At 39.0% G+C, this 72,089-nt stretch overlaps 1 protein-coding gene across 1 annotated transcript; it reads right to left on the bottom strand.

The window, feature by feature from the left end:
• Positions 1-23,752: 23,752 nt before the first annotated feature.
• ITM2B (integral membrane protein 2B) lies at positions 23,753-52,201 on the bottom strand. The gene is made up of 6 exons (XM_049778838.1): positions 51,939-52,201; positions 31,679-31,807; positions 27,249-27,455; positions 26,217-26,327; positions 25,628-25,778; positions 23,753-24,477 (listed from the first exon to the last, which is right to left on the bottom strand). Exons 1-6 carry the CDS (start codon positions 52,053-52,055, stop codon positions 24,392-24,394), a joined length of 801 nt encoding a protein of 266 aa, XP_049634795.1. The 5' UTR covers positions 52,056-52,201; the 3' UTR covers positions 23,753-24,391.
• Positions 52,202-72,089: the final 19,888 nt, after the last annotated feature.

Below are 72,089 nucleotides of genomic sequence, written 5' to 3'. Positions count from 1 at the left end.
AAGAAGAAAGAGAAAAAAGACAGAAAGAAAGAAAGAAGAAGAGGGGCCGGGTAGGTGGCGCTGGAGATAAGGTGTCTGCCTTGCAAGCGCTAGCCAAGGAAGGACCGTGGTTCGATCCCCCGGCATCCCATGTGGTCCCCCCAAGCCAGGGGCGATTTCTGAGCACATAGCCAGGAGTAACCCCTGAGCGTCAAACGGGTGTGGCCCAAAAACCAAGAAAGAAAGAAAGAAAGAAAGAAAGAAAGAAAGAAAGAAAAAGAAAGAAAGAAAGAAAGAAAGAAGAAGAAAGAAAGAAAGAAAGAAGAAAGAAAGAAAGAAAGAAAGAAAGAAAAGAAAGAAAGAAAGAAAGAAAGAAAGAAAGAAAGAAAGAAAGAAAGAAAGAAAGAAAGAAAGAAAGAAAGAAAAGAAGAAAGAAAGAGAAAGAAAGAGAAAAAAGAAAGAAGAAAGAAATAAAGAAAGAAAGAAGAAAGAGAGAGAGAGAAAGAAAGAAAGAAAGAAAGAAAGAATAAGAAAGAAGAAAGAAAGAAAGAAGAAGGAAGGAAGGAAGGGAGGAAGGGAGGAAGGAAGGAAGGAAAGGAAGGAAGGAAGGAAGGAAGGAAGGAAGGAAGGAAGGAAGGAAGGAAGGAAGGAAGAAAGCAAGCCTGTGCTTCTCTGTCTTTTCTGAATCCTTGAAGCTCTCCTCAGAGCCCTGGGAAGCTAACCCCCAAAAAACTGCATTCTGAAGCTACCCAGCGAGCGAGTGAGTGAGTAAGAAATGGCTGACTTTACAAACCCAGAAAGGGGAAGCCGCTGAACTCTGCTGGAACTCAGATGCCAGCACCCATATCTACCTGTCTTCTCTGCTGTGCTCCATTTTCAGCCTGATTTCATCCTGTGTGTGGCTCATCTGCAGATGGCTCACCTTCTCTGGAGCCTTCCCTGCAGATGAGTTTACAAGCCCAGAAAGGGTGGAGCCAGAGGAGCACGGCTGATCCGCTTCGCTTCCCGGCCATGCACATCATTTAGCTAATGAATACAACTACAACACATAGAAAAACCCACAATACAAGTGTGACAATGGGGAAACAACACAGGCCAGCGCCAGACATAAAGAATGACGATGGCATTTCTGATGACTTGAACATGACCAACCAACTAGTCCAGGGGTCCTCAAACTTTTTAAACAGGGGGCCAGTTCACTGTTCCTCAGACCATTGGAGGGTCTGACTATAGTAAAAACAAAACTTATTCTTATGCACACTGCATATATCTTATTTTGCAATGAAGAAACAGAACAGATACAAATACAATATGTGGCCCGCAGGCCATAGTTTGAAGACCACTGATAGTCAGTCTCTCAGATAAAGAGTTTAGAGTCGCAATATGGAAGATGTTCAAAGAACTCAAAGAAAGTATAGAAGAGAACACTAATAAGAATCAAGAGAATATGAAGATAGAAATCAGAAAACTCCAAACTGAAATTTCAGGTCAAATAACAGGTCTGAAAAACTCAGTAGATGAATTGAAGAAAAACATGGTTGAGCTTCCCCACGGGTTAACAGCAGCTGAGGATAGAATTAGTACACTGGAAGATGAGATGAATAACAATTCCATGCAGCAGAAGAAATTGGAAAAAGGCCTTAAAGCAAATGATCAAACAATGGAAAAATTACTCAAAGAATGGGAACAGATGAAAATAGAAGTCTATGATAAGCTCAACAGAAACAACTTAAAAATCATTGGAGTCCCAGAGACCCAGGAAGAAAATCTCCAGAAAGAATCAATAGTCAAGAACATCATTAAAGAGAAACTACCAGAGCTAATGAATACATGTGATCAAATCCTGCATGCCCGAAGAGTACCCCAGAAAAGAGACCCAGAGAAAACACCCCAAGACACATCCTAGTCACAATGATGAATCCCACAAATAGAGACAGAATTCTGAAAGCAGCAAGATCGAAAAGAGAAATTACATTCAAGGGAACATCCTTGAGATTTACTGCAGACCTGTCACCGGAAACACTCAAGGCCAGAAGGCAGTGGTGGGACATAGTGACAAAACTCAATGAAATAAATGCTTCGCCTAGAATACTGCACCCAGCAAAATTCACTTTCAGGTTTTAAGGAACAATACATGGTTTCACAGACAAAAAACAGCTCAGAAACTTTACAGACTCAAAACCATTTTTAAAAGAAAAACTGAACGGCCTACTTTAAGACAAGACTGACCAACAAACACACTAAACTCTGATATAAAGATGGCACTAACTCCCAGGACAATTCTTTCTCTCAATGTCAATGGACTAAATGCACCAGTTGAGTCACAGAGTGGCTAAATGAATCAAAAACTCAATCCAACCTTCTGCTGCCTATAAGAAACGCACCTGAATAGTCAGAACAAACATAGACTCAAAATAAAAGGCTGGAGGAAAATCATCCAAGCAAACAACACTCATAAAAAAGCTGGGGTGGCCATACTAATATCAGATGATGCAAACTTTATACTTAGGAAAGTTGTAAGGGACAAAGATGGACATTTTGTATTAATCAAGGGATATATACAGCAGGAAGAAATCATTCTCCTAAACATATATGCACCGAATGTCGCCTAGTTCAACCTTTATGGAAAGTAATATGGAGATTCCTCCAAAAACTGGAAATCGAGCTCCCATAGGACTCAGCTATACTACTCCTAGGAATATACCCTAGGAACATAAAAATACAATACAAAAATCCCTTCCTTACACCTATATTCATTGCAGCACTATTTACCATATCAAGACTCTGGAAACAGCCAAGATACCCTTCAACAGATGAATGGCTAAAGAAACTGTGGTACATATACACAATGAAATATTATGCAGCTGTCAGGAGAGATGAAGTCATGAAATTTTCCTATACATGGATGTACATGGAATCTATTATGCTGAGTGAAATAAGTCAGAGAGAGAGAGAGAAAGACGCAGAATGGTCTCACTCATCTATAGGTTTTAAGAAAAATGAAAGACATTCTTGCAATAATAACTTTCAGACACAAAAGAGAAAAGAGCTGGAAGTTACAGCTCACCTCCTGAAGCTCACCACAAACAGAGATGAGTTTAGTTAGAGAAATAACAACGTTTTGAACTATCCTAATAATGAGAATGTATGAGGGAAATAGAAAGCCTGTCTAGAGTACAGGCAGGGGTTGGGTGGGGAGGAGGGAGATTTGGGACATTGGTGATGGGAACGTTGCACTGGTGTGATGGGTGGTGTTCTTTACATGACTGAAACCCAAACACAATCATGTATGTAATAAATTTGTTTAAATAAAAAAAAGAAAGAAGGAAGGAAGGAAAAGAAAGAAAGAAATGAAAGAAGAAAGAAAGAAAGAAAAGAAAGAAAGAAAGAAAGAAAGAAGAAGGAAAGAAGAAAGAAGAGAAAGAAAGAGAAAGAGATGAAAGAAGAAAGAAAAGAAAGAAAGAAGATGAAAGAGAGAAAGAAAGAGAGAAAGAAAGAAAGAAGAGAAAGAAAGAGAGAGAAAGAAAGAAAGAAAAGAAAGAAGAAAAGAAAAGAAAGAAAGAAGGAAGAAAGAAAGAAAGAAAGAAAAAGAAAGAAAGAAAGAAAGAAAGAAAGAAAGAAAGAAAGAAAGAAAGAAAGAAAGAAAGAAAGAAAAGAAAGAAAGAAAAAGAAAGAAAAAAGATAAAGAAAGAAAGAAAGAAGAAAGAAAGAAAGGAAGGAAGGAAGGTGGAAGGAAGGAAAGAAGGTCAGAAAATATGTAGAAAGAAATGTAAATGAACACAATAGAACCAAATTTATCGAATGTAGCAAAAGCTATGATTAGAAAGTGACTTATGACTATAACACTTATTTAGAAAGGAAGCTTTATTAGGGTCAGAGAACTATCTCAGTGGGCTGTAGTTCTTGCTTTGATGCAAGAGGGACAGGTTCTATCCCTAGTACCACATCTGCCACCCACACACCCTTAGCAACGAAAAGAGCAATTTCTGAACTTAGAACCTGAAGTAGCCCCCTAAGCATCATAGAATTAACCACAAAGATAAATAAATAAATTCAATTTAATTTTACATTTCTTTTTTTTTTTTTTTTTTTTTTTGGTTTTTGGGCCACACCCGGTAACGCTCAGGGGTTACTCCTGGTTATGTGCTCAGAAGTTGCTTCTGGCTTGGGGGACCATATGGGACACCGGGCGATCGAACCGCAGTCCGTCCAAGGCTAGCGCAGGCAAGGCAGGCACCTTACCTTTAGCGCCACCGCCCGGCCCCTAATTTTACATTTCATCTTTTAAGAAAGATATAGGAGAATTAAATTAAATGTGAAAGTGTTAACTATGAGGGAAATAGATATTAAAACCACATAAAGATTACTATAATTATAATCAAAAAGTCAGATAATAATGTTGGGAAGAATTTAGAAAAATTATAGTCCCCATAAATCCTGGTGGGAATATAAAATGGTCCAACCACACTGAAAACCATTTTGGCAGTTTCTCAAAAGTTAAATATAGAGTTACCCTGAATCCTAGCAATCTATTCCAATTCTATTCCATTCCAATTCAGTCTATTCCAACTCAGGAGAAAGGAAAAAGAGAAACTTTGCAAATGTTTGTACACAAATTTTCATAGAAGTATTACTCACAACAGGAAAAAATGGAACTAGCTCCACTATTTACCAATTTACAAAAAGATAAATAAGATGGAACCAGACAATGAAATATTTGGTAATAAAATTAATAAAGTACCAATACACACTACAATGTGGATAAGCTTTGAATACATTATGCTAAATGAAATAAGCCAAACGCAAAACAAATATTATATGATTGCACTGTCTGATTAGGCAAATCCAAGAGAAATTTAGAAAGTAGATTAGTGTTTGCCTAAGACTTGGAGGGCAGTTGGGAGAAGGCAGAAAATGGAGACAGTATACAGGTTTATTGTGTGTGTGTGTGTGTGTGTGTGTGTGTGTGTGTAGGAAGAGTAATAAAAATATTATAAAAATAAAAATATAATAAAATTATAACATTAATTGTGATTATGATACATAACTCTGAAATGTTACAAAATTAAATCTTAATTTTAGTTTAAAATATATAATTTAATGTTGTAGAATCCTATCTTAACTAAACTGTTATTTAAAAGTTATATAGGCATAATAATTTTACCCTACATCTCTTGTGAGGCATACTTTAAAGACAAAGAAATTATGAAAATATTTTGTGGATTTGGAGATATAAAACAAGGGTTTAGGTTCTTGTCTTACAGACAGTCAACTCCAGTTCAAACCCCAACATTATGTATGGTCTCCAAGCACTGCCAGTAATGACCCTTTAGTACAATGAGGGGTAAGCCCTGAGCACAGTAAGGTGTGGTGTAAATATAAAAACAAAATAAAAATTTTAATCTTTGTACTTATGTTCTTTTATTATCTGACATGAAACTAAAATAAACATTGGAGCTGCAATATAAATAAAAGGCCATTATTGGTGCTTGTTCTTATTCACTATAATACCAGTTCTTGTATATACCCCTGAATGACTAATAAAAATTATTTAAGACACAAATTTTTTAAATCTCTGTGCATCATAAGGTAGTCTATGAAATAGGAGAAAATAAGTGAAGACTACAGTCAGATAATGGGGTTAACATTTAGAATATATAGAATGTAAAGAGCTCTTACATATGCTCAACAAAAATCAAATAGCTTGACTAAAAATGGGCAAAAGATTGAAACAGATATTTCCCCTAAGATGATACACAAATGGTCAATAAGCACATAAAAAGTTATTCATATTGAGTCTTAGGAAAATGTCAATAAAATCCAGATCAAAGGGCTGGACCTCACTCATATTTGGAACAAATCCTGGGGTTCATTTCCAGGTATTAGCATGGTAATACAGAATTGCATGGTAATCCAAGTACCACTAGAGTAGCCCCTGAGCAAAGCCAGATGTGGTTCCCTACTCCAAAAAAGAATAAAACCAAGTCCCAAAATCGAAAACAAAACAAAAACTTCATACCCATTACAAAGGCTACTGCTAGAAAAGAAAAACAGAGCTGAGAGAGATTCAAGGGCTGGACCATATGCCTTATTGAGCACATACTTAGCAAGCCCTAGAACCAGAGTTCAACTCTGGTTCCTTAGCATCACCCAGTATTGCACTAAACTCTCAGGCCCACATAGTCACACTGAGCATCACTGGTAGTGGCCATCTGCACACTATTTGGGAATTTACACCCCTTACCTCTTGCCTAAAATAGTTATACACACTAAAATAGTTACACTGACAAGTATTAACAAATATAGAAAAAATGTGCCCACTGGTAGGAATATAAAAAGATATAGAACCTAACAAAATTGGTGGTTTCTCAAAAAAAAAAAAAAGAATAGAATTATCATATGATCTAGTAATCCTACTTCTGCGAATATGCACTCAAAAGAATTGAAACAATTTCTTGAAGTAGAGACTTGAATAGTTTGTACACCCATGTTCATAGAGGCATATTTTGTTTCCTTTTACAAAAGCCAAAAGGTGGAAACAACCCAAATGTTTATAAGAAAAATGGGTAGCTAAACAAAGTGTGGAACTTAAATAACTCAACATTCAAAGAAATGGATTTAATTTCATTTGAATTTGGGAGCAATACTCAGCTATGTTTAGGGCTTATTCCTAGATCTCTGTACTCAGGGATCATTCCTAGCTGTGCTGGAGGAACCATATGGGATTCCAAAGAGAAAATCAGGTTAGCCACATGCAAGGCAAATATCTTACTATTACTTACAAATAACCATACTATTGCTCCTACACAAAATGAAAATTTTGAAAAGGCTTTTCTTTATTAACATTAATTTTTTTATTAAATTCCATGAAATACAGAGATAAAAGTTGTTGATAGTTGAGTTTCAGGACCACTCCTGGTAGTGTTCAGAGGATTATATGTGATGCCACCAGGGATCAAATCACCACAGAGGCTCCTTATTCCTTGTACTATCTCTTTGGCCCCCAAAAGAAAGAAATTTTGACATACTGTTACGTTACATGGACATACCTGAAGAATAATACATGACTACTTGAAAAAAAATACTATCTCGGGCTAGAGCAATAGCACAGAAGTGGAAAGGTGTTTGCCTTCCATGAGGCCAACAGGATGGAAGGGGGTTCAAATCCTGGCATCCTATACGGTCCCCCGAGCCTGCCAGGTGTAACTTCTGTGCACAGAGCCAGGGGTAAACCCTGTTTTTTTTTGGGGGGGTGACCCCAAAAAAACAAAATAATAATAATAATAAATCTGATTTCAGTTCTATAAGAACCTAGAATAGTCAGGCATAGGTAGAAAATAGGGTGATAGTCACAAGGGGCTAAAGGGGGAATGAAGAGTTGTTTTAGGAATAAAGTTTCTATATTGTAAGATGGATAATGATGAGTGGTAGTTCTACAAGACTAAATGCAGGTAATACCTCTAAATTGTGCACTCAAAAGTGATGGTCTTATAATATAAGTTATGTACATTATAACATAATTAAAAATGAACATTTTAATTTAAAAAGATGCAAGAAACAAATGTATGGTTTGATCCAGTTTCTGGGTTTGACAAAAAAACAATAAAGAGACAGTTAAGCGAATTTCAAGAGCAACTGTTTCAATTTTATTTAATTAAATGAATATATTATTTAGGCATGTGATATTCCATTTGATTATAAAAGAAGACTCTTATCTCTTTTACAAATAAATATTAACAGAATTATGAATAAAATAACATGATTTGTGAAACTATAGTACAATGTTTGCCTTGCACGCTGCCAACCCAGATTTAATCCCTGGCAACCCATCTGATCGCCTGAGACTGCCAGGAGTAATTTCTTATATATATACATATATGTGTATATAAGCAACATGATTACTAACATGTTTGTAATTGGGTTTTGATTATAAAAAGAATACCCCCCCTTTACCAGTGCATCTTTCCTACCACCAATGCCCCCATCTCTCCTCCCCCACCTCCTGCCTGTATTCGAGACAGGCATTCTATTTTCTTTCACTCACTATCATTATTCTTGGAATTGTTGTATATAAAAGTATTTCCTTAGGATTGTTCTGTGACTATTGCCCCACCTAGCCCTTCCAGGTGGGGCGCTGTGGAGTTGGCAATAAATAGCTGGATGGACAGGGGAGAGGGGTCCTTTTGCGAAAGCTGCAGGCTGCAGGAGGATTCTCTCGCTCTCTTTGCCCAATCTTTTACACCCTATCCTTCTTGTCTGTGTGGATTATTATTTGCTGCGGATACATATTACCAAGGTCTCCCTCCCGAAAGGGGACAAGGGGATGGGAAGTAATTTCTCATTCTGGGGACTGTTCTTGGATTCACAAATACCCAACAAAGGATTTAACAGCGAAGATAACTTACATGAGACAATTCTGTCTATCTCTCTTTTTCTCTAACTTACTTCATTCAGCATAATGGTTTCCATGTCCATCCATGCATAGGAAAATTTCATGACTTCATCTCTCTTGTGGGCTACATAATATTCTATTGTGTATATGAACCACAACTTCTTTAGCTGCTCATTTGTTGAAGGGCATCTGAATTGTTTCCAGATTCTGGCTATTGTAAATAGCTCTGTAATGAATATAGGTGTGCAGAAGGCATTTTTGTATTTGTGTGTGTGTGTGTGTGTGTGTTCCTTATGGTATATCCCTAGGAGTGGATCATATGGGTTCTCAATGTCCAATTTATTGAGGAATCTCCATATTGTTTTCCATAAGGCTTTACTAGACAGCATTCCTACCAGCAATGAATGAGCATTCCTTTCTTCCCATATTCCTACCAGCACTGATTGCTCTTATTCTTTGTGATGTGTGACAGTCTCTGGTGTGAGATGGTACCTCATTTTTGTTTTGATTTGCATCTCCCTGACGATTAGTGATGTGGAGCATTTTCTCATGTGTTTTTTGCTTTTTTATTTTTTGGTCATTTGTATTTCTTCTTTGAGGAATTGTCTGTGAATTTCTTCTTCTCCCCATTTTTTGATGGGGTTAGATGTGATTTTCTTGTTAAATTTTGTCAGTACCTTGCATATCTTAGATATTAGCCCTTTATCTGATGGGTATTGGGTAAATAGTTTTTCCCAATCTGTGGGTGGCCTTTGTATTCTAGTCACTATTTCCTTTGAGGTGCAGAAGCTTCTCAGCTTAATATAGTCCCATCTGTTTATCTCTATTTTCACTTGTTTGGACAGTGCAGTTTCCTCCTTGAAGATGCCTTTAGTCTCAATGTCATGGTGTGTTTTACCTGTGTATTCGTATGGTTTAGGATTTTATATCAAGGTCTTTAATCCATTTAGATTTGACCTTTGGGCATGGTGTTAGATGGAGGTCCAAGTTTGCTTTTTTGTATATGGCTGGTCAGTTGTCTCAGCCCCACTTGTTGAATTGGCTTTCCTTGCTCCATTTTGAATCACTGTCCCTTTATCAATGATTAATTAATTGTATGTCTGGGAAACATTCTCTGAATATTCAAGTCTATTCAACTGATCTGAGGGTCTGTCTTTATGCCAATACAATGCTCAGGAGTAATTTTTGAGTGCAGAGTCTGGGGCAACCTCTGAACACCCTTGGGTGTGGCCCAAAAGCCAACACACACACACACACACACACACACACACACACACACACACACACACAATGACTGGAATTTGCTTTAACATACACTCAGGGTGTATAAGTAAATAGGAACAACCTATACTGGTTGTAATTGTTGGATTTGATGAGTACATCAGAGTTCCTTTTCCCTTATTATGAAATTTAAAAATACATCTATGGCTTAAATGTGGATGGTATTTGATATTTTTATTTACCAACAGATATGTATGTAGGAGGGATACTACATTTATGTCCACTTTTCATTCTCCTATGATATGTTTGTTTTCACTCTTGCCTAGCTAGCCTGTTCCCTTTTGTCAAGTATTACATAGTACAAAATAATTCCTTGCATTCCAGTTGCTTAGAACTCAGAATAAATAATTCAATGGCACCTCAGTCCCAGTACACAGTCCAGAAATATCATTAGAAAATAGGTAATTAATGCACAAGTCTGTCTGCTGAAGGCTATCCTTAAAGCCATAAATGTCAAAAAAAAATCTGTGAACTGATTACTGCCCTACAAACAGGACAGCAAAGGAGACACTGAGACTGATTTTTAGGTTAAATATATCCAAGGAGGAAATAGAAAAGCAATGTTTGTACAAAATGGTAGGAAATTGGATCCTAAACATATCATCTAACCCTTCAAACCATTGCTCTAATAACTTGGACAATTAGTAATTTCCTGCTATTTATTTCATATTAACTTACAGCATGATGACAGACTCATTTTAATATTACTAGCATTTTAAAAAATATTTGTAGTTTTCTGTATTTGAGTGTGTTTTTCAAGAAGTGTAGTGAGGAGTCCTCCAAATAATCTTCTATCTTTATTTTGGAGTAACATTATGAAATAGTGCTAAAACACATTTAACTTTTCTTACAAATGAACAAGAAAATATTGGGGCCGGAGAGATAGCATGGAGGTAGGGCAATTGCTTTGCATGCAGAAAGATGGTGGTTCGAATCCCAGCATCCCATATGGTCCCTGGGTCTGCCAGGAGCGATTTCTGAGCATAGAGCCAGGAGTAACCCCTGAGTGCTGCCGGATGTGACCTCAAAACCAAAAAAAAAAAGTATTGAAAAATATATAATTAAAGCATTATTTAATGTTTTATTACTTAATTTTATTATTATATAAAATGTTATGTTTTCTCCTATCTGAAGTTTCTCTTTGTATCTTGACCCTTAGTTTTTACAATAGCAGGAAATTATTCTTGCCACATGTTTTATAACTGTCGGATGTGCTTCTGAATCCTGTAAAATCAGTACACACCCTAAGTGTGATGAAAAGATTGTTTAAGCACTTCCTGCTGTCCATAGAGAGAGAATTAATTCAAAATGGGCTTAACTCATACAGTGGAATTGTCAAAGATAATGAGTTCAAATGTCATATGGTTGACTAACCTCAAAAAAATCACTGGACCCACTTGGACTTTGGATTCTTCATTACATAGTTAAAATATTTCAAAAGATGATCTTTAATATGCTTTCTGGTTCTTCAAGTCAGTGCTTTACTCAAATTAACTCATGTTATTAAGAACTGGGATGGCCCAGAAGAGATAGTATAGTGGGTAAAGTGCTTGCCTTGCATGGGATCTAACTCAGGTTCAATTCCCACTGTTTATATAGTCCCCTGAACTGTAGAATCAGAAATATGCCCTGAGTATGGGGGTAGCCCAAGTTTTATTTCCTCCAAAAATAATTGATATGATTCAGGATTGATAACCCAACTTCATCTGTCACACCTATTTGTCCACTTTTCCCCTCTGTTATCTGCTGTGAGGACTCTTACCTGCCAATACAAAAATAAACAGTAAAGATGAAGTCAAACATGGAAAACATGCAAAACTTTGTTGTAATCTCTGAAAAATGGAAAACTTTCTATACTTCTTGGAAGGTGTTTGGGTCACACTTTGCTATGCTCATGGCTAACTCCTGGTGTGCTCAGGTGTCACTTTGGGGACCGCATTCTGTGCCAGGAATAGTTCTATAGCCCTGTACTTCATTTTTATTTTCCTAAATGAGTTTGCTAATTAATATAAAATAAAATCCCTGAAGGATTTTAAGCAACTTTATAAAAATCATTCTCATTAAGTACATGATTGACTAGACATAATAGTCCTGTTTGATATAGGGATCATAAAATACAGGAAGAAAATGAATATTAGAATTTTGGATTTGTAATCAGAAGATGTGAAGATTCTTTAAACTCAGAGTTCCTCTCACCAAGAGAGTCTTCATCTTCTTTTTATGGTGGGAATGTAATACCTCTCTCACAGGTCTGTGAAGATAATTTTTTAAATAATTATCCAAAAATATGAAAGCATCAACACAAAAGTTATATCCCCCAATGTTTATTGCCATGTTATTTACAGTAAAGAGCTCAAAGGAATTATGAAAAACAAATTAAACAAACAAAATGAAACAAACAAAAAACCTAACAAGTATTCAGTGATTTCACCTATAAGCATATAAAATTGTATACAATATGAAGATTTAAAAGTAGTGAAAAAACAAGACTAAAATGTGGGCAGAAGGGCCAGAGTGATAGCACAGTGGGTAGGGTGTTTGCCATGCATGTGGCCGACCTGGGTTCGATCTCTGGCATCCCAGAAATAATTTCTGGGTGCAGAACCAGGAGTAAGGCATGAGTGCCACTGGGTGTGGCCCAAAATAAAAAAAAAAAATAATGTGGGCAGGATGAGAGATAGGTATAGAAGTAGTCAAATAAATAAAAAGAGAAAAATAAACAGATTAAAAATGAAGAACTACTTAGTATTACTATTTGTTTGAGGACCATGCCCAGCACTGCCAAGGGGATACTCCCAGAAATGCGCCAGCTTCCTGACAGTGCTAGGCCTCCAGTTTGTAAGCATGTACATTGACCCTTTTAACTATCTGCCTGGCCCTGGGAAATTTTTGTTTCGTTTTTATTTTGGACCAAAAGCACCACACTCAGTGGTGCTCAGGACTTAGTCCTGGTTCTGCACTCAGGGATCTCTCCTGGCAGGTTTGGGGGAACCATATGAGGTCACGGGAGATCAAACTTGGGTTTGCTGCTTGCAAGGCAAGCACCCTAGCCATTGCACATCACTCTGGCCCCTGGAAAACTGTTCCAACTCAACTAGAAAATGCTAGAGTCAAGATCAAAAGAAAAGAAACTCATATGAGAGTAGCTCATTGTTATTTCTACTTTGTATTTATATTTGAATTTTTTATGTAAAAAGTCAGATACATGTGTTACCTAAAAACAAAAAGACAATTTTCAATGGTTAAGTTATCTCTTGTTCTTACTCTGCCTGGTCCTCTGGTCACATACTATGTGACAATACAATCTGTATACCAAGAAATAGCTGGGTGGGTCAATAATACTGAAAATATGTTTCAAAGTCATTGTCAGATTTGAGACCCTTAACAGTCACTCTAGAAAGCCCATGACTTCAATTATATGACTCATAGGCAAGATCTTTCGTTTTCTGACTGAAAAATTGATTCTCTGTATGCTAAATAGATCAATAGCTTCCTGATCGTAAGTTCCTTGCTCTTTAAAAGTGAATTGTATTGACTGAGTCATCAAGGTTAAAACAGTGAAACTTCTAATTATCTTTTTTAGTTTTTGTTTTTTGAGCCACACCTGGTGACACTTAGTGGTTACTCCTGGCTATGTGCTCAGAAATCGCTCCTGGCTTAGGGGACCATATGAGACACCAGGGATCGAATCCAGGTCCGTCCTGGGTAAGGCAAATGCCCTACTGCTGCACTATCGCTCTGGCTCCTGAGTTTTCTCTTTTAAATTTTCTTTTTATGTCTTTAGCTCTGTGACCAATCAGAATGTGTTCTCATTCTTGGCCTAATCCCATTTTTTTTTCTTTTTTGTTTTTTGGGCCACACCTGGCGGTGGCTCAGGGGTGACTCCTAGCTGTCTGCTCAGAAATCGCTCCTGGCAGGCACGGGGGACCATATGGGACACCGGGATTCGAACCAACCACCTTTGGTCCTGGATCGGCTGCTTGCAAGGCAAACACCGCTGTGCTATCTCTCCGGGCCCTAATCCCATCATTTTTAATTTAGCAGAATTCTTCATAAGTGTCACATGAGTTTGACTTTACAAATCAGTTTTAAGAATATGTGACTTCTTAAAAAGCAGGTTGCTCTTTTTATATTTAAAGTTTCTGGCCAGAATTTGTGCAGGGAGGTGTAGACTACCCTGATTTTTGCAAGAATCATACTTATCATCTTCTAGACCATGGTGTTTGGAGTGGGTGAGTAAAAGTGTAAGATTCATAACCGTCCCATACCTGAATCCAAACTGAACTTTTGACATTGAACTTGTATTTAGTCAATATCAAAAATACCATTTAAGTCTGCAAAGCCATAATCTATTAGCAGATATATTTTCTTTCACAGAAAGCAATGAGACTTCAACCATAAGCAGATAGAAACTGCAATGTCACTTACTGACCCACCAGAAAGTTGATTTTTGTGGTTGATTTGGTATAAAATTTTGTATTATAAAAACAATGCTAACCTTTGTTGTTGGTGTTTTTATGGTGAGAGAAGCACATCTTGTGGTGCTCAGGGGGCTACGGCTACTTCACTCTATAATCAGAATTCACTACTGGTTGTGCTTCAGGACCATGGTGCTAGGGTTGGTAGGCAGGAGTCAACCTTTATACTTTTCCTCTGGCTCCAATGTTACCTTTGAATAATAATTAGGGTTAGTATTGTAGGGTTCTTTGCTCCCACCAGTGCAGGTCTCATCCAACAATGCCAGGGATCAAACCCAGGGCTTCCACATACAAAACACACTTCAACCTTTTGATAATTCCTGATCTTTGTTATTCCATTCATTGCAGGGGGGGGGGCACATGGCAGTGCTGGGTGTGGATTATTGAGTGCTAGGGATCAAACTCAGAGCCTTCATACACAGACATGCTCTTCAATTTGAGTTTCAAGCCCCTACCTCCCATATATAATGTCTTTAAATAAAAAGCTTACAATTAAAATTACATATTAGAGGGGCTGGAGTGACAGCACAGTGGTAGGGCATTTGCCTTGCACGTGGCCAACCCAGGATAGACCTGGGTTCGATCCCCAGTGTCCCATATGGTCCCCCAAGCCAGGAGCGATTTCTGAGCACACAGACAGAAATAACCCCTGACTGTCACTGGCTGTGGCCCAAAAACAAATAAAAATTACATATTAGAATTGAGAATATTACATAAATTTTGCTATTAATTGGATCAATAAAAGAAGTCACAATTGCTCCTTTGGGACTTCACATCATCCTGCTCATCCAGATCTAGAAATAGTGCAAATTTCTGAATGAACAGGATGTTACTCAGAATGGTGTTTCCAAGAGGCCATTCATTGTGATTCCATTTAATTTTCAACACTTTGTAATCCTTTAATCTACAATGTGATTATATTAACACACATGTATAGATTTGATTATATGTATATATGTGCCACATTTGATGATACTCAAGGTTTACTTGCTCTGTGCTTAAGAATCACTTCTGGTTGTACTTAGGGGACCATATGTGGCACCAGGATTCACTATGTATATAAAGCAAGCACCTTAAACCCTGTACTATATCACCTGCCCCAATGTGATTCAATTTTATCATACTCAAAGACTTCCTATATTTGATATATTTTTATATATGCTATATTTGATATATTTTATATGATGTATAATTTTATATGATAATAAATGGAATAAAACAGATGTCTCTGCTAGTAATTTGACATAGATTCATCTTGCATTCGAAAATATGCCTCAACTCATAGCAAAACTTCAAGAATATATAGCTTTTTCCTGATTATGCAGGGGGCTCTTGGCAGGGGACAAGGCAATTCCCCCATCTTGCTGAAGCTCTGGCAGTTACACACACAGAGATCCAACTCATAATTGCAGCCATGCCAATCATCCAGCTTCACTGCTTTTCCTCTAATCTCTGTAAAGGCTCCTAATAGCCAAAATTTCCAGGCAAGCTGGTTTTGTGGCTGACATCTCCAGGGACTCTGAAGCCAAAGTGGGCTGCCTTTCTACTAGCCTTTGAACTTCCAGAAGTCCCAGCAGCTACACCTACCAACCAAACGGGTAGCCATATGAGCTCATCAGCCCACACATATCCTTAAAGTTCTGGACCACAGGCTGAGTGACAACCCCATAATTTTAATACTGACTTCCTACTAGGAATACATCAAATTAGACAAAATATTATCATAGAACCATGTAAGTTCAGCAAACAAAACCAATAACAGAATGTTCAATTAGCAATAAGCAGCTTAGTAAATCTTCAGAAAAGGAATAAACAACCTCATGGTTGTTTTCACAAATTTTCTTTTAGTGAAATCTTTTTGATAATTCTATTACCATTTAGTCTTACCAAGAAATATTAGGTAAATTATTTGTACCTACTAAGAGGTAGGTTTCTGGGAGTTTGGAAAACTGGTGACAAGGTTAGAGGGAATGTTACACTGGTGGTGGGATTGATATTGGAATATTGACTGCCAGAAATAACTGTATTATGAGCAATTCTGTAAACAATAGTGTGTAAAAGAAATTTAAAGTAATGAGGGAAGTAGAAAGCCTGTCTCGAGTACAGGTGTGGGGGGGGGTGGGGAGGAGGGAGATCTGGGAAATTGGTGGTGGGAATGTTGCACTGGTGAAGGGGAGTGTTCTTTACATGACTGTTATCATACAACTATAATCATATTTGTAATCACGGTGTTTAAATAAAGATTATAAAAATGAGATAAAATAAAAAAATTTAAAGTAAAAAAAAGTTAAACAATGTAATAGATTTCTTCTATACAGATTCCAACAGGGCAACAAAACTAGCAACAAATTTTAAGTGTGAACCGCTCCTCTTTCTATAGGTTGTTCCAACTCCCAAATTACCCTACACTAATAAGGAAAGAAAACAGGAAGGTTTTGCTGGGCTTGACACATCAGCTACTGAAGGCTGTATTCGTTCCCATTAAAATCTTTTTTCAATTTAAAACATTGTGGATTTAGTAAGTTTTAGATATACATTGCAGACTCAATCCCACCACCAGTGTCAATCTTCCTCCATTGATGTCCAGAGTCCATCCCATACCTCACCCCATCCCACCCTCCCACCCACCCAATCTGCAATTATAACGGCCACCTTTTTAAGTTTAGTTGCTTAAGTTTGGGTAACATAATTTCATTGTTGTTAATTCTGTGGTTTGAGTACTTAGTTCTGTCCTTGTTTATACTACCAATGTATCTGAATTGCCTTAATCCCCATCTCCCATTAATTCACGTCTTTCTCCCCCCCCCCCTTCACCATATTTCTTTCCTTCTCATTATATTCGGGGGCCAAAAGTATTCTAGCCAACTCCCATTTGAACTATTGTATTCCCTAATGCAGTTATTCTACATACCACATAAGTGATATCCTGTATTTCTTTCTTCTGACTTAACGTATCTTAAATCTCTATCCATGTTGCAGCAAATTACATGATTACATCATTCCTTACAGTTCTGTAGTATCCCATTGTATATGTGTACCACATCTTCATGTTCATTTGTTATTGGGCATCTAGGTTGATTCCAACTCAGCTATTGTATTGAGTGTTATGATGAATAGAGGTATGGATACATCCTTTTGAATGCATGTTTTTTGGCCCTGGAGATAGTACTTAAGTGAAATTGTTGGGTCATGTGGTAGCTTAATTCTAAGTTTACTGAGAACCGTCCATATTGTTTTCCATAAAGGTTGAACCAGACAACATTCCCAAACAGTGGATGTGAATTCTTTTTTCATCACTTCCCCATTTTCCTTACTGGTAAGAAACATCCTTGTTGTCTTGACCTTTGCTGGGGGAGGGGAGGACAGACAGACAAGTAGTACAAAAATAAACACATTTCAGGTAATCATAACCATAGAAAAAATGATGGTAGTATGGTTGATCAAGAGACTTCGAATGCCCCTAAGAAGGCAAAATGGAAACTTAAAAACTCTGGAGCATTCCCATTGACATAGGAAGACTGTCAAGGCCATGAGGATATGCAGGCCAGAGCTGCTCTGATCCATCTTGCAGCGCAACAAGGGTTGATTGTGGTTGCTGAACAACTTAGGGGTAGGAGAATGTGGAAATACAGAGCCCTCAGTTCAGCCTGTCCTGATAAACAATTTACATTTAGTGGATTATCAGAGACCTGCCAAATCCTAGAGGATCCTCCATAAGAAAACAAGGGAGGCTGTGGGCAAGCTTGTCACTGCATACTTATTGGCCTCTGCATTTTTTATTTGCAGTGGTGAAATTCTGGAGTCTATTTTTAGTCATTTTTGCCTGTCCTGAAACATAAACCAATCTTCATGTAATGGACTAGGTAAGATTAAATTAGAATACAGTACAGATATTGTATTGCCAATTTAGGAGGAGGTCAGGTAAAGAAATGTGGCTTTAGAAAAGGACTTGGCATGGCCTTGCTACAGAAACAACACTGAGTAAGTGTGAACAAAGTAAGGAGGCCATGGGGCATGAGAGGGGAAGGGACTGGTGCAGAAAGGAGTGGAAATCCTGGCTCAGGAGGAGCAAGCTACAAATGCTGAAATAAGGGTATCCAAGAGCCCCTGAAAGCCAACCTGTTTTCCATTTGAGTATGACTATGAATTTCTTCTAACAAAAGCAATAGTCAAATGTAAGTTTATTAGCTAAAATCCAGAATCTAGTTTAAAATCAACTCCAGAGACCATTTTCCTTTTCTTACCTTTAATAATCTGAATAGCTTCTGTCACAAAACTAGCTAGGATTCCAGCAAAATTGAGTACGAACACTGAAAATCCTTTTCCTCTGGAATGTGAGGTTCTGTACCTTGCTAGAAAACTATTCCGCCTTTAATGTTTTCCTTTAGTTCCCTGAAAATGCATTCCAAGAACAGTATTATTCTCTGGACATCTGTTGAGAATTCAAATATGAACAGATTATTTTTCTTTTATAAGCTCTAGTGAAAACGTGAAATAATGCCTAATGTTTCTTATCTAGATTTTGCTTCTAAGCCACACCCAGCAGTGCTCAAGACTTACTGTTGGCTTTACATTCAGGAATCACTTCTGGCTGTGTAGATGGACCATATGAGAAACTATCACTCTGACCCTTTTATCTAGATATTTATTCTTAAATTTAGTATAGAAAATTTTTTCTCTGCTGGTATTAGATAATAGAGCTAACAGTTTATCTCCCTTTTGCCTTGACTTTCAGGAAACATGTAGCTGAATATTTTGCACAATTAAATTTGAATAACAGCCTAGGTTTTATACATATATAAAACAGGCTAAATGGGTATATTGTAGTGTATATATATACATATATATACATACATATACACACACACTACAATGTGTGTGTGCATAAATATACTACTTTCATACCTCATGTTTTATGTTAGGTATAATTTGCATGAAATGAAGTGCACATCAGGTGCACAAAAAAAGAGCATATACAGTGAGTTTTGGTAATTTCATGCATCAGTATATCAAGAGAACATTTCAACACTCCAGAAAGTTCTCATCCAGTTTATAATTCACATCACCTTCTTTTGCTGCAATTACTTTTGTTTCTATGATCATATATCAGTTTGGGGCTTTTTCTGAATTTTTCTTAAAGATGTACAGTAGGTGACTATTTAGTCTGGCTTTTATCACTTAATTTTTTTTACATTTTTATAATGTCTTATTTAAACACCGTGATTACAAACATTGTAGTTGGATTTCAGTCATACAAAGAACAACCCCCTTCACCAGTGTAACATTCCTAACACCAAGCCCCTGATCTCCCTCCTCCCTCACCCCTAAGCCTGTATTGGAGACATTCTACTTCTCAGTCATTAACAATGTCATGGTAGTTGTTAGTGTATTTTTCTAACTGCACTTACCATTCTTTGTGGTGAGCTTCATATCATTAGCCGGTCCTTCTGGCCCTCATCTCTGGACATTATAAAAAATTTTTTTTCTTAAAACCCATAGATAAGACTCGTATGTCTATGACTTACTTCACTCAGCATAATAATTTCCATGTCCATCCATGTATAGAAAAATTTCATGATTTCATCTCAGACTGCTGCATAATATTCTACTGTGTATATGTACCAGTCTCTTTTTAGCCATTTATCTATTGTTTCCAGAGTCTAGCTACTGTATATATTTTTATATTCATTTCATTGTATGATTGTTCTTTTTAATTGCTGAGTAGTAGTACTTTGACTTCCTAAATGTCTTCATGTATTGCTGCCTAGGGTCAAACTCAAATCTTCACATTTGTGTGGCATGTACTACAACATGAGCTACACCCCCAGTCCTGTCATCTCCCTGCCCCAAACACACACACCTAGCAGTGCTCAGTGCTTCTGGCTCTACACTAAGTGATCACTCCTAATTGGGCTTGGAAACCATACACAGTATGGGAGATGGAACCAGCACCTTAACCCTTATGTCTCTCCAGTGTCAAGATCAAACCATCTGGCCAGAGAAAAGCATTTTCATTAAAATAGTCACTCAGACAAGAGTGTGTCATCAAAATTTATTGTACATTAACAATCTCCCTTAGAAAATGGACCTGGAAAATAGGATAGCAGATACAAATGTGGAGAAAGCAATTAGTCTTATCATCAGTACTTCTCTAGGTTTTATCTGCAATGAAATTGTGAATATATATTAAAAAGACTCTTGAGAGATTGAGGAAGTAGCCGAGGGCATGTGCAAAGCTGTTTGACACCACCATCACCACTACCCCACCCCACATATCCCTGCACCATTCAGGTATGGCTCTAGTGGATCCTGAGCAGCCATCGGACCTAACATTAAACCATTTAGTCCAACTGGATAAGCAACAACACAGAGAGAGGATCCTGGGTTCCCTGAGCACTGCCTGGGAGGTTCCCTCACCACAATATATAGGACTCACATTTCTTATAAATGTGTGCAGGAGAAAATAGGTCTTTCTTATGCTATGTGGGGCTGGATTTTTGGCTTTTATTGTTTGCTTTTGTGTTTTCTGGGTCACACCCAACTGCGCTCAGGGGTTACTCCTGGCTCTACGCTCAGAAATCGCTCCTGGCAGGCTCAGGGGACCATATGGGATGCCACCGTCCTTCTGCATGCAGGCAAATACCCTACCTCCATGCTATCTCTCCGTGCCCCTGTGGGGCTAGATTTTTTTAGATCAGCCACCTCTTCTCTTTAGAACTAACCTGCTATAGATATCTGGGAAACGAAGTGTCAAATCGACATTAAATACCTAAACAAACAAATAAGCAAAAAAAAAAAAAAAAAGCCCCATAAGATACAGTCTAAAAACAATCGATAGTATGAGGTCTGGGAACAAACCACTGTCTTTCTCTTGTAATGGATTAATAAGAGCTAGAAAGAGAGGAAAGCTTTGTGCTAATTTTGGATGAGACATCCAGCAAATCCATAGTAGTTTTGTGGTGAAAGCTTATCTTTTTTTATATACATGAAGTCCTTACTTAGGGAACTAAATCTCAAAGCCAAACAGGCAATGATGTTCAGCATTCAGAGTAGGATTTCTATAAATCTAGTCAACAAAGTGGGTGGAAGAAGGAATGTCTAGCAAATTATATATTCACATAGCAGAACTGTAGATTCACCAAGCATTAAATAATAATGGCATTCAGATACATCTGAACCCTTTCTTCTAGTAATTCCTTTGCTTCTTTTTTTTTTCCTTTATTAAACTGCCTGTGGGCTTGTGTTCTACTCCTACTTCTGCTATTTGAGAGAAATACAATTAGAACACTGTATGCTTTGCATCCCACTTACTGATGTGGTTGTACAGAATTTAAAGGATTTCAAGAAAAAGTAGCGCCAAGAAAAACACTTTAAACCTAAGACTAGCTTTTATTAGTTAACGAAGAGCAGTCACAACAGATAAAAGATCTTTTATACTCAGGGACAGTATGGAAAGCTGCATCTTCCTGCAATGCTAGCCAGGAAAATTTTGAGTTCTCTCTGCAAGCCTGGTTCTCTTTTCACACACTACATTGTTTTTTCCAAAAAATTGGTCATACCCAAGATTGCAGTCAAGTTATGGCACAAGTTCAAAGGGTTTAAGTCCAGAATCCAAAGGTAAGTTTTATGAGAAAACTTACTAGAAAATGACAAAGGCCCTGGAGATAACACCGTGCTAAAAGTTAATGTCCCACTCCTTAACATCCCTGTGTGTTATTCTGAAAGCCCCTTAAGCACCTCTGGATGTGGCCCCTGTGGTCACTGGCACCCTGAGCCTGAGCAACTCTGCATCCCCAAGCACTGACCCTCCAGTTCGGGTGCTTGAGTATAGCTGGTATGGATGCGAGCACTGCTTGGGAGGCAACCCGTCTCCGAATTATAGTACACACATAATATAGTGGCCTTTAACAGTAAAGAATTTCCCAATAGGAATATAATTTTGATATATTCAAAGATGACAAAGTAACAGAGTTTTGCTGAGATATAAAGATGCATACACGGGCCTGGAGAGATAGCACAGCGGCGTTTGCCTTGCAAGCAGCCGATCCAGGACCAAAGGTGGTTGGTTCGAATCCCGGTGTCCCATATGGTCCCCCGTGCCTGCCAGGAGTGATCCAAAAAAAAAAAAAAAAAAAAAAGATGCATACACAAAAACAAAGCTGAACCCCAAGTAAGGATTTGTGTTTTCGTGTGCTTTTATATATTTTCCAAATCTAATACGCTTTTTTTTTTTTGGGGGGGGGGGTTGTTTGGATCACACCTGGCAGTGCTCTGGGGTTATTCCTGTCTCTTCACTCATAAGTCTCTCCAGAAAGGCTCGGGGGACCATATGGGATGCCGGGATTTGAACTACTGTCTGTCCTGTATTGGCTGCATGTAAGGCAAATCTCCTACCACTTTGAGTTTCCACCATAGCAGCAGTTGTCTTCACAAATGTACTTTCTATGATTCATTCTTTATGCTGGTCATATATAAAATGCTCAGAATTTACTAACCACACAGATAAATGCATTCCTAAGTGATAATAGCTCCCCTTCACAACATACCATGAAAATTGTATAGGCTAGAGCAATTCACATTTTAATTAAACATACTCTGTTCTAAAGTAACTCTTCATTCCCTGAATATCTAAATAGCTGCCCTATCAAATTTTATAACATTGCAAGAATGTACCCAAGAACCAAGAATCATATGATAATCTCTTGAATGAATTTCTAGACCAAAACTATATAGATTTGTAAAACTTTGACAATTGACTATAAATTCATAGCGAAATATATTGTCTTAGAAGTCTATAGTGAAATTATTGTTATTAATGGTGGTAAATTGAGAATTTTTCAAATGTGAAAGAGCCTTATAAATAAAAAATATATATATTATCACTACCAAAACTCAAAATACTCCATTGGTAGAAGAGACATTCTCAGAAAAACTTATTTTGTGTTCCATGAAAACTTTAGGTTTAATAGTAGCTCCTCCATTAAATATGAATTACTGTTTCTTAAACACTTTCAAGATTAAGTTTTATTTTGTTTGTTTGTTTATTTGTTTATTTATTTATTTATTTATTGGTTTTTGGATCACACCCAGCAGTGCTTAGGGGTTCCTCCTGGCTCTATACTCAGAAATCGCCCCTGGCAGGCACAGGGGACCATATGGGATGCGGGATTCGAACCACCGTCCTTCTGCATGAAAGGCAAACAAATGCCTTACACCTCCATGCTATCTCTACGGCCCCAAGAGTAAGTTTTATATGTTACTTTCCACAAAGAAGATAGTGTATTTAGGGGGCAGGAGAGAGCATGGAGGTAAGGCGTTTCATTTGCCTTGTGTGCAGAAGGACAGTGGTTTGAATCCTGTATCCCATATGGCTCCCCGAGCCTGCCAGGGGTGATTTCTGAGCGTAGAGCTGGGAGTGGCCTGAGTGCTGCCAGGTGTGACCCAAAAACCAAAAACCAGTAGTGTATTTAAAAAACATTTGTTAGCTTAAAAAAATTGTTCAATTTTACCTATAGGATCTAAAAGTTTTGTTTTTTAAAGTTTCTTCCTTAACAGGGATAATCTTAGATACAAAGAACCAAACTCTTTGGTTTTATTATACTAGAAAAACAACACACAAGTCTTTAGTCAAACAACTTTGTGATATTTATATTCCATTGCACAGATATGGTTATACAAATGAGTAACACAAGATATTTTTTAAATTCCAAACATTTTCTAAAATATTACAGCAGATGCCTAAAATATTAAAACATCAAGGTAGAAACCATAGTCTGAATAGTTTAATATGATGAAAGTGCTGCACAATTTAATTAGAAGAGAATTAAATGGGTGTTCAAATGAGCTATAATTAAACTAAAGCAGTTCAGCATATGAGAACTACAAATAAGTCACTGTGGTCCATCTGTTCATATGCATATATATGACTATTTTCCTCTTGAAAATGTATAATTAAAACAAAAATTTGGATAGATGACTTAAAGAAATATAAATTCCTCTTAGTACCTAAGAACTAGGTCGAAGTATACTATTATCTATGACTTCATATAATTACTAATTTAAAGATAAAAGACACCACACTTGGAAAGAAGAAAAGACTTTTAAAAGGTAATGGTTTTAATTGAATTAATGAGATGAAAAGATAGTAAAGCCTGGTTTGCTACTTACATGAAAGATCTTAAAAAATAATCACTGCACAAAATACAAAGGGTAGGGTAATGCTGTGGTTGACATTTTTCTCAATAATGCTTGTCTTGACTCTTCAAGAACAAATTGAAGTTTGCACAGCAAATTCGCTTTCAAAATGCCGAATGGCAAAGCAATTGCCAGCTTCACGTTTCTGAATACCTGTTTAGGAAGGAGGAGTTTTAGAATTTTTGGTTCATTGATAATAGGTATTTACATTCCCTCAATCATTACTTAAACCGTTTAATTTTAATAATAGTGAAAATAATTTTTCCTTTTCTTAAACTATCTTAAAAGGATCAAGACATAGTAAGGTTAGGGTATTTGCCTTGCTTGTGGCTGACCTGGGTTTAATCCCTGACAGCTCATGATCCCTTAGGCCCTGCCAAGAGTGACCCCCTCAGGAGAGCTGACCAACTCCTCCCATCACATTCTCCGAAACAACTATCTTAACAGATTTCAATAAAAATAAAAGCCATACATCTACATCTAAGACCTTGAAGGGTTAACTGTGATGATTTGTTGGAACGCAGAACTTTAGAAATATATTTGCAGACTTAAACAAGTACAGACTTTGAAGGGAAATGGTCAGATTTCAATAAAAAGCTAGCATTCTTATTTTTCAGATAAAACAGAAAAGGTTAAAAAAATTTGTGAAGTGATACTAGTGCTTATACTTTGATTTATTTTTTTTTTTTTATTTGTGGCTCAGGGTTTATCTCGTAGAAGTGAACTTAGGGATCTCTCCTGGCAGGGCAAGACCATACAGGGTGTCAGGGATGAACATGTCTCACGTAAGGCATGTAAGGCACTCTACCCCCTGTACTATTTTTTTCTACCTGTGTTAATGCTTTTACTTCTCAGACAAACTCTTTTCTAAAAAGTAAGGTGACTTATTATCTTTAACATGACCCAGAAGAAAAAGAGTGCACTAGGAATCCTGATCTCTGAGCATATATACAACCACACACCTGTTCTCTCGAGACCTTTTAGCTAGGAATCCTTGTATGGCTGAGCCACTTTCATATAACCATAAAAAGTGGCAGGATGGAAAGTACTGAGTGAGTGATTATACGGAAAGCAAAGTAACACCACCTCCAGGCAATGACATTTCACATCTAGCTATTCTATCCCCAAAGAAAATAGAGAATTAAGATGATTCTTCAGAAATCTAAGAATACCATAGAGTAATACAAAGTAATTTTCTTTTCCCAAATCATGGCAAGCATATTGTTAACTATTGCTAGCTTTCATCTAAATCTATTTTAACACAATGAAGAGAGAGAAAAATCCCCCCAACACTTATTATTACCTCTGATGGTTTCTCTGCGTTGCAGCTTGTAAGTTTCCTTGTCATGGCACAATCGATAAATGAAGAAACCCAGATGATCAATATTTTCAATACGATCTGTGATAACCATGTGCTCATGAATCAGATATGACTGAGGCAAATAGGTTCCAGCCTATAGAAGGGAGAATAAGTTACATACATATCTCCAATCATATACTGACTAGACAGTTAGCAAAGAAGATACAATTCTTAAATATTACAGAATGAACAGAGACTGATAAACTATTGCTCACTTTCTTTTTTATAAACAAAGTACAGTCATAGTATTTGATTACACAATGCTAATTTCTCAAAATTGAATAGTTGCAAAACAGATCTTATTTCCTGAAAGCCTATTATTTTCTGACTCCTTTGAAATAGCTGTAATTTAAGAAAGCATATTTTAACTTCAAAATATAGAATATTATAAGATAAAAGGAAAAGAAAAACAAGATTAGGTCTTAAATAATTTTTAGCTGTATTTCCACAAGATGAATTTTTATAAGACTATTTTACCAAAAAATTCTATGATGTATGATGCTATCAATACAACTGTTCATTTTTCTTATACCTTAATGTTAATAAGCAGCTCCAGAAGGTTTTTCGGTGGCATAACAATGGAAGTGTTCAGAGGAATCACATAGCACTTATCCAGGTTGAGATCTAAGTAGGCTGTGAGTTTCTGGGGAAAAAAATTCAGTCATATTAATATTTATAATAATCAGCAACTGAGCTTTAAAATACAATTTGTACCATTAAAGTAAATTACCTTTAAATGACTTGTATTTCAAAAAAACAAGAATTTGGTAGATAAGGATAGGAGTAATATGGAAACAATTGTTGCTACTAGTAATTAAATACTAATCAGGGGTTTGTTTCTTACTAGATATATTGATCAGACAAAGAATGTTTTACAAAGCTAATGTGTGTGATATGTCTGAACATTCAAATTGACAAAATTATATACAGGTGCCAATTCCACGGGTAAGATGTAAACTTGAATCTCAGGATCCTAGTTTGAAAATATAAAATGATCTTGGTAATATAATTATTGAGGGAAAGTAATTATTGAGAGAATTTAAATATCAACTATATATTATTACTGTATTTCCCCAACATCTTCTCTCTTTTTCCTTTTCCCTCTCCTGGGAATGCAGCCAGGACCTCATTCTTCTACAATATAATCTCTACCATGAATGACAGTCTTGGCCTGTGTTAATTTTCTTATTTCTTATGATAATGAAATGGTTAAATGGGGGCAAAGTTCTTATTCAGAATTAACAGCCAAATACCTAGGACTGAACAATTGTGAGAATAAGAAACAAAAGTAGCACTTTACTAGCAAAGGAAGAAACAGTTATAAAGTGGGCTTTGAAACAGAGAGAGCAAGGATAAGTTAAGATGCAAGGCTCACTTTAAATCTGCTTGGGTTAAAGAATCCATCAAATGCTGATGTAGAGCAAATCTTACAGAGCAGAAGAAACCCAAATCACTTTTTAAAAAGTGACCCCAAAGTACTTCTACAAATAATAGATACTAAAATTAACTAGACCGGGGGGGGGGGGGGGATTTGCAGTCTTTTCCCACCTAGGGCACAGCTCACCTTGTTGAAGTCATGAACAATGTTGGCAGGGTCACTATCTGCAAACTCAGGGACCGGCACACTGATGAGCTCAACCGCCTCTTTCTCAAAAATCTTAATGTTTTCCTCAATTGTCTGATAGCGAGCAGCGGGGGCATCTGCGGAAGGTTCACTCTGGATGAGGTCATCTTTGATGTATTTTATTCCACAGTAGTACACGTCATCTGGCTAGAGAGTTGAAACAACTATTTCAGCATTCAGTGGGAGACAGGTTTTTAAATGTAGTCATTACTTAAGCTGCCACCTCTACCTAAGTAGCATTTTGCTTGCAAACTCCTACTTTTAGATGACAAGTCAGACAGTTTAATTGCATGGTTAAACACATTCTTTAGCATAGGATTTTGAAGTATTTAAAATAAAGGCATCAGAGGATGGCTCCCGAAGAAGAAAAGCAGCTGAATTTCACTTTACCTTTTGTAGTGAACAAAAATAGAATTAAAAGCAATTCTGGTGACAAGTAAATGTGAAGAAACACAGATCTAGATACTTATAGGCATTATTTTAATAAAAAAATATATTCAGAAGAGACAAACTTTTGGTACAATTCACTCATTAAATGTTTTTAATCTTAACTAAAAACAACAAAAAATCTGTTTCTTCTGAAATTTACCAAGACATTGTTTTCAAAATACACTAGATGTGGGCCGGAGAGTTAGCACAGCGGTGTTTGCCTTGCAAGCAGCCAATCCAGGACCCAAGGTGGTTGGTTCGAATCCCGGTGTCCCATATGATCCCCTGTGCCTACCAGGAGCTATTTCAGAGCAGATAGCCAGGAGTAACCCCTGAGCACCACCGGGTATGGCCCAACACCCCCCCAAATACACTAGTTGGGGGCCTGGTCAGACACGGGTTAAACTCCTGGCATCCCATGTGGTCCCCCCCCTGAGCCTATCAGGAGTGATTTCTGAGTGCAGAGCCAGGTGTAACCTGAGTGCCGCTGCCTGGTATGACCCCAAAACAAAACAAAAAAAGGCAAATAAAAAAGTTAAAATACATCACTTGGGGCTGGAAAGAGTACAGCAAGCAGGGTATTTGCCTTGACTTCAGCCAAACTTGGGTTTAATTTCTTATACACTATCTGGTTTCCTGAGCAGCAACAGGAGTGACCTCTGAGCACAGCTGGGTATACCCCCCAAAAAAGAAACAATCACTACAATTTAGTGAAAAATAGCAGATTATAGTTAAGCACATTAAAAATTATTTTGAAAGTGTATCCATATACATTTTAAGGTCTGGGAACATGATTTGGTGGTAGAGGGCTTGCCATGTATGTGTGAGGCTCTAGAATGAATTCCTGGCACTGCTTAATAAAAAAAAAAGTACACATATCCTTTTAAAATTGGCTGGAGAGTGGCTTGGAGAGATAGCACAGCGGCGCTTGCCTTGCAAGCAGTCGATCCAGGACCAAAGGTGGTTGGGTTTGAATCCTCGTGTCCCATATGGTCCCCCGTGCCTGCCAGGAGCTATTTCTGAGCAGACAGCTAGGAGTGACCCCTGAGCACTGCCGGGTGTGGCCCAAAAACAAAAACAAAAAGATTGGCTGGAGGAAGAACTCATGGAGAATGTGCCTCACAAGAGTAAAACTATAAGATCAGATCGTGATGCTGTTACAGACTTGTAACATGGCAGCTCTGCCATCACCCATGGGCATCAGAGAGAAAGTACACCAGATAGGGTGCTTGCCTTGCAAGGGGATGACCGGAGTCCAATCCCTGCATTCACGGACCCCAAAAACCGACAGAAATGATTCCTGAGTGCAGAGTCAGAATAACACCTGAGCACAGCTGGTTTGAACTCAAAACAAAACAAAAGGGGGGTAGGGGCTGGCCCCTAGCAAAAACATGTATGTGTATCACAGCATTCCTCATCAAGGACTACTTTCAGTAAGTGTGTGAATACCACGAGAGCAGTCTCATTGATCATATGTGTAAGCACTAGAATCTGATGTGCCACGGCATCATAAACCTTTAGGGGAATTCAACCCCACCAGAGGGGATCCTTAGATTTTCCTGGTGGGGAGAACTGCAATTTCCCCCACGGGGTTCCTCAAAAGGTCTGCTGTGGATGGTTGAGGAATTTCCAGAGATGCTTGGCATTATCTCAGGCAAAATTGTGGCCTCTATCAAATAATTCGGCTCAGAAATTCCAGCACCAAAGATTACTAAGAGAAACCCTTTTTTTTGAAGATGTATCACCCTAAAAGTTCAGACAATGTTTCAAATATGTCCTTGCAGCTGAAGTTTCTGGTAAACAAGGGCGAAATTGACTCTCCTCAGAAAAAAAGAAAAACACATTTTAGGAGATTTGGTTTCTTCCTGTGCTTGACCCCAAAAACAATGGAGCGCAGCTCAGGAAGATCAAGTTTCTAGATATTTCTTACCTCCTCCTAACCTGTTTTGCATTTGAGGTTTGTTAAAAGCTGCCCTGAGTGTTACTGTTTCTTTTGCAACTAACCTGGCCTTGTTATTGTAAATATCCTTCTCTGCACCAGGGACTGGCTTACCCCTATAAAAACCCGTTTGGAAAATAAACTCCTGCCAGAAGACGTGTTGACCCCACATACTCTGTGTGGTTTCATTTATTTCATATTTCATATTTCTCTGTACACCGGTCCGGGCAACCCATTCTCCCTTGAGTGAATTCACCGAAATTCCACTGGTGTTGCAAGACACAAGCCGCTTGCAGCACTGATGTGCTAATACTACAACTGAAAGGACAAGTGCCACCCTTTGTGCAACCCCCAGTCATCACAACAATAGCAACATTTAAGGAAAGGTGAGATAAATAAAATTTTGTGTGTAAAGAAATGAAGGAGGTTGGAATACAATGAATAGGGCACTGCCTTGTGTGTAGTTAATCCAGATGAAATCTCTGGCATGATTTATGGTCCTCTAAGCCCTGCCAGGATTGTTCCCTAGACACGGGGCAAGAATAAAGCCCTGAGTATTGCCTGGTGTGGTCCATAAAGAAAAGAATTGAGTAGGGGCAAAAACAATTTCGGGGGAAAAAATTTAGTGTCCAATTTTTAAAATTCATAAAATTGTCATATAAGTATTCATACACAAGATATGAATATGGAACAAAACAAAGCAACAATATCTTCAGACAATCAAAACTGTTAATTTTCTAAAGATAATACACTTACAAAAATTATATTTAAGAACAATGACTAGGTCTTGTGATAGTACAAGGGTTAGGGTGTTACATATCTAGTCTAAGACCCACCAAGCATTACTGAATGTGGTCTAAAGGTCCCCAGTAAGCCCCAGCATCACAAGGACCAAGTGGCTGTAACAAACCTTGAGTCTTTCTGAACTGCTGGCCCTTGTAGCCAAGAATTGACAAGATTGGCTTTTGGTCCTCCAGGGCTTCATTTGGGAAGTACCCCACCACAAAACAGAAATGACTAGGGTCAGGGAGATAGTTCAGAGGGCTAGTGTGAATGCTTTGTATGTGGAAGGTCTAGGTTTGACCCTGAAAAGAGTATACTCCTGGAACACTTCTGGCAGTGGCCCCCAAACAAACTCAAGTATGATCCAACCCCAACAAAATGATGACAAGTTAACAGTATTTCAACAATGTTCCAACATGCTATCAACTCACAGGTAGAGACTGTTTAACAGGCTGATCACATGCTCTGCAGGCAGGAAGACTGGGTTTGGTTATCAGCGCTGCAATGGCGCCCAAAGCAGCTTTGGATAGGGAACCCCCACCTCACAAAAAAATCAAGCCACTATTTATAACACTACAGAAAGTATATGAAATGTATACAACCTATGGTGGAGCATTTTTATTATTATTATTTTTGTTTGTTTTTTTGGTTTTTTGGGTCACACCCGGCGGTGCTCAGGGGTTACTCCTGGCTGTCTGCTCAGAAATAGCTCCTGGCAGGCTCAGGGGACCATATGGGACACCGGGATTCGAACCAACCACCTTTGGTCCTGGATCGGCTGCTTGCAAGGCAAACACCGCTGTGCTATCTCTCCGGGCCCGCATTTTTATTATTTTAATGACATAATTGTCCATGGTTTCACTGCTTGAAAATGATTAAATCAAACCTTAAAAGATAATTCTACCAAATTATTCCATGAGCAACAGAGCAAAACAAACCAGGTTAGACTCAGAATTGTACTAATAAGAAAAAAATTTTCCTAAATCTGAGATAAAAAACATTCTTGGGACCGGGCGGTAGCGCTAAAGGTAAGGTGCCTGCCTTGCCTGCGCTAGCCTTGGACGGACCGTGGTTCGATCCCCCGGTGTCCCATATGGTCCCCCAAGCCAGGAGCAACTTCTGAGCGTATAGCCAGGAGTAACCCCTGAGCGTTACCGGGTGTGGCCCAAAAACCAAAAAAAAAAAAAAAAAAAAACATTCTTATTATAGTACAACTTACTTGAAGCGCAAAGTACTTGTAAAGGTATGCGCCTCCTAGAATGACGCCTGCAAGCATAAAAGCCAGTCCAAAGCACATGCACCAACACCAGGCTCTTCTCTGACCAACTGGTACCACTTCATCCGGGTCCTAATAAAGAAAAACAGACAGGGTCAAAATCATATCTTGTCAAAATCAGAGAAAGCACAGTATGTAAAGAGACAGTAAGGATCAGCATTTCACAAAGATACTAAGACGAGAGGCCGCATGCTAGTCAAAATCATCCAGATGCTAGGACTCATCAATATCCCTCCTGAACAAAGACATCAATCTTCCAGGAAAATTCAGCCTTCTCTCAACAATGTGCTCCATAAATTCTAGTTCCATGTTCATCTGGTGACTAAAATACCTGCTAACATTAGTAAGTTTAGAAAAGCTTAGCCATGCTATATTATGATGCTGACGAAAATTCGGGTAGTATTTCGCAAAATTGAGAATTGCAGCTAATATTCCTTATAAGATAAGATCACTGATACAACTCGCAAGTTTAAGTAAGAAAAAAGAGAATTAAATAAAATCTTGAAAATCTAAAAAATTGACAAATATAGAAAAGAAAAAGTTCTCTGTATCTTCTGTTATCCTGAAGATTCCAAGTTTAGCAATGATTACTTACTATCTTAAGATGGAAGTTGTAGAAATATGAGGAAAGATTCAATAAGAGAAATACACTAAAATACAATTGTTAGAATTTAACTCAAGGAAATAGTTTTAACTCAAGGAAATAGTAATTTAGCATCTGAGGCTCATGATAGCCCCCAAGGAAATAGTAATTTAGCATCTGAGGTCATGATAGGCCCCATCCTCACTTATTCCCAGAGCTCCTTTAACACAATTCCTCCCACTACTCAATGACTTCAGGATTTTGTTTGCATTCAGATTCATGTGCAAAGAGCTGACTACTGGTATTATAAAACCTAGTCAAGAAAGGCAACAGACAACAAAACAAATGCCTTTATTTGACTCAAAACCACGTTTAAAAAAAAAAAGATATTCTTGGTAGTGGTATACTTGATGCAGTTTCATAAGTACTTAACTCTCCTTACTTGGAAAACTCAATATGAATTGTCTATTCAATAAAAACTGTATAAAAAATTCTGGTATTCGATTGAAGCAAGGCTTCAGTTAAGAAAGAATGAAAGCTGAGGTTATTGCGTTTGGTACTAAATTGGGATAGGTTAGCTTGATACTATTAAGAGACAGTCAAATAATCCCAGATTGTCCCAGCCAATCAAGAATAACATATGGCCTCTATTGAGATTTGATGTTTTAAAATATTGGAATTTAAACTGAGAAGTTTTGGCACCCCTCAAAGGAAACAGTGATTAGGACACAAAGGCCACCGATGGAATGGGATAAACTATTCACCCAATACCCCATCAGATAAGGGGCTAATATCTAAGTTATACAAGGTACTGACAGAACTTAAGAAAAAAATCCTAAACCCATAAAAAAAATGGGGAGAAGAAATGAACAGACTTTTCCTCAGAAGAAATACAGATGACTAAAAGGCACATGAAAAAATGCTCACATGACACTAATCATCAAGGAGATGCAAATTAAAACAATAATGAGGTAACATCTCATGCTACAGAGACTGGCACATATCACAAAGAACAAGAACAATCAGTGCTGATGGGGATGTTGGGGAGAAAGGTACTCTCATTCACTGCTGCTGGGAATGCCGTCTAGTCCAGCCTTTTTGGAAAACAAATCGATATTCTTCAAAACAACTGGACATTGAAACTTCCATATGATCTAGAAATAGCACTTCTAGGAATATACCCTAGGACAGGGGTCTCAATACTCGTGGCCCACAGGCCGTTTGCGGCCCTCCACATACACATTTTGTGGGCCCGCTGGCCGGCCCTTCAAATACCGCAGTATTCTCGATTATTTGCTTACCGAATAATCGCAATAAAAAATAGCATTAGTAAGAAAAAGTCACATTAAACATTCGCATACCCCAAGCAGTTCCGTTTAGGGTATGCAAATGTTTAATGCAATTTTTTGCGATTCTTTTTCTTACTAATGTGATTTTTTATTGCGAATATTTGGCAAGTGAAATCCCTTATACGGCCCCTGCCTCACCCCGAACTTTGCTTCCTGCGGCCCCAGGTAAATTGAGTTTGAGACCCCTGCCCTAGGAGCACAAAAACACCAATACAAAATGGCTTTCTGCATGTTTATGTTCCTTGCATCATTACTGACAATAACCAGAATCTGGAAACAACCCAGGTGCCCGGCAACAGATTGAGTGGCTAAAGAAACTGTGGTACTTATACACAATGGAATACTATGTAGCCATCAGAAGAAAAATGAATTAATGAAGTTTTCCTATACATGGATGGACATGGAAAACTATTATGCTGAGTGAAATAGTCAGAGGGAGAGATAAAACCTAGAATAGTCCTCACTCATCATTTTTCTTAAATTTAAGAAAAATAAAAGAACATAGTAATATCCAGAGACAATAGAGATGAGGGCTGGAAGGGCCCAGTTCATGATTTGAATCTTACCACAAAGAGTAGTAAGTGCAATTAGAAAAATAGGGCCGGAGAGACAGCACAGCGGCGTTTGCCTTGCAAGCAGCCGATCCAGGACCAAAGGTGGTTGGTTCGAATCCAGGTGTCCCATATGGTCCCCCGTGCCTGCCAGGAGCTTATTTCTGAGCAGATAGCCAGGAGTAACCCCTGAGCACCGCCAGGTGTGGCCCAAAAACCAAAAAAAAAAAAAAAAAAACAAAACAAAAAAAATAAAAAAATAAAATAACTACACCTGGGGCCCGGAGAGATAGCACAGCGGCGTTTGCCTTGCAAAGCAGCGATCCAGGACCAAAGGTAGTTGGTTCGAATCCCGGTGTCCCCATATGGTCCCCACGTGCCTGCCAGGAGCTATTTCTGAGCAGACAGCCAGGAGTAACCCCTGAGCACTGCTGGGTTGTGGCCCAAAAACCAAAAAAAAAAAAAAAAAAGAAAAAAAGAAAAATAACTACATTAAACAACTAGCATGACAATGATAGAGAAATAGAACGCCTGTCTTGAAGACAGGCAGGGGGTGGGGGATGGTTGCATTGGTAAAGGTCTTGTTTGTGTGTGTGTGCATTTTATTACTGAAACCCAACTATGAACATGTTTGTAACCACGGTGTTTAAATAAAGGTAATTTTTATATAAAATGTATTTTATATAAGAGACCACTGAGAAAAGAAATATGCAAGAAAAAGAAAAAAACTATGTGCCCTACATTGGTTTGATTGTTTTAAATGTGTCTTCAATCTACGGACCTGGATCAAATGCTATAAGTGAGAAGCTTTGCTATAGTTGGCATGCTTACCAATACATGTATTATGTATAAAGATATATAAAAGTATTATGTATTAACAATAAGTCTAGAGGAATTTATCAAGCCACATAAGATATTCCTAAATTTAGAGAGGTTAGCAGAATAGTCTAAACGCACTAAAAAATGATGTGATTATTAGTGTATTTTTCATCAGTTTGACTGATATAAATATCTAAGGTGATAAATAATTTCTAGCCATAATTAATATTAGAGTGGATACAGAGGGGGGTTGAAAATGACAGATGGAAATAGTCATTTCTAAACATTTGGTATCAGCTGCTGACAGTCAAATGTGCGGACAACACCCACTCAGTTTGGCAGGCTCTCTTCTTTAGTAGAATATAATGAATTGCTCAAGAGTATAGGCAGTTCACTTTGTAAAAGAACACACAGCACCAAGTGTCAAACTGATATCAAGTTTCCAGGCCTCCTGATATGTCATTTCTTACTGTTGAACAAATAATATCAAGAATAAATTATAGGGCTCGGGTAGGTGGCGCTGGTAGGTAAGGTTGTCTGCCTTGCAAGCGCTAGCCAAGGAAGGACCCGCGGTTCGATCCCCGGCGTCCCATATGGTCCCACCCCAAGCCAGGGGCGATTTCCTGAGACAATAGCCAGGAGTAACCCCCTGAGCCGTCAAACGGGTGTGGCCCAAAAACCAAAAAAAAAAAAAAAAAAGAATAAATTATAAATGAATAGCATGTGTCCAGAGCTGTACTAGGCAGCAAGGATATGTCTATGTAAATTTATATTTGTAAATGTATATTCTAGAGAGATCATTTGAATTAAGCTGGAAAATATGCCATACATAAGTCAACATGACTGAAACAGGAAGAGAGCACGAAAAGGGTCTTGAGAGCGAAGTCTCTAAGGGATAGCTACATAAGTGTATGTTCAAAGACAGTCATTACACCAGATGAGAGTTTATAGATGAGGCATTATAAGAGATAAACACAGGGCCCAGAGAGATAGCACAGTGGCGTTTTGCCTTGCAAGCAGTCCGATCCAGGACCAAAGGTGTTGTGGTTCGAATCCGGGTGTCCCATATGGTCCCCTGTGCCTGCCAGGAGCTATTTCTGAGCAGACAGCCAGGAGCAACACCCCTGAGCACCGCTGGGTGTGGCCCAAAAACAAAACAAAACAAAAAGAGCAAACACAGAGAACCATCAAAGATCCTTGGATACATGACCTTGGGACCATAGGTTGTATGGCTCATATGTCCAACAAAATGGAAAGTATTACAAGAACAAAGAGATAGAAATTGAAGATCACAGAGTTGGGTGGTATGCCATATTAAAAGTTGTAATTCTCACCTTCACTCAAAAAAATCTTAATTTCAGGACTATGACAAACCAAATCATACCATTTCAATTCTATAATTAAAAAATGTACTTATAAAGTTACTTAAAGGATTGCTTTACAAAAAAATTACACAGGTAATTTTTCAGTACCTGAACAATTTAAAAACCATAGAATAGTCTTGATTCAAAGGGATTATAAAAATAATATAACCCAAAGTCTATGTACTAGTCACATATTTCATAAAAACATTTAAGGTCTTTAAAGTATCCAATTTCTTTGTATGGTATGTTTCTAGTGACTATTTTCTGCCTAGTGTTAGAACATAGATATTTCTCCACAACAGGCTTTAAAATTCTAATGTGTTTCCAGTCATATTTATTTTGCATTATATATCAGCTCTGCTCCAAGCCAAGTTTGTTTTGCATTCAACAAATATTTAACAAGTGAATAAAATAGGTTTTCTTTAATCACCATAAAATCACAACAGCAGCAAGCATGATAGGGGAGGTCAGTGCAACATAATAAGTCATGACAAGACTGATTATTTTGCAGAGAAAAAACAAATAGCATTCCTAAATACCTAGCTCAATTCAATGTTTATTAAGAACCTTTTATTTGCAATGGAGTATATTAGGTCCTACAGGAAATTTAAATGTAATTAAGACAGGGATCATGATTTAAGCGACTAACAGTAACTACTGTGCATGTAGATAAACAAAGTAAAAGCCTGATCCCTGAAGAAATAATTATACTCAGGACAAAGACTTAAATAAAGTGTTCATTTTTGGTTAAGTCTTAAAACTGAAATAAGCTTTAAAAAAAGTCAAGTCATATTTAAGATTTAGGAAGAAAATACCCAAGGTTATTTCAAAATATGTAGAAAATGCAAAACAAAAACATTAATTAAAACAAAATCCTAACTGCCATTCATAGTAAAAGCTCTCTGATAACAGAGAAGAGATGAAATTTTTTAACATGAATAAAGCTAATGATGTTTTTTTAAATCCATAACAGACCTCATACCAAGTAATAAAACTTTAAGACTTAAACCCACCTCTGTCGGGCTGGAGAGATAACACAACAGTAGTGTGTTTGTCTTGCACACAGCTGATCCAGGACAGAGGGTAGTTTGATTCCTGGCATCCCATCCCATAGAGTTCCTGTGCCTGTCAGGAGCGATTTCGAGCACAGAACTGGGAGTAATCCCTGAGCGCTGCCAGGTTTGACCCAAAAACCAACCAACCAACAAAAAAACAAACAAAAAACAAAACAAAACACACATCTTTTTCAAGTCAGGAATATGAGGGTTTTTTGCTAAAACTTGCCATTTCCATACCAAAGTACATTAGAAATCTAGCCAGTACACAAATGAAAAAAGAAAAATTGAATGTAAGAATTAGGGAAAGGGGGGCCCGAAGAGATAGCCACAGCGGTATTTTTGCCTTGCAAGCAGCCGGTCCAGGACCAAAGGTGGTTGGTTCGAATCCTGGTGTCCCATATGGTCCCCCGTGCCTGCCAGGAGCTATTTCTGAGCAGGAGTAACAAACTCCTGAGCACTGCCGAGTGTGGCCCAAAAACCAAAAAAAAAAAAAAAAAAAAAAAAAAAAGAATTAGGGAAAGGAATGCAAAACCATCACTAAATGTAAAGAGTTGTACAAGTAGAAAACTTGAAAAAGTCCAGTTATTTCAACTTAAGTTCAGTAAGACTACTTAAAATAAAAATCAACTGAAATGATATAACATATATCATTTTATAATACTACAATTGCCCCAAACTATAAATACCCCAAACATTAATTAAAGACAATGAATGAATAAGCTATGACTTCACACAAATCTCAAGAACAAGCAAGTGAAAATATTCTGGCATATAAGAGTTCCTACCTATAGGGGCTAGAGAGAGAACACTGTTTACCTTCCATCTGGCCCATCCAGGTTCAGTGCCTGGCATCCCATACGGTTGGTCCCATGAGCACTGTCAGGAGTGATACCTGAGCGGAGAACCAGGAGTAATCCCTGAGCATTGCTGGGTATGTTCTAAAAACAAAGATGACCCATGATTCCAAAAAAGGCAAAAATGATAAGAAAAAAAATAAAGTCAACTGAATGGATATCACGGCCTGAAATTGGTAAAGAATAAACTGAAGAGGCATAAACTTTAAGACAATAGAAAAGCCTTCAAACTTTCTATTCTAACTGAACACATACAATGGGTAAATTCTATTGTGCATTAACCATATTTTAACGTGGACATGATAAGAGAAACAAAAATCAGCTGAAAAACTAGGTATCTTTATTGCCAAGGAATAGAACAATACCAACTGCTGAGCAAAGTAGAGAAAGATAATGAAATTAGGAACTTTTGTAGAGCTCACAGGAGATAACTGTTCTAGAGAATAATTTGACAATATATAACAAAATTAAAGATATTTTGCAACCCCCCCCAAATTTTTCTATTTCTAGAAAATTTCCATGTTCCTGTAAATACAAAATTCTAACACTTAACCGAGATTTTTTATACACACATGTAAGTAAAGTCTATACTACAGAATTGTCAGGAAAAAAATTGGAAGTGACCTAAATATTCATCAGATGAATAATTATAGTTTTCTAATTAGTAAAAATAAACCAACATATAATGTATATTTTGAAATAAATCTCAGAAGTTTAATGCTGAACTACCTCCTTCCCCAAAGAAGATATTAAAAAGCATAAAAGGGGGATTGGAGCAATAGTACAGTGGGTAGGATACTTGTCTTCCACACAGCTGACATGGGTGTGATCCCTGGCATTCCATATGGTCCCCAAGCCTGCCAGAAGTGACCCATGAGCACATTGTTAGGTGTAGTCCCTGAGAACCACTGGTTGTGGCCTCAAAAAAACTGATAAAAGAGAGTATGGGAGATGACACAAAGGATTGAAGTGCATGCTTTATGTATAGGAGCATCCAATTCAAAACCTGGCACCACCTGTTCCCCCTGAGCAACCTTGGAGTGAACAGGTCACTTGAGCTAGAAGCAATCTGTGGCACTACAAGAGTGTGACACAAAATCGAAACAATCAAAACCACAAAACAGGGGCCGGAGCAATAGCACAGCAGTAGGGTTTTTGCCTTGCATGCAACTGACCCGGGATGGACCTAGGTTTAATTCCAGGGTTCCCTTATGGTCCCCCACCCCCAAAGCCTGCCAGGGTCGATATCTGAGCACAGAGCCAGGAGTAACCTGAGTACCACCAGGTGTGGCCCAAAAAGAAAAAAAAAAAACCCACAAAATAGCAGTATAGGTTTTATCAATTTATTTAAAAACAGATTTGAACTATTACATAATTAAAGAACAAAGTCAATAAGAAGCTCATTCCTGATATTCATCCACTAGGATATAAAACTTTATCCTGACCTAATTTAAAATAAGTCACCGAGAACATTTTCTCCACTATACTAAAAAAAAACAAAACTGGTACAACCTTAAATTATGCTGATGATAAAATAACTCCATAGGTACTATACAATTATCATCTCATTAATGTTCTAAAACCTTAAGTTTTTATCCCAGTTCATAAATGAAGACATCAAAGTTTCACAATGGCTTATTACCTAATAAACAGTATAAAGTCAGTTTTCAAAAGCATCCTCACTCAAACATAGTACTAATTCCTGGTCCAAATAATCTTTCAAGATAAGTAGAATTATTTAACCCAATCATACAGCAAAATCAAGGATAAATTCTATACTTCAACTTATTAAGAATTAGGTCACCTCAATCAGTTCCCTAAGAGGTTTTAGTAAATGTTCTTCCAATTATAAACTTAATTCAAACCAAATGGAAGAGTATTCAGTATTAGTCTGTTTCCATATAACAAATCACTCCTCATTCTCAAGCCTACATCTGTCTGTACAGGATAAATAAAGTGAAGTTTTCTAATGCTCCCAAATAGACTTTACAGTTTTGCAACAGCAATGTTCATTAGGCACTGTCCTCAAAAAGAAAAATCACTTTTACAAGTTAAAAGCTGCATTGCACACAATGGGGGAGAGGAAGGTGAAAACAAAAACAACTAAGGTATAAAAATGATGCAAAAATACAGGAAAAAAACGATTGTGATTTACTTACATAAGGGCAATATGGGTATATAGAGATTCACAATAACAAAGAGGCCAGTTGAACCTAAGTCTGGCCTATGCACCATTTTCTAAAATACAGAATTAGCTGCCATTTAAAATATTAACTGTAAATTTTTGGGTTTAGTTTGGTTTGATTTCGTTTTGGGGTCACAACAGGCTGTGCTCAAGCTTCTTCATTTGGGCTTGAGGAACCATATGCAGTGATGGGGTCCTGAATGCAGGTTGGTTGTATGCAAGGCAAATGCCCTTACTGCTGAACTATTTCTTCAATCCCAAAATTCTGAATATTTTAGAAAGAATTCTTCACCAAAATGCCAGTCTTCTCAACTCATCCCTCATTTTCTTTTCTGCTGAGATTAAACCATACTGTTATTTTTCTAAAGTGTTGCTTGGTTTGAAACTTCATCTTCACTTTCATCTATGCCCTTTTACATCTGTGAACCTATATTTGGGGGAAGAGGGTGTGTGGGCCACTTCCACTCATGCTGAGCTAGGCTTTGTGCTCAGAGATCACTTCTGACCATGGTTGGGAAACCAGATGCAGCGCTGGGATTAAAACTGGGGTCAATTGTGTGCCAGTTCAAGGGCCTTAATCATCTTTATACTATCTCTGCAGCCCCTGGGATAAGTTTCAAAAAGAAACTGATCTAAAATTACAATATGTATAAAAAAAAAACTTTTCATTAGCATCTTATTCCTTAACAAGACCTTCAATATATAAGCACCAATACAGAAACAAAAAGCAAGCTTTATTGTCCCAAAACAAAGTGCAACTATTTATTGTAATAAACATAAAATCTACACCACACTATTAGGCAAAATTAGCTTATGTCTAAAAAAAATTTTTTTTGTTTTTTGGGTCATGCTCGGCAGCACTCAGGGGTTACTACTGGCTCAATGCTCAGAAATCGCTCCTGGCAGGCTCAGGGGACCATATGGGATGCCAGGATTCTAACCATGCAAGGCAAACGCCTTCCCTCCAAGCTCTCTCTCCAGCCCCTAAAAATTTTTTTAAGAAAGGTCAAACTTTACAATAAAGCCGTTAAGTGCTTTTAGTGTTGAATTTAATCTTTTTCATCAGTGAATTGAGGAATTATCTGGTTCAAATTGGTTTTAATATATGAATACTTCTTAGTACCACCAGGAATACCCCCAAACAAAATGATATACAGACATAGATAATATTACTTTCAATATATTCCCTTTTTTCTATGTACCTTTTAAAGATAACCATCATTTCTATATGGTATAATTTGTACTGAGTAGTACTGGCGTAACATTTTATGAAGTGAAATTCCAGCAGATTTTCAAGTTCAGATCGGTAAGACTTAAAGGCATTGGGAGAGTCAAAAGAAAACCTAGACTGGCATTAAAAGGCAAGCACCTCTTAACAGCAGCACTATATTCAAATATTGCTGGTTAATAATAGCCTAAGGATTATTAATTGATTTATTCCCTGCTGGCTAGATCAGGAGTTAATGACTTTAATCAGAATATCAGCTATCTTCCAAAAATTGTTAAGTATTATATAAAACTATATTTTATTATTCATTATAATTGTCAATATTAAGGTGATTGAACTAAAAATCTGTGCTAGATCCATTTTTTCGTGCAAATCTTAAATTTTGGGGTTGGGAGCACACCTGGTGATGCTCAGAGGTTATTCCTGACTCTGAGCTCAGAAATTGCTCCTGGCTTGGGGAACCATATGGGATGCTGGGGGGATCAAACCGAGGTCTGTCCTAGGTCAGCCGCAAACACCCTACCGCTCTGCCACAGCTCTGGCTCCAGCAAATCTTAAATTTTAATATCATTAAAGATAATTACATTCACATTTAAATGGCAATCATTTAAAATGAAGTGCTTTTGATATGAAACTTCAAACTGCATAAAAACTTTTTGAAAACCATAACTAAAAAAACTAAAACAAACTAAACACTCTTCCTAATGTGCTTTTTCTAATGTGACACAAAAAAAAAAACAAAAAAGATTAAGAACTATTATTGTCTATATCAAGAGAATAAATTATGTGTATAGTGTGGAAAAAAAGCAAATATTCAACTTCCATGTTACTTTTTCTTAAAATATTTTTGGCTAGTTGGAAAGTTTTAGCATTCATAAAAATGAACGTTATAGGGCCCAGAGAGATAGCACAGCGGTGTTTGCCTTGCAAGCAGCCGATCCAGGACCAAAGGTGGTTGGTTCGAATCCCGGTGTCCCATATGGTCCTCCGTGCCTGCCAGGAGCTATTTCTGAGCAGACAGCCAGGAGTAACCCCTGAGCACCCGCCGGGTGTGGCCCAAAAACCAAAAAAAAAAAAAAAAAAGATATTTTTATGGGGCCGGAGAGATAGCATGGAGGTAAGGCGTTTGCCTTTCATGCAGGAGGTCATTGGTTCGAATCCCGGCGCCCCATATGGTCCCCCCGTGCCTGCCAGGAGCAATTCTGAGCCTGGAGCCAGGAATAAACCCCTGAGCACTGCCAGGTGTGACCCAAAAACCAAAAAAAAAAAAAGAACGTTATGGGGCTGGAGCTAGCACAGGGCATATGCATGCAGCTGACCTAGGTTTGATCCCTGGCATCCCATATGGTCCCCGGAGCCTGCCAGGAGAGATCCCTGTGTGCAGAGTTAAGACCTTCCTACTACTGGATGTGGCCCCAAAACAAACAAAAACCCACCAATAAATACACGTGGCACATAAATCAAAGCAAAACAGCAAACTAGGTAGATGCAAAAATTCTTGGTCTCATCAAATTTGATGAATTTTTGTTGCAACCATATAATTGTAATAGCAGTAGAAATGGCAATTTTTTTTTTTTTTGGTTTTTGGGCCACACCCGGCGGTGCTCAGGGGTCACTCCTGGCTGTCTGTTCAGAAATAGCTCCCGACAGGCAAGGGGGACCGTATGGGACACCGGGACTCGAACCAACCACCTTTGGTCCTGGATCAGCTGCCTGCCAGGCAAACGCCGCGGGCCCAGAAATGGCAAATTTCTATTAATTCTTACTCTGTTCTATGAACTGTGGTTAACTTTTTTTTTTTTTTTTTTTTTTACAGATTATCATAACCCCATTTTTTGGGAAAAAATGAGTTGAAGCAAGTTGCTGAAAGTATTCCAGTAATTACTAGAGATAGAGTTTAAATTCTAAAGTATATCTAGACAGTCTCAAGTTCTTAATCACTGTTGAGAATATAGAATTGCTTTCGGAACTATACATCTCCAGTAAGCAAAGATACTGGGACAAAAGACAGGGTGATCATTTAATTCCCCCCAATTATTAAAAATATACAAATTATTTAGCTTATATTCAAAAAGAGGCAAGGGGCCATAAAGAAACATGAGTCTTAATCTCCAGGCTTGTTCTTCATTGTAAAGAAAATTATGAAAGTGGCCCGAGTCAAGTTTTCAGTGTTTTTTGTGTGAAATTCTTATATGATTTAGTGAATACTTACTACTAGCTTCAGGTCTGAATCTTTTTATTTTTAAATGACAATCAAGAATAATTAACCTGTATAATACTCATATAGCTCAGATTTATTTTTTCATCTTTCTGGGCCTAAAAGGTGGGTGTTCATTTTCTCATCTGTGGTTAAAATGCCTTGCACTGCTAAAGCTAAAACTTACGAGTTTCGAAGCATTTTTCCTCCAACCACTAAAATGTATGCAAGGGGAAAAAAGATTAAAGGAGAAAGCTGTTTAATGAATACATTTTAAGAAATGCAAACCTAAGTAGGCTGGCTTAGGCTGGCTTTGAAATTCCTAGGCAGTAAGATGAACCTAGGGAGATAGTAGAGCCTTAGCAGCTGACTCTGGTTCCATCCTTGGCACTTCTTAAGATCATCAGAGCACCATCAAGAGTAGACCTGAGCACTAACAGGTGTGGCACCAAATCACAATTCCATGGCCAAAAAAAGATAGCTCTATAAACCATTATTACCTTAATAAAAATGTGTCGAAGAGGGGCCAGCGAGATAGTACAGTAGGTAAGGGTACTTGGCTCTGCAAGTGACTGATCCAGGTTTGTCTCTGGCATCTCATATAGTTCTTTGAGCCCTGCCAGGAGTGATTTCTGAGTGCCAGGCTCAGAAGTAAAACCCTGAGCACCTCCAGGTATTGCCCCCCCAAACTACTGGCCCAAATGTATGGGAGTAGGGGGAATCTCTTTGGAAGTTGAAGTGAGCCAAGAAAATTCAATTCTTAAATTAGGCGATTTCAGTATAATTATATTTAACATAGAAAAAAAATGTCCTCCAGATTTAAACTCATGTTTCTCTAAAAAAAAAAAAAAAAAAAACTTTTACCAAAACAAACAAAAAAAATCACCCAGTAATTAAAACTCAAAATATTCAGACATATAAAAAAAAAAATCAAAACTTATTTTTCAGGGGCCGGAGAGATAGCACAGAGATAGGGCATTTGCAGCAGACCTAGGATGGACCTGGGTTCGATTTCCAATTTCCGTCATCCCACATGGCCCCACTGAGCCTGCCAGGACGATTTCTGAGAGCAGAGCCTGGAGTAAACCCTGAGTGCCGCCAGGTGTGGGCCCAAAACCAAAACAACAACCAACAACAAAATAACCCACTTTTATTTTTCAAAGTACATAACTGTGCTCCAAAGGCTTTGCAAATTAATTCAAAATTCAGAGCATTTGATATCTAAATAGTTTCAATTTTCCAAGTAAATTTAAGAAAATTAACTTGAAAATGCAGAAAAATTGTTCAAACTTGCAACAATAGTTTCTATGCCATACTGTACAGCAATTCTAAGTCAGAAATTCACTGATTGGATAATTATTGTCTTGCTAAGTCTGTACCAGGTAGCTCTACAGGAGGCATCCATATTATTATAGAATTTTTTTTAGGGGATGGAGAGAGCTTAAGGAGCTGATAGAGCACTGCGATAGGGCATTTCTTTCTTTCTTTTTTTTTTTTTTTTGTGGTTTCTGGGTCACACCCAGCAGTGCTCAGGGGAAACTCCTGGCTCCATGCTCAGAAATTGCTCCTGGCAGGCACGGGGGACCATATGGGAAGCCGGATTCGAACTGATGACCTTCTGCATGAAAGGCAAGCGCCTTACCTTCATGCTATCTCTCCGGCTCCAATAGGGCATTTTCATTGCACGCAGCAGACCCAGGACAGGTGATGGTTCAAATTCCAGCATCCCATATAGAGTCGCCTGAGCCTGCCAGGAGTGATTTCTGAGCACAGAGCCAATAGTAACCCCAAGCATCGCCAGGTGTGACCCCAAAACCAAAAAAAAAAAACCTTATTAAGATGAGAATACTTTTGTTCATTCAATGGTTGTAATACACTTTAAAATCATTAAGAATATGAATCATGGGCCTGGAGAGATAGCACAGCGGCATTTGCCTTGCAAGCAGTCGATCCAGGACCAAAGGTGGTTGGTTCGAATCCCGGTGTCCCATATGGTCCTCCGTGCCTGCCAGGAGCTATTTCTGAGCAGACAGCCAGGAGTAACCCTGAGCACCACCGGGTGTGGCCCAAAAACCAAAAAAAAAAAAAAAAAAAGAATATGAATCATAAGGACCAGAGTGGTAGATAGCACAGCAGGTAGGGCATTTGCCTTGCATGCAGCCAATCCAGGGTTGGAGCCCTGGCAGCCCATGTGGCTGGCCCCCAGAGCCTGCCAGGAGTGATATTTGAGGACAGAACCAGAAGTAATCTGAATGCTGTCTTGTGTGGCCTAAACAAAAAATAATATGGATCAATAAATATTAAGACAATATCTCAATTTAATGATCTTTGACCATCCTATCTGTAATACAATTTTCAATGATCAATATTTAAGCTATAAACTTCACAGGATTTTCATTGCTAACCTTTGTGAAAACAAACAAGAAATAAATTACATATAACAAACTTCTTGGAAACAAAGTTTCAATGTTACTATCTGCCACACCACTTTAAACAAAAATCACTTGTTCAGAAATTCAGATGTATCAAGTCTTTAACAGGAAGCAGCTATGGCCTTAAGAAGTTCTTTGATGGGGCCGGAGAGATAGCACAGTGGTGTTTGCCTTGCAAGCAGCTGATCCAGGACCAAAGGTGGTTGGTTCGAATCCCAGTGTCCCATATGGTCCCCCGTGCCTGCCAGGAGCTATTTCTGAGCAGACAGCCAGGAGTAACCCCTGAGCACCACCGGGTATGGCCCAAAAACCAAAAAAAAAGTTCTTTGATGGCAATGTTCTTAATTCTTTCATTTTAATTTTTAACAGTGTCAAGTTCACCAAAAAGTTTAACTAAATAAATTGACAATATCATATTTGAAAAACATCTTTTTTTTTCTTAATCTTTCTCTGACAGTATGTGATACTGGTAGCACTCCAAAAAGCTTTCATTAGAACTTCATATTAAACAGATTTTCCTTTGGAACAAGAAAATGGCTTTTTGAAAAATATTTAAGTTTTGATAGAATAAGAAAAAAATCAGAGAGATAGCACAGCGGTGTTTGCCTTGTAAGCAGCCGATCCAGGACCTAAGGTGGTTGGTTCGATTCTCGGCATCCCATATGGTCCCCTGTGCCTGCCAGGAGCTATTTCTGAGCAGACAGCCAGGAGTAACCCCTGAGCACCGCTGGGTGTGGCCTAAAAACCAAAAAAAAAAAAAAAAAAAAAAAAAAAGAAGAAAAAAAAAATAAAAAAATAAAACCCAAAATTACTGCTCATTACGTTTTTGATAAGTATTTAAAGCAAGTGAAGTTTAAGCAACTTATAATAAAACTCATGAATTAAATTCTAGAACAATTTAAAGAGGCTTGGGTCATATTTAATGAGATTTCTAATTAAAACAGTATTTCTACTTACTCAAACCTCTTAGATAGTAGGGTTGAACTCCAACTCCACTCCAGAGATCTAGGATTTGGAAAGGGTTAATAACATACAGGCTTCTGTCTAGCTACACAAACTGAGTTTAAGGTGACAACAGGAAGGTAACTTGTCTTCAGCTGCACAATATGCAACCATGTCCACCATCAATCAGCTGCAGACACCACACTCCACTAGGGCCCTGGAGACAGACGGCCCTGCCAAGTCACTGGGGTGCACAAAGCTATTGATTTATGTCCCAGCAGTAAACCTTCACTTCAGATATCAATGCCGCCACAGAGAACCAAATATGGAATGATTGAAAATTGTACTATCGGCTAATGTTTACAAACATTAAGCTACAAAATTAGATAAAATTAGACATACTTTGTTTAAAAGAACCAAGTCTCCCATCCTTTTTCGGAATATCATATTTTCAATAAATATCTTTATGTATTTTTGCTTTCTACTAGTCCTGATTCCCCTCTACCCACCCTGCTCCAAATAAGCTTATCAATACCAGAAACCTAATTAACAAACCCTGTAGTATGTTTATGCTAGTAAGTCAAGACAATGTGAAGAATAAGTTTAAGCAGTCACTTCCAGATGTTACTGAATGATTACTGGATCAGCAGTCAGTCACTCACTTTCTCTCACTCTTCCATATTGCCCCAGTCTCTTCCTACACAAGCACTATACTTTATTCCCCTTCAAGGAAGGTCCAGTGGTACTACAGTATAGAGAGGTAGCAACACTATCAGCAAAACAGCTGGTAGGATACATATAAAGCAAACAGAAGCCTCTTGGGGGAAGGGTTATTTCCTAATTAGGCATTCTAACAAAGACCGACAACTATTGCTCTACAGCAGGGGTCTCAAACTCGTGGCCTGCGGCCCTCCGTACAACATTTTGTGGCCCTATCGCAGTATTCGCGATTATTCGCTTACCAAATAATCGCAATAAAAATCGCATTAGTAAGAAAAAATCGCATTAAATATTCGCATATCCCAAGCAGTTCCATTTGGGGTGTGCAAATGTTTAATGCGAGTTTTTGCGATTTTTTTCTTACTAATGCGTTTATTGCGAATGTTCAGTAAGCGAAATCCCTTATACGGCCCTGCCTCACCCCGACTTTGCTTCCTGCAGCCCCCAGGTAAATTGAATTTGAGACCCCTGCTCTACAGTGTGGTTGATTCCAAATGAAAATATCCCTCTTTCTCTGTCCCACTGCCATTAATAAGAGGGAGTAACATACATGATAAACACCGGGAACAACAAAGGAAACTTTCTTTTCAGTGTGAGGAGGCAGTTATTTTTTACAATTAAAATAATTTGAGGGCAGGAGTGGTAGCACAGTGGTAGGGCATTTTGCCTTGCACGTGGCTGACCCAGGACAGATGCAGGTTCGATCCCCAGCATCCCCATCCCATAAGGTCCTCAAAGCCAGGGGCGATTTCTGAGAACAGAACAAGGAGTAACCCTTGAGCACTGCCGGGTGTGGCCTCAAAACAAAAATGTAATTCCTTTCAAATAGATTATGTAATCCCGACTTCTTCACAGAATTTTAGACTTGAGTCTTTTTTCTTTTTTTTGATTTTTGGGCTATATTGGAAATGCTCAAGGATTACTCCTGACTGTGCACCGGAATCATTTCTAGTGGTACTGGGGACCATATTGGGATACCAGGGATTGAACCCCGGTAGGCCAAGTGAAAGGCAAGTACCCTACTAGCTATTCTATAGTTCCAAAGGAAAACTAAAAACTTTATGCTCAAAATCAAGCAGTTATATGATGATAAACCTAGGATTTCTGTTTAGGAATATTAAAGTATTTACTCTGATCCTTTCACTTCTCTAAAGTTCAAAATCATAAACACAAAATACAAATGAAGTTGTTATACATCAAACATGCTCATAATTTCAACTTCATCTTTATTAAACAAGGTAAGTCATATTCTTAATATCTATACCTCTACGTGCACAGTGCCAACACACACAGGTGAAAAAATAGTTAAAGGAAATGGAGGAGGATAATAGGATAATAGGAGTTACTCAGTTTCACTGGATCTCTGGTAGGAGTATAGATGGTATGTTATTAAAACATTTTCTCCACTTTTTTCCTGAGCAAACTGGCTAATATATCATAAAAAGATATGACTCTTGGGATTTATTAGCTACTAACAGAGAAAATGACTGAAAAAAGGGGCCATGGAATTACTTCCAGACAATTTTCATTTTGTACTGGAAAAAAAAAAGCTCAAGAACAACAAAAGACAGAAGCAGTGTAAAAGTGCTGGAATGCATGTTACATAAGTCAGCTGCCGGAAGTGATCAGAATTCCTGTGGCATAAGGGAGTATACGCTACAGTCAAAAACTAGGTTTCCAGATGACAAGATAGAAGGTGTGATCCTTTAAGGGTGTAATCAGAAATTCCCGGCATAACAGGGTTAAAGTATTAAAAATGTTGCAGAATTCTTGTTCAAGACTAGCTTTGACCCTCTCAAAAAAATGAGGCAGGGAAGGCACCCAAAATAATCCCCCTGGGCTGATTCTCTGGAATCAATTTGTAGAGTCAACCCCAAGGAGCCGGAAAATGAACGTTATGTAATCTTTAAGACGAGGCGATCAGCTCTTTCACAAATATCTACCCTTAAAAGTTTTCATTTCCCCTAAAGTGACTAATTGTAAGGATTCTACTTTTAAGCAGATCAGTATTTTGCCGCTCATTGGAGAAACATTTGCAGTTTTATAGTTAAGACAAGAATTTTCTCATTTTGTATCTGCCAATTTATTCATGACTGCTATTGAGTTACAAAGATAGACCCAACGCTCAATGCTTAATAATTTCACGATTTTTCTTTGAACAGGAGGATCTGAGAAAATAGAAATGGAAAACAAAGCTATGAATACTTTTTTTTAAAATAGAAATTTGAATACGGTGTTATGTTAAAAAAAACAGAATTAAAGAGACACTAATGCCTTCAGGGCAGAAAATGTCCAAATTCAGAGTTAAAGCTGACTTGCAAATTCTAAATTTTGTCCAGTTTCAAACCATTTCATTTGTAGGGAAAAAAAGCTGTCTGAAGTGACATCTGAAGCTTCCTCCCTCCTCCACTGTCAAAAAAATAAAAAAATATATATATATATACATGGGAGGAGTCACATTTGTTTATAGGCTTTGAAAGATAAATAGCAGAATTAAAATAAATCAATGTATTTGAGGTTGTTGTGACTGGGCTCTGGACAATCTATTTTAGGTACAAAGGATGTTAGATAAGCAAAGAGCTGAGATAATCATTTGCTACTGGAATTATCCTCTGCATTCCAAACGTTTTAAAACCCGAATTATTTAACGGGGGCGGGGGGGGGGGGGGGGGGAAGAATGCCAACACCAAAACTCAGACCTTTGAAATGTCAGTTCACTGTTCCTATTTCAAGATAGTGGCGTCAGTGAAAAAAAAAAAATCGAGCCCATTACTCCCACCTACACGCAAATGATTTGGTTTAAGTTTGCTTACTGATTAAAAAAGTGTCCACAACATATTTTTTTTTTTTTAGTCTTTGGGCCACACCCAGCAGTGCTCAGGGGTAATCCTGGCTGTCTGCTCAGAAATAGCTCCTGGCAGGCACGGGGGACCATATGGGACACCGGGATTCGAACCAACCACCTTTGGTCCTGGATCGGCTGCTTGCAAGGCAAACGCCCAATATAAATATTTTCTACAGATAGCAGCCTCATGATAGGGCAAGAAGAAAAAAAAAAAGTTGAGGTTTTTCTTTTTCATGCTAACAATTGTGACCGCATTCTACCTATTATTAAGTCAACGAAAGTTGGCACAATCATAATGCCAGTCCAACTTTTATTTTTTTTTTACTTAAAAGCTTATTAAAAAGAGGGGTGGTCAATGTTGCAATGAACAGAAGAACCACGGGACCTATTTCGTATTTCTGTTTCCTTCCTGTCCGGAGGGGCCCTGCAGAAGGTGCTGATAACATTTTAAAGGCCACAGTTGGTTGGGCAGGAACATCTACTAAGGAAAGACAGGCTGCCCTTTCAAAAGATCATCCGGAGGATAAAATCAACAGCCACCACGGAGTGTGGGGGGTCGCCTTGCAAAAAGTTCCCCCCTCTTTCTCCCTTCCAGAAGGGGATGGAGAAAAGAAGCAAAAGCGAACAAATGCTCCTCGAGCTAGCTGCCCCGGAGCAGGAGCTGCATGCGCGCACTTGGGCTTCACCGAGCGAAAGGACGAAGCCACAGAGGAGGAGAGCGAGGCTGATGTCAGCCATTTTAGAGAGAAGCCCTCCGGATGCCCAACTCACTCCGCGGGCTCTCCGGACACTCGGGGCGCTCGCGTCCCCCGCAGCAACCACCACGCACCGCGGTGCGCCCGAGTCTGCACCGCGGACGGCGAAGTCGGGGGCCCGATGGTCCGTTCCATCCCGGGGCCCCCGTCCCCGCACAACGCACAACGCACTTCCTCTCCTTCCCCGGCGGCCGGCGGAGCAGACACGAACAGAACCAGAAGCAGAAGCGGGGAGAGAGGGAGAAGGAAGTCGCTGCGAGAGCCTCTGCCCTGCGCCCCGCAGTCCGTGCTCCCGCCCCCCAGGTCCCCCCAGGCCCGCACCTTGCAGTCGACGGCGACGGCGTCGGGGGGCACGATGAGCGCCTCCTGGCCGCTCTGGGCCTCGTCCTTCTTGGCCTCCTTCTGGGCCAGGGCCGAATTGAACGTCACCTTCACCATGGCGCGGCCGGCCGGGAGCGCCCGCGGAGGGCGGCGGCGGGGTCGAGGCGCGGGCTGCGGAGCGGAACTCCGGGCGGCGGCGGCGGCGGCGGCGGCGGCGGCGGCGGCGGGGCAGAGGGACCGGACAGCTCGGCGACGACGCCAGCGGTAACTGCGGCAGCTGGTCCGTCCCGCAGCCTCCCAGCTCCGGGGTGAGGGCGGAGTCGGCTCGTGCGGCCGGAGGGGCGGGGCTTAGTCGAGACGGGCGGGGTCTAACCAAGGGGCGGGGCCTATAGGGCGGGCGGGGCCGCAGTCCGGCCGGCCGCAAGCAGGCAGGGGCGGGGTCTATCAAGGGGCGGGACCGGAGCCCGCGCGGTCGGGGGCGGGGCCAGAAGGGGCGGGGTGTGGCCAGGGGCGTGGCCTAGAGGGAGTGGAGGGGCCGCAGTCCGGCAGACCGCGCGGGGCGGGGCCGGGAGGGGCAGAAAGGGGCGGGGCGGGCTAGGCGAGCGGGGCCCTGGGCCCGGCGCCAGGTGTTTGGGTCGCGCTCCGGGAGGGAGGTGGGAGGGGGGACCCTGCGGGGCGACTAGGTGTCTCGGCGAGCTACCTGGATTTTCCGGTTCTGAATTCCCCTCCAACCAGTTTCGCGCCCGTCCTGGGTGACAGAGGCTGGAGCAGAATTGTTGGCGAACTTTTCCTGGCTTCAGCGCTTACAGTGCACGGATCTCTCTCTCTGACTGCCTGCGTCAGACGCGTCTGGGAAAAGCTGCCTGCAGCCCCCCACTAAGCTTAGCCTTAAAAGCCCTAGAATTTGGGGGCGTCGCACATCTCCATCGTCTAAGATGAGAAAATGAGGGCCCCGGCTCGTTGAAGCGCAAGACGTTTCAAGCTCTCAGCCCTTGTGATCCAACTTATTTATCTTCGCAGGGCCTCACCCAAGGGCGTTCCTTGAAACTTGCCTTTTCTTCCACGGTGCTGTGGGTTGGCCTGTTAACCTCCCTGCCGAGTCCCAGAGCAATTTGAAGGAAATCTCTTCCCAGATTTCTAGAATAAAATATTTTTGACCCCGGGGGGCAGACTTTTACAGAGACCCTCATGAATTCCTGCTGTATTTTGTTGTTTTATGTTGGAAAAATAAAAGATGTTTCGGGAAAAAGTCACTTAGAGCTGATACGCCAGAATGGCTGGTCAGCGCTCTGCTGTGTTTGTGACTTGGGTTAACCGATGCCCTTTGGACAAGTGGATGAGCTTGTTACCCTTCTCCCATCCCACGTTATCCTAGTTCGACCCGAGATGTGGGTGTACTGGAGAATGTTCCAGCTGCGTTCGCTCTGCCCTGGGCCAACACTGAAGACAATAGTTTGAGTCTGAGGGATCCTGGGTTTTGGTTTTGCTCGAAGAAGAGCATGTTAGGCTTCTCTTGATCTCGCCATAAAATCAAACCTCAAATCCCGAGCTTAATATCACATGATCTTTCAGGTTCTGTATTTACAAGATACCTCCTGGGTTGCATTGGAAACCCTGTCCAGACCTTGAATCTCCCTAGGCATTCTGAAATTAATTCCAGTGAAAATGAATTGTGTTCAATTGAAAATAAGGAGTCGAGTTTCAGTTCTGTTAAGTTCTGACCCTAATTGGCTGTGTGACTTGCAGCAATTTAATCTCCCTGGGCCCGTTTCTCCAGGGATCAATTTGGTGCAGGAGACTCTGTGAACTGGCATCATTTCATACGTTTCCCACGACGCTGCAATCTAAGAATGAGGACTTGTGGAAGTAAGCTATGTACAATTTTAAATGATAATTAAGATAGGAAAGAAACCAAAATTCCTCCTGAAAAGTATTAAAAAACAGATTAGGAAACTGAGGCAAAGGAAGAACAAAGGAGTATGACAGAACCAGAATTTCCACCCCAGGATTTCTATTCTGAAAGACTCATGAATAAAAGACGATTCATTATTTTATGTGCCAGCGGCAAGCAACAATTTAAAATCATTTGGCAAACAGTCTGGGAATATTAATCTCCTGGGTTTTTTTTTTTTTCCTCCAAGTTATCTGGTGTCTACAAAACTGTGTAGCAGCATAACAGCAGAGATAATAAAGAAACTGGATCTAGACGTGAGAGAATAGAGCTTGCGATTTTTAAAAGGTTGCCGATTGACCCTGGAAAGTAAGTGGGGGAAGAGCACAGATGACTCAACAAAAGAAAGTTAAAAACAGCTCTAAGTTACCACTAACTGCAGTACTATAAATGGAATCTTAGAGATCTTCATTTTCCTTTTTCACATTGATTGTGAGATAGTAAAAAAAAAAACTAATGTGACCACTGCTTTGCATTTCATCTTCATTTTCATGTTTTTCTACTTCACCAGAAAGATAGAACAGAGTCAGGGAACTAAATTCCCTTTGATCACTTAAGCTTTGTGTGATATAAATGAAGTTTTATTTTTCAGGTCCTTTAACCAAAACTCATTTCTTTCACCTTCAGAAGAATCGCTTGAAGTTTAGCATGGTAATTAGAAAAAAAATTAATAAGTATAGGTTTCTTGATGAAGTCAAGTAAAAAATGCTCTTTGAAATGTGGTCTTAGGGCCCGGAGAGATAGCACAGCGGCATTTGCCTTGCAAGCAGCCGATCCAGGACCAAAGGTGGTTGGTTCGAATCCTGGTGTCCCATATGGTCCCCCGTGCCTGCCAGGAGCTATTTCTGAGCAGACAGCCAGGAGTAACCCCTGAGCACCGCCGGGTGTGGCCCAAAAACCAAAAAAAAAAAAAAAAAAAAAAAAGTGGTCTTAACACCATCTCTCTTAAACTAATGTGTGTCTCTAACACAACTTCTGTGGCTTTATCTCAGCTTCTATAAAAAGAAGTTTCTTCTCTGCAAAAGGTTAAAGCTCTAATTTGTCTCTTTTAAATCACCAATGTTTTACTCTTCAAACTTCAGTTATCCTTTATTCCTAACTTTTCCCTCCGATTTAAGTCTTTAATTGCCTTCATACCTCAATTATGTTTTTAAATTATCTTATTTTCTATTATGTAATTGTTGTGTGTGTGTGTGTGTGTGTGTATGTGTGTGTGTATGTTTGTGTGTATTTACTCCCAGAATCTTGGGCTGTGATATATATTGTTAGTCTTTGGAGAGTTAATCTAATAATAGATGCAGTTTTGTTTTTATTTAATTGATTATGGGTGGTACTTGGGATTTGTGTTGTGTTTTGATTGTAAAAAGACTGGATATGTTCCACACTGGGTAAATTCTTCCTGTTGCCATCTATTAGTTTACCCCTAACAAAGCACGGATTTTTAAGAGACCCCATACTTCCTCTTTACATTTCAAAAATGAAGGGAAAAAAAGTGAGAAAAGATGGGGGCTTGACTTCCAGTTTTTGGAGGAATCTCCATATCGCTTTCCATAAAGGTTGAACTAGACGGCATTCCCACCAGCAGTGGATAAGAGTTCCTTTCTCGGGGCCGGGAAGGTGGCGCTAGAGGTAAGGTGTCTGCCTTACAAGCGCTAGCCAAGGAACAGACCGCGGTTCGATCCCCCGGCGTCCCATATGGTCTCCCCAAGCCAGGGGCGATTTCTGAGCTCATAGCCAGGAGTAACCCCTGAGCGTCAAACGGGTGTGGCCCAAAAACCAAAAAAAAAAAAAAAAAAGAGTTCCTTTCTCTCCACATCCCCGCCAACACTGCTTGTTCTCATTCTTTGTGATGTATGCAATTCTCTGTGGTGTGAGGTGGTAACTCATAGTTATTTTGATTTGCATCTCCCTGATGATTAGTGATGTGGAGCATTTTTTCATGTGTCTTTTGGCCATTTGTATTTCTTCTTTGTCAAAGCATCTGTCCATTTCTTCTCCCCATTTTTTGATGGGATTAGATGTTTTTTTTTTCTTGTAAATTTCTGTCAGTGCCTTGTATATTTTGGAGATTAGCCCCTTATCTGATGGGTATTGGGTGAATAGTTTCTCCCACTCACTGGGTGGCTCTTGTATCCTGGGCGCTATTTCCTTTGAGGTGTAGAAGCTTCTCAGTTTAATATATTCCCATCTGTTAATCTCTGCTTTCACTTGCTTGGAGAGTGTAGTTTCCTCTTTGAATATGCCTGTAGTCTCAATGTCCTGGAGTGTTTTTGCCTACGTGTTGTTCTATATATCTTATGGTTTTGGGTCTGATATCGAGGTCTTTCATCCATTTGGATTTTACCTTTGTACATGATGTTAGCTGGGGGTCTAAGTTCAATTTTTTTGCAAGTGGCTAGCCAGTTGTGCCAATACCACTTGTTGAAGAGGCTTTCTTTGCTCCATTTAGGATTTCTTGCCCCTTTATCAAACATTAGGTGATTGTATGTCTGGGGAACATTTTCTGAGTATTCAAGCCTATTCCACTGATCTGAGGGCCTGGGGGAAGGGCAGAAAAGTGAGAGACAGGACCCAGAGAAATAGTGCAATGATAAAGCCCTTCTTTGCATACAGCTGCCAGGTTCACCCCTGGTACTTCATATGTGCTCTCGCTCCCCAGACTGTAGAATTATCCCTGAGTACAGAGCCTCAGAGCCAGAAGTAAGACCTGAACACAAATGTTGCCCCAAAAAGCAAAAAATAAAATACCAGCATAAAGACAATCCAATGGACAGAATCCACTCTGAAGACCTGAACCCTGGTTTTCCTTAACCTTTATATTTTATCTGCCACACTCATGATTAAACCAAGTATTCACAGAACTAGAGTGAGCTGGCAAAGTTTCAGTAAAGGAGATGGAATTTTAGTTGGAGTAGTGGAAAAGATTTGGGGAGAGAGAGAAACAAAAAACAGCCTTAATGGAGGAAACAGAATGACAAAGAGCACTTAGACTAGAAAGAAATAAATAGAAAAGCAGTCTGGTCTGGGGTTATAAACCGATTATTAATCTTGGAACTTGCAAGTAGATATGAGAGAGAACACAATCTCAGTCTCAATATCCTGTAAGAATAAATAGTTATGTGATTTTTCCTGAAGGAAATTTGGAAGTTTCTGCAAATGAATTTTTAAAAAATTTAAATTATGCTCCATAAAGATTAATTTGGCACCTTGAGTGCATGAGAAAGAAGAAAACACCAGACAGATAAGCTTCTAGACCACCGAGACAGCTTCCTGTGTGTGTGTGTGTGTGTGTGTGTGTGTGTGTGTGTGTGTGGTGTAGATTTGTAGACATTATTTAAAAATTGGTGTCATTTCTTTTAATCCATTTGTGATTAGGGCAGTAGAAACACCTCTATGTCATTACCTTTAAGTCTTAACCTTCATGGATGAAGCCCAATACAATATTTGGTAAGATGTTATACTGGAGGCCATATATATTATACATACATATACACATATATAAATATATATGCACACACACAAATATTTCTCAGGGGTTACTCCTGACTCTGAGTTAAGAGCCTGGCAGTGCTTTGGAGCCCATATCGGATACCAGGAATAGGACCTGGATTGGCTGCATGCAAGGCAAATGCCCTCCCTGCTGTACTAGCATTCTGGCCCCCAGATTTATATTTTTGTCTTTTTATAAGTGTCTTTTACCCAACTTTTAAACATACATATTTTCTATTACACATTATCATATATATTTATAAAAAACTTATTTCACTTTTTTTTTTTTGGAAAAATGGGGCAGACAAAGAGTAGCAAATAAATTCTTGCCTTGCATGTAGCCAACCCAGATTTGATACCCAGTACCACATACAATCTAGAGTACCACCGGGAAGGAACTCTAAGTGCAAAGTCTGAAGAAAGCCCTGACCACAGTTGGGTACTCCCAACTGTGGCTAAGAACCAACCTCTAACCCTAGTGCACTCTTCATTCTTTTCCAGTTAGTTTTCACTATAGGAATCTCCTGATTCTATCATTATCAAAATAATTTTTCTAACCCAGAAAGAGAGTACAAAGGTAAGGTGTTTGTCCTGCATGCAACCCAGCATCTCCAAGAGTGATCTCTGAGCACAGCCAGGTGTTGGCACCCCCCAAAATTATAATTAATAGAGAAACAATAGTTTTTCATTTTGAATCAAATTTTGTGCTGAGGGAAGTATATGAAAATACTAACTTCTGGGCCTGGAGAGATAGCACAGCGGCGTTTGCCTTGCAAGCAGCCGATCCAGGACCAAAGGTGGTTGGTTCGAATCCCGGTGTCCCATATGGTCCCCATGCCTGCCAGGAGCTATTTCTGAGCAGACAGCTGGGAGTAACCCCTGAGCACCACCAGGTGTGGCCCAAAAACCAAAAAAAAAAAAAAAAGAAAAGAAAAGAAAGAAAGAAAAAGAAAATACTAAGTTCTTTCAGTAAATTTCTTATATGCTTTACCAAATTTCCTAATTCAGACAGTATCACCTTATGTCTTTGTACTTTTCCAAAATGAGATGAACAGAGATAGAGATAGAATATCTGAAGGCAGATTTATTTATTTATTTATTTAATTTATTTTTTGGTTTTTGGGTCACATCCAGCAACTCCCAGGGGTAACACTTGGCTCTACACTCAGAAATTGCTCCTGGCAGGCTCGGGGGTGGGGGTGTGGGGAGGGGGGACGGGGCGGGAGGATATGGGATGCCAGGATTCAAACTATCATCCTCTGCATGCAAGGCAAACACCCTATCTCCATACTATCTTACTGGCCCAAGAAGGCAGATTCTTGACACGGAAAAATTCCCAGGTCATTCCTAATTATGTTTTCTTCCTTATTTTAAAAAAATCTTTCCCTCACAGGGATATGAGATACATGCTGGGAACAGGGGAGGAAGGAGGACAACATTGGTGATGGGAGTGCCCCCGATTCAATGTCACTATGTACCTAAAATATTACTGTGAAAGATTTGTAGTCTACTTTGGTAAAAAAAAAAATATATATATTATTTGAAAAAAAAATTTTCCCTCACATTTAGGACCTAAAAATTTGCTAAATTTATATAAGTTCATATAAATTATTGATCTTCTAGAACTTTACTACATTAAAAAATCTTTACTCCAAATCTAAAAATATAGATGCATTCATTAGTTGACCATATGACTTTACTTTTTTCAGACATAGTTTAACAAACTTAAATGCTAAATAATCTTTTACATGAATGTTTTATAACCTTTAAGATAATTATTCAGATAGTTTATTTAACCCTGATCTGCTATACATATCTCTAAATATTTTCTACACCTTGTGTTTCTTATATACCTATTAGTTATATCTAAGACGTATGCATTTTAAATCTGTGTAACTTTTTAAATATGCTGGCATGTAAATCAGAAACCAGATTTGACTAGTTAGTGAAATTAGAATTTATGAAAACCACAAATGTGAAGTCTCATATTCTCAGACTTAATAACCAGGGGACTTTGCCTTGTGCAAAGTTCTCGCTAATAAAGTCAAAATTCTGGGGAAGATTTTAAGAATTAAGAATATTTTGGGGCAGGAGAGATAGCACAACAGGGTATTTGCCTTGCATGCAGCTGACTCAGGACAGACTTGGGTTCGATCCCTGGCATCCCATATGACCCCCTGAGCCTGCCAGGAGCGATTTCTGAGTGCAGATTCAGGAGTAATCCCTGAGCTGTTGAGAGTGGCCCAAAAACCAAAACCAAAACCAAAACAAAACAGAACAAAAGAATTAAGAATATTTTGATAGTTTTCTTTCTGCCTAGTCTAAGAACAGATTCAGTCTAATGGAAAGGTCATGCTTTAGAGAGACATTTTTTATGGGGGAAAGGGGGACACATCCAGCTGTGCTCAGGGATTACTCCTGATTCTGTGATCAAGAGTCATTACTAGAGATGCTTGGGGGAATATACGAAATGGATGCCAGGGATCAAAAATCAGTTGGCCAGATGCAAGTCAAATGTGCTACCCGCTGTGCTATCGTTCTGTCCCAGACTTTTTTTTTAATATAATTTTTATTTTGATCATAGTGGCTTACATATTGTTGACAATAATATTTTAGGAACATATTTACATAAAATCAGGGGGGATTTCCATCACCAATTTGTCCTCCCTACACCTCCGTTTTTGTCCTACAACCCATATGCTCTTCCCTCACCCCCAGGGCTGCCAGAATATGTGGTCCCTCTGTACCTAGCCTACTACTTAGTAGTCTTACACCTGTTTGGTCTTGGTGCCTCCCTTATTTCCCCCTCTAACTGGGAGGCAGGACTAGCTAGTTCAAGTTACATGGTTTTGTTTGAAGAAGAGAAAAGTAATAAACTGGGGTAAAAGTCTAATACGCAGAAAATAAGCGGAATTCTTCTAGAGGCTCTCATCATCGGTTTGAGAGACGAAGGAGAAAAAGGTGAAACACTTCACCAGTACAAAAAGAAGTGTCAAATATCCAGTGAGGACTCCAACGATAACACTAAGCACCACCACCACCACCACAACAACAACAAAAACCGCCACGGTCTTGAGATAAGAAACATGGCAGAGCCCATAAAGAAAGAAAAGAAAAGAAAAGAAAAGAAAAAAAATAAGTGTAGATGGGGCAACAGCTTTAATAACCACACTAAAACAAAGAAATCGACCAAAAATAGATAGGTAAATAATAATAATAATAATAATAATAATAATAATAAATGAAGATAAAAATAATATATAAAAAGATAAACAATGTTTTGTGGTTTTTTTTTTTTTTGCTTTTTTTCCCCCTCCTGCCCTGGCACAGTAAATATTGGGGTCATTCGAAAAGGAATTCACTTGGCCTAAGAGATATGGGGTTTCTCTGCCTTGGAGTATATTGTCATGGGATCAACTATAGACTCTGTTCAGGATCCTTTACTCTCCAGGTGGTGCTTTTGTGTTGTTTGGAAGACTTCTGTTCCGTCCTAGGTGATACAATCAGATCTCTGTATCTATCGATCTCAGTATCTGCACAGTTCCAGGGGTGGGACTTATGATGAAGTCAGTCTTTGTGGTTCTAGAAGTTCCGTTCCCTCAGTGTCATTTTAATCCATCTTCTGTGGTTGGTGGACTTGGTCTTTGCACTAAACCTAGGATGGCACCTAGGATAGCGTCTTTCTTTGTGTTTCCAGAAGCCCCTTTCCATTTCTACTGTCTCTGCCGGACCTTTGGAACTGGGGATCATGGTTGTTGTGCAGGTCTTAGTTCAAACCCTAGACTAGGGCTTTTTTTATTGGACCCAAGATATATACAGTCTGGTCATGGTTCTAGCAGCCAGTCATCTGTAACTCACGATCTTGGCTTTTGGACCTACCAATGGATGACAAGTCTTCTGATTTTGTCTCATTGTTAGCTGGTAAGGTAGGATAACCTGCTCTTAGGTCAAGTCGTTTCCATTTTCCTGGATGTCAGGATATCATATTAGAGCTGGCACTTGTTGGTGTTCTAGCAGTATTAAGACTGTCCCGGATGGGATTTGTTTCCTGCAGCTGTTGTGAAGAACTCTGCTGTTTCTATGTCCGAGATCCAGGGTTCAAGGCTGGATGAATGGTGCCTAATTACCTGAGGTCTAAGTTGATTCCACATGACATATTTTCAAGGTAGGAGATATCCCTGTATTGTAAACAACTATGAGTTCCTATTTCTAGTAGATAAGAGCTCTTTTTTATATGTAAGATTCCCCCCCCCTTTTTTTTAGTGTACCTTTGCAGGGAGAAATGGTGCTACATCATATTATCAGTGCATTTGGGGGTGGACAGAGCGGAAAACAGAAACAGGTCACATACCCAAAAAAGATACAAAAAAAATTAGGATTAAAAAATGTATGTGCTCACATATGTATATGTCGAACAGACAATTTTTTTTAAAAAGAATGAATTAACAAAGTACTTAAAGGGCCAAAGTGATGCAAAAGACTACCTTACATTTGGGGAAAAGCAGGTAAAGAGGAGGTGTAATACAGGTCTTATGTTTATGTTGGAAGTACAGGTTTTCCCATTGTCTCTTGGGTTTTTCTTGTGGTGTGTGGGTTCCCAGGCACCTTTCCATCACACCCCCTGACCTTCTTCAGATTGGCAAAAGATTTGCGGCAGGGAGGTCTTGGAAGAGTTCTTGCATTGGGGATACTTTTGGACCTAAGTCCAGTTTCAAGTAACAGTCCACATTAGGGGGGAGTTGGTAGGGAGGGCTGCACAGCATGAGTCCACAGGGGAGTTGGCTGCCTTTTCTTGCAGGTGAGGAGGTGTGGGTTTGACTGGGTGTCCATTCTCTTGGGTGCTGGGTATTGGTTCGTTGGGGTAGGAGGTCAATCTTGATGCCTAATAGATTAAGGACTGAGGGTGAAGAGTTTTAATACAGTGGGAAGTCTGGATGGGATTGAGGGGTGAAGGGATAGTTGGATTTCCAAAGGGGGGGAAGGGGAAGGTATGTGGTAGGGGTAGGAAGGGAGAAAAGAGAAAATATATTAGAAAGAAAGGGAGAAGAGAAAAAGAAAAAAGTAAAGAGAAGAATAGAAAAGAAAAAAATAAAAAGAAAGTAGTGAAAAGAGAGGAGAAAGTAGCAAGGGAATGCTAGTTTGTTTGAGTGTGTTTGATGAGTAGAGCCTGTAGTTTATGTCTGTACATCACAGTTACTGCTTCGGTGGTCTGATTGGTCATGTGCTTCAATTCCTAAAAGAAGGTGTAAACCTTGAGATAAAGTGTATATTAAAGAGTTTTCTCGGGACCATCTCGTAATACCAGCTAGGTATGGTATCTCGTGTAGTATCCCGAGTTGCCATCTTAGTTTGTCCACCCTTTGTATCCAAGAATGCCTGTGGACAGAAAAGCTGAGAGGTTATTTTAAATATAGCAAGATAAAGGCATTAAGACATAGTGTTTTGGGGTGTTTCCATTGGAGTCAGTGATTTCCCGTGGTATTCTTTACCTGTGATCCTGTATAAGATCCCTAAGGGATTATTATGGCCCTTTGTTGTCCAGACTTTTTTTTTTTAACTTTATTTATTTATTGATTGGTTGGTTTCTGGGTCATACCCAGCGGCACTCGGGTTATTCCTGGCTCTGTGCTCAGAAATTGCTCCTGGCAGGCTCCAGGGACCAGGGTATGCCGGGAATCGAACCACTGTCTGTCCTGGCTTGGCCATGTGCAGAGCAAATGCCCTACTCCTGTGCTATCTTTCTGGCCTCTGGGACATTATCCCCTGAGGCAGTACAGATAGAATCAAAGTAGAAAAAAAATACAGATACTAAATGAACTCTCTGTTCAGAAACAGAGCACAAGAGCAAGAGAAAGAGATATCTTTTTTATAAATAAATTCTTTAATTGAATCAACATGAGACAGTTTCAAAGTTGTTCAAAATTGAATTTCAGTTATTCAATGTACCCTTCACCAGTGCACATTTTCTGCTACCAATGTCCCCAGTTTCTCTCCCACTCTACCCCGTGCCCTCTTCTTTGCCCACATCTCTCTCTCTTCCTATCTATCAATCATCTATCTATCTATCTATCTATCTATCTATCTATCTATCTATCTATCTATCTATCTAATACTTTAAAGAAATGCGTTTTGATACTCCCTGTTATAGATTGTCCCCTACAAAGTATACGCATAAAATAGGAATTATTTTATTCTCCAGGCCACCCTAGGTAAATTAATTTGAACTGCAGGCCTATTTGACCCACCTGCATAAGGATATGGGAAATACATATTATTCATGAAAACCAGAAAAATCTTTTTGTATTTTTAACTTTGTGTCTGGTATAGTCAACTTCCTCTGCTTTGAGTCCTTACATAACCAGGAAGATTATGTCCAAGAGAAAAATTCTTTGTAGTCAGAATGTATTTAAAGAGTTCATTCTGTATAATCTTTCATCTAATTTTCCTGATTTATTTTAAGAAAGAGGGAGAAGAATGGTTTGATTTATTACAACTCCAGAGAATTGAGATCCAAATATTTATGTGAAATCTCTTTCTTATTTTTGTAATTTCCCTTATAGGATGTTTCAGACAGATAAAATAAGGGCAGAGCCAGGATACACCTTTTGAAAACCAAAGGAAATTCAGAGATTGTAAGTATACTAAACACAGAAGTTCCCTTTAGGATATTCTTGGGACTGTTGTATAAAAGGCCTACAAATTTCATATTAGAAAAAAATATCTGGTAGAAAGAGCATTTTAACTGCCAATTACTTTAGAAGACCACACAGAGGAAAATATTATAAAACAAAGTCTAATAAGAAGCCATATTAAAACATAAAATCTGATAAGATACTAGAAGATATTTTGAGGAAATGGAAAGGTGCACCTTTCCATTTTCCAGGGGAAAATATCTTCTTTTCCTTTCTGTAAGTTCAACTCAAGACTCTGTGTGTGTGTGTGTGTGTGTGTGTGTGTGTGCGCACGCGCGCGCGAGTGCATGTGTTTCTGAAGTATTAGAAGTATTAGAGCACAATAGGAATTTTCTAAAAGAACAAAATTGTTCTAAACAGCAAATGAACCTACAGACAATAAGAAAAACAAAAATTGCAATACTTTAAGAAATACCCAAATGCTCAGATAGTTTAGTCTTAATTGAGACTAGAGACAGTGCCTTAGGGTGTCTGCAGTACACTGACGTCATTTGTCATTGACTCAGATCTATGGATCAAACTACTTAGGGTCTATGATATACTAGTTAGGGTATATCTACTATAAGAAGTTTTTCATTTCTTTGGCTTACTCGGACTTTTTACCCTTGAGATTAATTTTATTCTGAAAGGGTACTAATTACATTCTACAAGGAGAAAAAATACTGAAGGTTTAATGAGATATTGCATTGTAGTCATTACCAAGAGATAGCATAGCCAGTATTCATTAATGTTATGAAGAAGTCGGCTCACATAATAAAAACAAACTGTTCTAGTAATAAATAAAGTCTTAATTAAAATAGTGAAAAAAATGTTCTTTTTACACAAGACTTATGACATTTAATAAAGGAATTCATTTTTTTTAATTTTAAATAAACACTTTATAAAAAAATTCACTGAAAACATAAGACCCTTGTTAAAAGGCAAGGAAGTAGTTACAGAATGCTGCATAAGGTATAAAAATCAAGGAACAGGAACATTGAGTAAAGAAGAATATAGAGTATGAGAAATGGAAAGAATAAAGCTCAGTAGGTTAGATAGTTTTTCAAGATGTTTCTTTTTTAATCCCAATGAAAACCACAATGAGGCAAGAAGCAAGACTATAGAATATAGAGTTATGCCTACATTGAAGCTTACTTAGTGAAAAAGTGTACAGAACAGACTAGTTATGCCTAGAAGTGAACCTGCTAGTGTTTCTTCTTCCTCCTTCTCTGTCTCTCTGTCTCTGTCTTTCTGTCTCTGTCTTTCTGTCTCTCTCTCTCTCTCTCTCTCTCTCTCTCTCCCTCTCTCTCTCTCTCACACATACACACACACACACACACACCACTTTATTTTTCTTTTTAGACACTGTGGTTTGCACTATTGTTAATAGAGGGATACTGTGTATATCATATTATCTCTGTCCTACATGCAGTTATTGTCCAGAATATCAGTTCTAACTATTATTGTCATGGTGGTCCCTTCTTTGTCCTAACTGCACCACTCCAAGCTTCCTACCATGAACTGGTCCTCCTGACCCTCCTTTCCATTGTCTTTGAATATTTTTACCACACTATCTTTTATTTATTCCATAAGTGAGTTATTATATGTCTATCCCTCTCCCAGTGACTCATTTCACTCAGCATAATGCTCTCCATATTTATCTATGTATAAGCAGATTTCATGACTTCATTTTTCCTAATAACTGCATACTATTCCATTGTATATATGTTCCACAGTTACTTTAGCCACTCATCTGTTGTCGGGTACCTAGGTTGTTTCCAGATTCTAGGATATTGTAATTAGTGATGCAATAAACATAGGAATGCAGAGGGCATTTTTGTATTGTGTTTTTGTGTTCCTAAGATATATCCCTAGGAGTGGTATTTTTGGATCATATGGGAGCTCAATTTTTAGTTTTTGAGGAATATTTATAATGAATACTATATACTTAAGCAGATTTATTAAATCATTTTATTACTCCATATAGTGACTTTATAATGAGCATTTGTATACATATTGTGTAGTTCTAATAGTTTATACTTATATTTGGGGCTGGCAAGGTGGCGCTAGAGGTAAGGTGTCTGCCTTGCAAGTGCTAGCCAAGGAAGGACCACGGTTGGATTCCCGGCCAGTTTCTGAGCACTTAGCCCGGAGTAACCCCTGAGCATCAAACGGGTGTGGCCCGAAAAACCAAAAAAAAAAAAAAAGTTTAGACTTACATTTTTGTGCTTTGTGTTCAATGTGTGTATACTGTCTATATACTTGTATATTTACAAGTTTATTAAGTTTGCATTTTTACTATCCATTGTTTTACAGAGTATAGTGTTTCATGTTTATTGATCGCATGTTATATTCAAAATTAAGACTGTTTTCATATTGTATCAAAATGTATGAATATTGTTAAGAAGTTTAAAAAAAAACTAAAACCGTATACAGGATGAAGGAGCTAGAAAAATGGATTACTGCACATGCTTTGCTTAATGGAGGCCTGGTTCACTCCCTGGCATTACATGGGCCCCCCAGTATCATGCCAGAAGTAGCTTCCAGGTAATGCCAGATTTAGTCAACTTTCCCCTCAAAAGAAAAGAAAACTAATTTATAACAAGTCCATCTTCAACTCTACCATATATTGGATTCAAAATGTTTTTATAATTATGATTATTCTTTCTTTCCCTTTATTTAAACATCTTTTGTGTGTGTGTGTGTGTGTGTGTGTGTGTGTGTGTGTTTTGGGTCACACCTGGCAGTGCTCAGGGGTTACTCCTGGCTCCATGCTCAGAAATTGCTCCTGGCAGGCACAGGAGACCATATGGGACGCTGGGATTCGAACCAATGACCTACTGCATGAAAGGCAAACGCCTTACCTTCATGCTATCTCTCCGGCCCTTTTTTCCTTTATTTAAACATCTTGATTACAAATATGATTGTGATTAGGTTTCAGTCATATAAAGAACACCCCCCTTCACCAGTACAACATTCCCACCACCAATGTCCCAAATCTCCCTCCATCCCACCCCATCCCCACTTGTACTCTAGACAGGCTTTCCAATTCCCTTATTCATTCACATGATTATTGTAGTTCACAGTGTAGTTATTTCTATAACTGCACTCACCACTCTTTGTGGTGAGCTTCATGACAAAATTTTTATATTTAATTTTTTATAACTTAAAAATGAATGTTTGGGGCCGGAGAGATAGCATGGAGGTAAGGTGTTTGCCTTTCATGCAGAAAGTCATCAGTTCAAATCCCGGCGTCCCATATGGTCCCCCGTGCCTGCCAGGAGCAATTTCTGAGCATGGAGCCAGGAATAACCCCTGAGCACCGCCGGGTGTGACCCAAAAACTAAAAAAAAAAAAAAAAAAAAAATGAATGTTTAAGGGGGACCAGGTAGTTAGTATGGTAGGTAAGGCTTGATCTGCAGCTCCCCTATAGTGACCCAAATTGTGCCAGGAGTGATCCCTGAACACAGAACCAGAAGAAAGACCTGAGCATTGCTGGGTGCCCCTCCTCTCCACTGCAATAAGTAAATAGATTTAAAAAATAAAATAAGCATTAAAATTATTTGTCATGGTGTTTTCCCACTTATTGTTCTATCTGTACTTTCATAAGTATAAAAGTGTTTGTGGAAAGCAGTTCTTTCCTATTACTGTAACAACCAAACCATCCCACAATTTTTTGATAATCCTCCGAGCCTGATCAAGGGATCCCCTTTATTTGAATGACCTTAGTGATTCTGGCAGATGTGATACTGTGTGACTTTCAAAGCTGAGTTATAAAATGACACACAGTTTCTGCATTATTTTAAGAGTCTCAAAAATAAGGGGGATGTGGTTTAATAGTAAGCCATGCTGTGTATGCATGAGACCTAAGTTTTAATCCCCTACCAGTGGTCGGCAACCTGTGGCTCGAGAGCCACATGTGGCTCTTTCCACTTTTTTTTTTGTCATCTTACACCTAACTTATTTTTATTTATTTTTTTTATTTAAACAAATTTATTACATACATGATTGTGTTTGGGTTTCAGTCATGTAAAGAACACCACCCATCACCAGTGCAACATTCCCATCACCAATGTCCCAAATCTCCCTCCTCCCCACCCGACCCCCGCCTGTACTCTAGACAGGCTTTCTATTTCCCTCATACATTCTCTTTATTAGGATAGTTCAAAACGTAGTTATTTCTCTAACTAAACTCATCCCTGTTTGTGGTGAGCTTCATGAGGTGAGCTGTTACTTCCAGCTCTTTTCCTTTCATGTCTGAAAGTTGTTATTGCAAGAATGTCTTTCATTTTTCTTAAAACCCATAGATGAGTGAGACCATTCTGTGTCTTTCTCTCTCTCTCTGACTTATTTCACTCAGCATAATAGATTCCATGTACATCCATGTATAGGAAAATTTCATGACTTTTTCTCTCCTGACAGCTGCATAATATTCCATTGTGTATATGTACCACAGTTTTTTTAGCCATTCATCTGTTGAAGGGTATTTTGGCTGTTTCCAGAGTCTTGCTATGGTAAATAGTGCTGCAATGAATATAGGTGTAAGGAAGGGATTTTTGTATTGTATTTTTGTGTTCCTAGGGAATATGGCTCTTCTGTGTGCCGGGCGGCCACTCCAGGAGTCAGGACTCTGCTCCTAGCCTCTGTCAGTGCGCGCCCTTTGTGGCTCTCAAAATAAAGTTCAATCGTGGTTTTGGCGAGATTTGGCTCAGTTGAAAAAAAAGGTTGCCGACCACTGCGTACCACAAAAAAAGAAAGAAAAATAGAGTATCAGAAGATATACTTATATTTGAGCAAAACTAGTTGTGTGGAAACTAGAACAACAATGAAGAGACCCAAGAGGTACAGAACTGAGGATTTCAATAGGCTGTGTCAGCCTAGCTAAATTCACAGTGATGCAAATCTTGATCATTAACAACTAAATTAGTAACATCATCCCATTTCTCTAAAACTTCTCCTGGTGTGAGAGCAGAGCACAGCCCGTAGGACATTTATTTACCTTGACCTGGGTTCAATCTCCAGCATCCCTTATGGTCCCTGAGCCTGTCAGGAGTAATTTCTGAGAACAGAGTCAGGAGTAGCTCTAGGTGTGACCACCCCCAAAAAACAAAATATCCAGAGGAAGGAGGATTAGAAATCAGTTATGCCTGCAGAGCTCTACCTTAGTAAAAGATTTATGAACAAAATAAATAATTGCTTTTGGTTTAAACCATAAAGTAGTGTTTGTTATAGAGTATTAGATAACAGACACTGTGTGTATGTTTTTTAACCACTTGCCTACCTCAGTTTGAGCTTTTTGTTTGTTTTGGGGGCACACTTGGTGATGCACAGTGGTTACTCCTAGCTCTACACTCAAAAATCATTCCTGGTGGTGCTTGGTGGACCCTATAGGATGCTGAATATCAAACCCAGGTCAGTTGCAAGCAAGACAAATGCACTGCCTGCTGTAATATTGCTCTGACCCAGTCTAGGCTTGTTGAAATGTATCTTTTTTATTTTGTGTTTGGAACAGCCAGTTTTTTTTAAAAAATATTTAATTGAGTCATCATGAGATACAGCTACAAAGTTGTTCATGATTGAGTTTCAGTGATATAATAATGTCCAACACCCATCCCTTCATCAGTGCACATTTCCCACCATCCATGTCCCCAGTTTGTTTTCTCTGTTTTGTTTTACTCTGTCCTATCCTTTCCCCCTGCCCAACTCAATGGCAGACATTCTTCTCCTTCACCTTCCTCTACTTCCTCATCCTCATCTTCTTCTTTCTCTTCCTCCTCTCTCTCTCTCTCTCTCTCTCTCTCTCTCTCTCTCTCTCTCTCTTCCCCCTCCTCTTTTTCCCCTTTAAAACACCATGGTTTTCAATATGATTACAGAAGGGGTATCACTTTGCCTCCTTTCAGCACCCAGTTCTCTAGAGTAATTATTTACTACTATTACTGTCATAAGTAGTATCTTTCTTGCCCTAACTGCACTCCCCCTGCTCTTTGTGGCAAGCTTCCTACCATAGACCTGTACTCTCAGACCTCATCTCTACTGTCTTGGGATATTATGACCATAGTATTTTTATATCCCCAAAATGAATGCTTTGTTTATCCCTATCCCTCTGCCTCATTTCATTCAGCATAATACTCTCCATATCCATCCATGTATAAGCAAATGTCATGACTTCATTTTTCCTAATGGCTACATCGTATTCTGTTGTGTAGCTGTACCACAGTTTCTTTATCCACTCATCTATTTTCAGACACTTGGGTTGTTTGCAGATTCTGGTTATTGTGAATAGTGCTGTAATGGACATAGGATGGAATAGACGTTTATTTAAAAATCAGAGGAGCAAGGCAGTACAACATAATATATAGAGAAGAGCACTCTGGAATTAGACTGCCTGTGTTTAAATCCCTGTTCCACCAACCACTGGTAAAGTGCCAACAGATAGCTTGTTATATTTAAAAGTGCATGCTAATAGTAAACATGTCATTAGAATGATGATTAAATAAGTTAATGTATATAAAACACATGTCCTAGTATCTACCCAACAGTAAATCCTGCTAGTCATTCCTAACAATTACATATTTTTTGCATATGTTCTTTATTTTGTTGTTTTCATTTTATTTTATTTTAAATTGCATTAAGAGAGCTGGGGATTTGACTCACTGCTAGTGTGCAGGCTTTGCATGTCTGAGTCCCTGACTTTGATCTCCAGTATGAAAACAATAGTGAAAATAAATTAAACACACACACACACACACAGGACTGAGAAATAGCACAGAGGTAGTGCTGCAAGTGGCTTCTGTCTTGCACACACACACACACACACACACACACACACACACACACACACACACGACTGAGAAATAGCACAGAGGTAGGCTTCTGTCTTGCAACGCCAGTGAAGTAAATTCACTTCAGGGAGAGTGGGTTGCTCTGACCGGCTTACGGAAAAATATGAAATATGAAATAAATGAAGCCACACAAAGTATGTGGGATCAACACGTCTTCTGGGGTCAAATGTCTTCTGGCAGGAGTACAAGTTTATTTTCCAAACGGTTTTTTTAGGGGTAAGCCAGTCCCAGGTGCAGAGAAGGATATTTACAATAATAAGGCCAGGTTAATTGCAAAAGAAAAGGTAACACTCAGGGCAGCTTTTAACAACCAACCTTAATTGCAAAACAAGGGTTAGGGGTAGGTAAGAAATATCTAGAAACTTGATCTTCCTGAGCTGGGCTCCATTGATTTTGGGGTCAAGCACAGGAAGACACCAAATCTCCTAAAGTGTGTTTTCCTATTTTCTGAGCAGAGTCAATTTCACCCTTGTTTACCAGAAACTTCAGCTGCAAGGACATATTTGAAACATTGTCTGAACTTTTAGGGTTATACATCTCCAGAAAAAGGGTTTCTCTTAGTAATCTTTGGTACTGGAATTTCTGAGCCAAATAATTTGATAGAGGTCACAATTTTGCCTGAGATAATGCCAAGATCTCTTCGGAAATTCCTCAACCATCCACGCAGGGGAAAAAGGCGTCCACAGCGGACCTTTTGAGGAACCCCGTGGGGGATATTGCAGTTCTCCCCAACAGGAAAATCTAAGAATACCTCTGGTGGGCTGAATTCCTCTAAAGGTTTATGTTGCCGTGGCAGGTTGCCTTGCAAGAGACTGGCTGATCCAGGACCAAATATGGTTCGAATCCCGGCATCCAATATGGTCCCCCGTACCTGCCAGGAGCGATTTCTGAGCACAGAGCCAGGAGCAAGCCCTGAGTGCTGCTGGGTGTGGCCCAAAAACAAAAACATAAAACACATCCCTGCATTGAAGAATTACTCCTGGCCAGGCCTGGGGACCATATGGGATGCTAGGGTTGAACCCAGGTCAGCCACATGCAAGGCAAGTATTCTACCCACTGTGTTATCACTCTGGCCTCTCAAAAGTAAAATCTTTGGAGCTGGAGCTATAGCACAGCAGATAGGACATTTGCCTTGCACATGGCCAAACTGGATTCAATTCCCAGCATACCATATAGTCCGCCCAAGCCTGCCAGAAGT

This window comes from Suncus etruscus, chromosome 8 (genome assembly GCF_024139225.1).
Source record: "Suncus etruscus isolate mSunEtr1 chromosome 8, mSunEtr1.pri.cur, whole genome shotgun sequence".
NCBI classification, from domain to species: domain Eukaryota; kingdom Metazoa; phylum Chordata; class Mammalia; order Eulipotyphla; family Soricidae; genus Suncus; species Suncus etruscus.
Note: the sequence above shows the minus strand (reverse complement) of the source record. Positions and strands in the feature narration are given on the sequence as shown.

Bases quoted from the DNA above. Each gene is read 5' to 3' on its own strand.
- ITM2B (XM_049778838.1), bottom strand. From the start codon at position 52,055: ATGGTGAAGGTGACGTTCAATTCGGCCCTGGCCCAGAAGGAGGCCAAG. The intron at 27,456-31,678 runs GTAAGTTGTACT...TCAACTCTCTAG, and splicing joins ACAAGTACTTTGCGCTTCAA to CCAGATGACGTGTACTACTG. The intron at 24,478-25,627 runs GTAATAATAAGT...CTTCCTAAACAG, and splicing joins ACGCAGAGAAACCATCAGAG to GTATTCAGAAACGTGAAGCT.